This window comes from Zingiber officinale, chromosome 3B (assembly GCF_018446385.1).
Source record: "Zingiber officinale cultivar Zhangliang chromosome 3B, Zo_v1.1, whole genome shotgun sequence".
NCBI classification, from domain to species: Eukaryota; Viridiplantae; Streptophyta; class Magnoliopsida; order Zingiberales; family Zingiberaceae; genus Zingiber; species Zingiber officinale.
In genome coordinates this window covers 115,986,233-116,058,321 of record NC_055991.1, presented here as the reverse complement: position 1 = coordinate 116,058,321, position 72,089 = coordinate 115,986,233, and the positions used below count along the sequence as shown (strand labels likewise).

Below are 72,089 nucleotides of genomic sequence, written 5' to 3'. Positions count from 1 at the left end.
CCAACAGAATGGTGTAGTAGAAAGAAGGTAAAGAACTCTTATGGAATAATTAGATAGATGATGAGTTATTCAGAAAATTACCAAATTTGTTTTAAGGATAAACTCTGAAAATGAAAGTGAACAAAGTGCCTTCCAAGTCATAACTCTCTACTCATATAGAATTGCTGAATAGGCGTAAGCCTATTTTGAAGCATATTCGGATTCGGGTAATCCAACACATATGTTAAAGAGAGATAATGATAAGTTGGATAGGAGTTCACTTGTTTGTAAGTTATCCTAGATAAACAAAAGTAAGTTTATAGTCTTAAAAATCAGAAGGTCATTGATAGCATCAATGACTGATTTTTAGAAAAAGACTATATAATGAACCACATGCTCATAAGTAAATTTGTTCTTAAGGAAATAATAAAAGACATGTCTAATCTAGTACCAACTGTACAAGATGAGAAAACTGCAACACGTATCACAAATGATACACAATTGCAGAAAATGTCTTGTCGTAGTGGGAGGGTTGTTAAGCAACCTTAAAAGATTTATGTTTTGGGAGAGTTTTTGAACTTGATCCCTGAAGGACATGAACCTGATTTCCGGACATATGACGAAGCACTCCAAGATAAATATGAAGCATCTTGGCAAAGAGTAATGAATAATAAAATTAGAATATATGTATTCTAATTAAATCTGGAAGCTTGTAGAACCACCAAGTGGTGTAAAAGCCTTTGGGTGTAAAAGGTCTATAATAGAAAAAGAGGGATAGAGCAGAAAGAGAGAATCAATTGATAAGGAAACTTTTTCTATGGTAGCCATGCTTAAGTATATCCGGATTCTTTTATCTATTGTCGCTCATATGGATTATGAGGTTCGGCAAGTGGATATCAAGACAGCATTCCTTAATGGAAGTCTTGAAGAAAGCATCTATATAAAGCAACCAGAAGGGTTCATTGCAAAGTGCTAAGAGCCTCTTGTGTGTAAGCTCAATCGGTCTATTTACGGACATCCAGTTTATCAAAGTAATCCAGACCTATGGATTTATTGAGTAAACGGATAAGTCTTGTGTATACAAAAGGTGTGATGGAAGCGTGGTGGTGTTTCTTGTACTATACGTAGATAACATTTTTGGTAGTTGGAAACAATATCAAAATATTGTCAGAAGTAAGGGTATGGTTGTCCAAATAATTCGATATAAAGGACTTGGGAGAATGTATATATTTTGAGATCAAAGTAATAAGGGATCGCAAGAAAAATATATATTACTTATCCCAAGCTTAATACATCGGAAAAATCCTTGCTCGTTTTTAGCATGCAAAACTCCTAGAAAGGTTTCTTACCTTTTAAGCATGGAGTGTCTTTATCTAAAGAGATGTCTCCGATGACATCAAAGGAGATTGAGGACATGTAGGCAGTTCTTTATGCTTCGGCAGTTAGACAACCTAATGTATGCTATGCACGAGATCAGAAATCTGTTTTGCCAAGGGCATAGTTAGCAGATATCAAAGTAACCCTAGACAAGGACATTGGACTGCAGTAAAGCATATATTAAAAGTACCTTAGAGGCACTAGAGATTATATGCTAGCTTACAAGGCAGTTAATTTGGTTCCTGTAGGTTGCACGGATTTTGACTTCCAATCGGATAGGGACAATAATAAGTCGACCTCGGGGTTTTGTGTTTACTTTAGGAGGAAAAGTCATAACTATGGAAGAGTGATAAGCATAGGTGTTTTCTGGACTCCACCATAGAAGCTTAGTATATGGCAAGCCTCTGAGGTAGCCATTAAAAGCAGATGACTCAATAACCTCAAGATAGACTTAGATATGATTGGTTTGTCCAAAGATTATTACAATTTATTGTAATAATGTTGGAGCAGTAGAAACCATAAATCTATAAGGCAAGTAAACACAATAGAGCGCAAGTACCACCCAATACGAGAAATCGTATAAACGAGGAGAAGTTGTTGCCGCCTAGATTGCATCAGGTGATGACCTATTGATCCTTCCACTGAGGTCCTTAAGGCAAGAGCTTTTGATGGGCATGTTGAAGGGTTAGGAATCAGATGTATGGCAGCAGATATAGCAGCTTAGTCTTTTAGTATAAGTGGGAGATTGTTATAGTGTATACTAAAAGCCTAGCTTTTGGTATAAATATTTATTATGAATAAAGAATCACATTTGGTCAAATTGTCTACATTTGTTTGTAGTTGTTCATTTAATTTATATTATAGATAACATAGTATGTGGTGTCACATGCAGAAGATGATGTTATCAGTATCTTATAAATTATAAACAGTAGCTCACGACCAAAATGGAAAGGAACAAACCATTAGAAGGTCGTAGTGTAATTAGGTATTAGTTTATCTTGACTATATAATTACACTAGTACACTCAGAGTGTATTGAGTAGGACCATTTGAGGTCGTTCCTTTTATACTGACTTTATAAAGGAACAAAGACCTCGGTTATTATGGAAGTGTGTGCTCTTAATCCTAATATAATAACAAGCACATATATTTGATATTTATTTCTTTAATTTATCAATGGGTGAGATTTAGTTCGATGAATCAATAAGCCCGATAAGTTGGGAAATGATATCACTTATAGTGTGTGTTGTTGATTATAGAAGAAAACTGTCCTAGAGATACTAGGTTGATAATGTCCTCAAGAGGAGCTCATAAGGATTGTCATGTTAAACCCAGGTGGACTTAGTCCGACATGATAATAAGGTTGAGTGGTACTACTCTTGGATTTAGATATTAATTAAATGAGTTGTCGATAACTCACTTAATTAGTGGGCATTCGATATCTTAAACACGTGGAGACTAACACACCATAATAAGAAGGAGCCCAAAATGTAATTTGGGATTGGTGCGTAGTTCAATAATAATTCTCTAGTGGAATGAATTATTATTGATAAAATTAAGTTGTGTGTTCGGGATGCATCGGGAGATCAAAACCAATTCCTCCTCTCGGTCCCTATCGTAGCCTCTTAATTATAGAGTACTATACCCACCTATACCCACCTTCTTACCCATCCTATAGGGGGCCAAGCTAGCTTGGAGACCAAGCTAGGGCTGGGTATGTTCATGGGTGAATTCATGTGGTCGTCCCTATTAAAATAAAAAGGAATTTTAATTTTAAAATTTTTCTTATGTGGATAATATAATTTAAGAGAGTTTAAAAATTTAAATCCTTCCTTTTATAAGATTCTACAAAAGATTAAGAGAAGAGTTAAAATCTCTTTCCTTATTTGTAGATTAAAAGGTTGATTTTAATTTTGGTAAAACTTTCCTTTTAATTATATTCATGATTTAAAGAAAGTTTAAAATTAAAATTCTCTTTTATTAGTTTCTAAAAAGATTAAGAAAAGATTTAATATCTTTCCTTATTTGTAGATTGAAAGGAGATTTTAATTTTTAGAGATAACTTTCCTTTTGGAAATTATCCACATGTTTAAAAGAAAGATTTTAATTTATAAAATTTCTTTTTATTAACCAATCATGAAGGGATTAAAATTATTGGAGAAATTTTTATAAATTTCTAGAAACAAATTAGGAAGTTTTAATTTTTGTTTTAATTAAAACTCTCCTTGTTTTGGGGAGAAGAGTGGACGGCCATTATAATTTGAAAAGAGAAAATTATTTTAATTAAATAAATTTTCCTTTTCAATGGCAAAAGAATTAAGGAAGTTTTTATTAAATTTTCCTTATTTGTTAAGACCAAGGATTATAAAAGAGGGGGTAGAGGAGGCTTCAAGGCTAACGACTCTATTCTATTTTTCCTCTCTTTTCTCCTTGGGTGTGGCCGGCCCTTTCTTTCCTCTCCTCTCCTTTGTGTGGCCGAAACCTTCTCATGGTGGAGATAGCTTTGGTGGCCGGATCTAAGAAGGAGAAGAAGGAGAGAAAAGAAGCCTCTTTTCTAGCATCCCTTGGAGCATGGTGGTGGTGGCCGAACCTCTTCATCCTAGGAGAAGTTTTGATGGCCGAAACTTGTAAGGAAGAAGAAGGTGCTTGGTGGTTCTCATCTCGGAAGATCGTTGCCCACACAACGTCCGAGGTTAGAAGAGGAATACGGTAGAAGATCAAGAGGTCTTTCTAAAAGGTATAACTAGTAATTTTTGTTTCCGCATCATACTAGTTATTTTTGGAAATAATACTAAATACAAGAGGCATACGATTCTAGAGTTTCGAATTTATTTTCGATATAGTGTTCTTTTGTTTTTCTTTCCCTTGTGATTTGATTGTTCTTTTCGGTTAACCTAAAGTTATTTTAGGAAATTAAATATTAGCTTTCCATAAAAGGTTTTGTCTAGTCGGTGGTGGTTGCTCCCATATCCAAGAAGGCCATGTGTCTCGCCACGTCAGTACTGGGAACCAATTATGGAAATTAATATTTAATGGAATTAATAACTTAAGGTGATTTGGGTCGAACGTGTTAAGTTCCGCAGGAGACCCAAGTCAAAACCTAAAAGAACGAATAGATTAAGTTTTGGATCAAACGTGTTAAGTTCCGCAGGCGATCCAAAATTTAATTTAAAAGAACACATGGTAGCTAGGAAAAGGTTCAGACCTTTGTACAAAATTTTTGTACAGTGGAACCTCTAGGTTTTCCAAGTAGCAACCAACACTACCCACTTCCAATAAACATTGGAAGGATTATTTTTTCTACATCCGTATGCCCGATCAGGCCAACTTCCCGACCAAGTGGCAGGTCAACTTGCCCCCCACTCCCGAGCTGAAGAAATTCAAGACCCGACCGGACTACCTCTTTGCGGCAAATATGCTAGCCGGTCTGCGGCTTGACATTAATAAGCTTCTTCACGAAGGGGTGATGTACATCTTCGGCCTGAGTCCAATGCGGACTCCCCTTCCGAGCGGCTTTGGTAAGCATTTTACTTGGTCCTTTGTTTTGATTGCTAACTGATTTCTCTTCTTTCCTTCAGTGGACATCGCCATGGATTCGGTAATGCCGGCGTTTTGAAGAGAGGCGGCGGCCGTCGCCGGACGGCCAAAGAAATGAAATGTGGGTATCCAATGGTTGGATCCCATGAAGGGGAAAGCGGGACTCAGCCGAGTGGTCGGTCCACGACTTCTCAACAAAGCGTGGCCGGAGCCACCCCACTGGGAACTAACGTCATCACGAGGAAGGTTCGCTCGGAGGAGGAGCAACCTCACCAAAGAGGCCGAGTGGAGACTCCCTGCATCGGCTACCTCCGGTCCAACCATCCGAGCGGGTCATCGCGATCGCCGGCAAGGCGCCGTAGTTTGAAGCCATTTCGCCGACCGGACTTTGAATGGGACGAGCCAGCTGTCCAATTGAGGCTACTCCGTTAGCACCTTTCGCCCTCGTCCACCGGTCCGATGCTCAACCATTCATTCTCGTCTTACTGGTCGATCCCTCCCCGCCGGTCCGACGACCCACCACGGTCAGACTGATTAGTCACTCTTCATCTCCCGATCAAGAACGCTGCTGAGGCCGACCGACCAACCGCCTCCCGAGCACACCATTACCTTGAAGGGCCCTAGTGAGATGTGGGCCGATGCTCGCAGATCGCTGATTCCTCCCGAACTTGGGCCAATAGCCATGTAGGAGGCCATAAGTTCGCTTTCTTCAAGTTTTGTACACACTGCTTCCGATCGCCACTAATAACTCTAATTTTATTTTGCCGAGATGGGTGGAGAGATCGCCCAATCGTTTAGCCATGGTGGATGAGGAGTTAAGGTGAAGGCGGCGCGCCGTCCGCTCAAGGCCCGTCTTACTCGGCGCAAGGAGCTTAAGAAGGCACAAGATAGTCGCGGCCAGCAGAACAAGAGAAACCAACCGGGCTTATCATCCGTCGAGCTCGAGCAGTCAAGTCGCTCGACCAAAAATTTACCCTGGCCACCACTCGGAAGAATACGGCCATTTCCGACTTGGAGAAGAAGAATGTGGAGGCTCGAGGCCTGGAGTTGAAGGTCAAGGAGTTGATGGAGTAGCTTGACCAAGAGAAGGTGAGCTGCTCGGCAGACGCCACCAAGCATAAGGACGAGCTGACCACTTTGCAAGAATCCCTCGCTGCAGCTCAATTAGCCTTCAAAGAGTACCAAGAGGCCGAGCCGAGTCGGGTTGCTGATCTAAGACAGGGCTACATCCGCTCGCCTGCATTCTCGGAGAAAATCTGCGAGCGGATGTACACAGCCTTCGACTTGGCTATGACCGCCACCCTGACATATCTGAAGTCTAAGGGCCTTCTCCTGGAGTCCACTACTATTCCGGTCGGCGATCAGATGACGCTTTTGGATAACATCCCCAAGACCCTTTATGATTATATTGAGTAGTTTTCTGTAATTTGGCCACTCGACTGGATATGATCCTTTTTGTAATTAGGCCGCTCGGCCTAAAGTTTTAACCTTAATGCAATGTTTCCCTCGTATTTGCTGTCTTTTTACATAACCAAAATGTGTGTTTATCCGCTCGCCCATTATTACTTCTCGTGCTCCCCAAAGGGATTTTCACAAAGTAATCATCGTGATCTCCCAGCTCGGCGAAATGTACCATGTTCCTCTTTGATAGTAGAGATCGTTTACAAAATGCCAAGTACCTTTGGATACTGGGCCAATCGTAGCGTAGAGACGGTCGAACGGTATCGAAATCGGGTGCCTCGGGATACTTGCCGTCCTTTTTATGGCTCTATTCCGCTCGGAATATTTATAGACGCCGGCTCGTCTCTCGATATTTAACGTTGGAGCTCGACGGTCTTCCGCTCGGAGGGTTTATAGACTCCGGCTCGTCTCTCGATATTTAACGTGAGTCGAGCGGTCTTCCGCCTGCGGGTTTATGACGCAAGCCTGCCTCGATTTTTAACGCCGGTTCGACGGTCTTCCGAGGGTTTATAGACGGCTCGCTCTCTCGATTTTTAACGCTCGAGTCGGCGGTTTCGCTCGGCAATGGGTTTATAGACGCAGCTCGCCTCTAAATTTTAACGCCTGAGCTCGGCCTTCCGCGGAGGGTTTATAGACGCCGGCTCGCCTCGATTTTTAACGCCGAGCTCGGCGGTCTTCCGCCGAGGGTTTATAGACCTGGCTCTCTCGATTTTTAACGCCGAGCTGGCGGTCTTCCTGGAGGGTTTATAGATGCCACGCCTCTCGATTTTAACGCCGGACCTCGCCTTCCGCCGAGGGTTTATCGACGCGGCTCGCCTCGATTTTAACGCCTGAGCTCGGCGGCCCGCCGAGGGTTTATAGACGTCGGCTCGTCTCTCGATATTTAACGTCGGAGCTCGACAGTCTTCCGCTCGGAGGGTTTATAGACGCCGGCTCGTCTCTCGATATTTAACGTCGGAGCTCGACGGTCTTCCGCTCGGAGGGTTTATAGACGCCGGCTCGTCTCTCGATTTGTAACGTCGGAGCTCGACGACCTTTTTATGGATAACTTTAATACCGCCGCTCGGCGAAACCACCAGCCATCCTTTAAACCATTTATGCTTCCTGCATTTCAAGGACAGGGGCGACCAAAATATACACAGAAATGAATTACATCAATGCACCTTTCACCCAGCTCTATAAGGCTGGAGATGATTCGCGCTCCACGGTCGATCAAGCTGCCGTCCGTCTTCATCCTCCAAATAGTAAGAGCCCGAGCGGAGCTTTTCGATAACCTTGAAAGGGCCCGCCCAAGGAGCTTCAACCTTGCCAACGTCACCGACCGGCTTGACTTTCTTCCAAACAAGGTCGCCGACCTGGAATGATCTGGGGATTACGCGCCTGTTGTAATTTTGCTTCATTCTTTGATGATATGCCATCAGCCGGACGGATGCCTTTGCTCTTTCTTCCTCGACCAAATCGAGCTCCATGTTCCTCCGCTCGGGGTTGTCCTCATCATAATTTTGGATCCGAGAGGACTCAACTCCAACTTCGACAGGAATAACCGCTTCACCGCCATACACCAAATGGAAGGGCGTGACGCCAGTTCCTTCCTTCGGGGTCGTTCGGATGGCCCATAAGGCGCCTGGCACCTCATCCACCCAGCTTCCTCCCATATGACCGAGCCGAGCGCGCAAAATACGAAGAATTTCCCGATTGGCTACTTCGGCTTGACCATTGCTCTGGGGATATGCCACGGACGTGAAGTGTTGCTCGATGCCATAGCTTTTGCACCAACCTTCGAGCATCTTTCCTGTGAATTGTCGCCCATTATCGGAGATAAGTCGACGGGGGATGCCGAACCGACAGATGATGTTCTGCCAAATAAATTTCTTGACCATCTGCTCGGTGATCTTGGCTAGCGGCTCGGCCTCCACCCACTTGGAAAAATAATCAACCGTCATCAATAAAAATTTCCGCTGTCCGGTTGCCATAGGGAACGGACCCACAATATCCATTCCCCACTGATCAAACGGACATGAGACCGTTGACGCCTTCATTTCCTCCGTCGGTCGGTGGGAGACATTGTGATACTTCTGGCAGGATAGGCACGTCGACACGGTCCGAGCGGCGTCTGCTTGTAAGGTTGGCCAGAAGTATCCGGCCAGCAGGATCTTCTTAGCTAGTGATCGTCCGCCCGGATGCCCACCACATGATCCTTGATGCACTTCTTGGAGGATGTAAGCCGAGTCTTCCGAGCTCACGTATTTCAACAGCGGGCGAGAGAAAGCCTTCTTATAGAGTTGATCACCAATGAGTGTGAACCGACCGACTCTCCTCCTTAACAGCTCGGCTTCATTCCGGTCGGACGGGGTGGCGCCCAAGCGCAAAAACTCCATGATGGGTGTCCTCCAGTCGCTCGGAAATGTGAGGCCCTCCATTCGATCGACGTGAGCCACCAAAGATACTTGTTCAATTGGCTGCTGGATGGCGACCGACGTTATTGAACTCGCAAGTTTGGCTAACTCATCGGCCGCTTGATTCTCTGCTCGGGGTATCTTTTGGATAATAACCTCTCTAAAATTGACTTTAAGCCTCTCAAAGGCTTTGGCGTAGAGCTTGAGCCGAGCGTGGTTAATTTCAAAAGTACCAGAGAGCTGCTGAGCGGCCAACTGTGAATCTGAATGAATTGTCACCCGACCGGCTCCGACATGCCGAGCTGCCTGCAAGCCGGCTATGAGGGCTTCATACTCCGCTTCATTGCTTGTAGCTCTATAATCCAGCCGGACGGATAAGTGTATCTTTTCTTCTTGGGGAGAGAGCAGCAGTACTCCAATCCCGCTTCCAAGCCGAGTGGACGATCCGTCCACATATATTCTCCACATAGCTTCCTCCGATTCTCACCAAAAATCCGCTAAGGTCTTAATCACGAACGAGGCTGGTATTGAATGTTGAATTCGCTCAATTTTGTAGTGTAGGACCGTTAGATTCGATAGAGGGGGGGGGGTGAATATCGATTCGAAAAAAATAAGAGCGAAAAAAATAAAATAGACACAGATGTTTTTACTGTTCGAGCCGTGATGACTCCTACTCAAAGGCCTGGTCCTTGACCACTTTCGTTGGGCAATCACTAACAAGTCAAAATATGATTAAGTACAAGAAATGCTAGTGACAATAAAGCAATACCGACAAAGAAAATTAAATAAAACCGAGAAGCACTTTGTTCGAGCGTTGTTGACGTCGACTTGAACGTCGAGGCAAGACCAGCAGAGAAGAGTTCTCGTAAAATTGATTGTTTATCCCAAGCTCCCGTCGGGGTTTCTTTTATATATTGCTCCGGCACTGGATCCTTCCGGCGCTGGAATGTGACGTAGCGCCAAACCGAGATGCTCCACGGCGATGCGCAATCAGATAAAGCCTCCCGGCGCTGGATCCTTCCGGCGCTGACCTCCGGCGCTGGATTCCTTCCGCGCCTGACCTTACGTAATCCGGCCCCGCAGACAAACGTTAGTCCGGAGGCAAATATATATATCCTGTAAAATATATTGTTAGCACAATTAAAGTTCAACAAAGTAATAGCAAAGAGTATGACTTAGATTCCGTCTTTCCGAGACCGAATCTAGTCACGATCTCGACTTGACATCCGAAATGGATCTAAGCGGATCGGCGCCTAATGTTCCCTTCCCGGAACGCGTCCTCGCAATCCCCTCCATGACTTACCTCACTTACTCGCCAGACGTCCGGCCACCCGTCACCTGCCCCCATTTCTCGCTAAGCGTCCCGGCCCGTCGACCGACCGACCGCTGACTTCGCCACTATCCGGCCACCACGACCTAGCCGACTTCGCTAGCGTCCGTGGCCGATCGACCGTTGACTTATCGCCACCATCCGTCCACCACAACCTAGCCGACTTCGTGCTGACATCCTACCACTCGACTGTTCGAACTTGTCCCGCACACCGATCAAAGTGTCGACAACAAAACTAACTTAACCTATTTGTCATTCATCAAAACCTGGGTTAGACCGTTAGTGCTACCCGCACCAACAATCTCCCCCTTTTTGATGGAATGACAACCTGGTTAAGTTAGTGAAAACATATGCAAGAAAAAATAAGCATTTAAAGGGTTTTTAAGTTAGTTTGTATTTTCAATTCTGGTTTAGCTAACTTAACCACCTAACCCTCCCCCTTTGGCATTCATCAAAAATAAGCATGGATTAAGTAAGCATAGACTTTAGACAAAGAAAAAATGTTAAGATAATCTGGGGGAGTTTAAACTTTTGAAAACTTGTTTAAAGCATTAGCTTTTAGTTCTAAATTTCAAGATCAAATTTTAAATTTTCAAAACAAGTTTCAATTTTGAAATGCTTTTCAAAATAAGTTTTCAAAAATTCCAAGACTGAGTTTGAAAATTTTATTTTTCAAAACTGATTGAAAAATACTAGAAAAATTCAGTTTTCTAGAATACTAGAAAAGTACTAGTTTCAAAACCATGGTTTAAAATACTAGAAAAGTTCAGTTTTCAAGGACTAAGTAAAAAGGATAAAAAGTTTGTGATTTAAAACAAACAATTGTGAGTTGATTTAAGAAATTTTTCACAATTTTAAACAGGTTGATTTTGAAAATTGATTTTTAAACTTTGATTTTCAAAATTAAGTTTAAAATTCGATTTGAAAAACTGAATTAGTTTTATTTCTCCCCCTGAATCTGACATAAAATTTTGAAAATATTTGCTAAATATATTCAAAGTAGAAAAAAAATCGAGGTAGAATTTTATAGAGAGATTTTAAAGAGAAGATTAAAAAATAACACTTAAGGAGATAATTAAAAACTTCCCCCTGAATTTGATACTCCTTTAATTTATTAATCCTCCTTATTTATTACTCCCCCTTAATATAAAATTTTACAACCGTAACATATTTTCGTACCTAAGTGTTTTAGGCGATTGTATAATTATCTTTTTAAAATTGTTCATTTAAATTTGACTAAACGTGATTAACGTTAGATTCAGTTGAAATGAGTTAACCTTTAGTGTAATGTTAAGTAAGATAAGTTGTTATTAATTCAATAATTAATCAATATTAATAATTCATTGATTAAATTTTGCTTGATTCAACAATTTAATGTAATCTAAATTTTGTATTAATTGATGAAGGTGTTAGTTATAATTTAACTTTTCATTTACTTCCGTTTAAGTTGGATTAACTTAGTTTAAAGTTGGTAGTAGTTTGAAGTTAAACTCGTTATTAAACAAGGTTAAGTAAGGTTCAATTTAAGCCAAACTTTAATTATGTTTTAATAAAAATAATTAATATTTTAAAGGTTGAAAAAAAAATGACTTAGAGTAATTTTAATATTTTTACTAAGGTTAAACCTAGGTTCTAATCAAATCAAGCTTAGTTCTCAAATAAAGTAAAACTTAAATAGTTAAGTTCTACTTATTAATTACATAATTAAGTTTAAAGTTAAAGTTAACGGAATTTAAGTTTTTAAGTTAGGTGTCTAAGTTTTAAATGAATTTTAAAGAATTATAATTATTATTATTTTTAAGGGATTTCTAACAGGATTTTAAAATGTTTTTTATAATTATTTAATGACAAATAAAATACGTTCAATTCAATTTTGATTTTAGATTAAAATTAATATCAGTGATTAATTTAGGTTTAAGTTTTAAGTTTAAGTTAAATTTTTAAGTTTTAATTTTCAGTTAGGTTAAATTAAGTTGAAAAGTAATGTTTAAATTAAGTTTTAATGAGTTTTAATTTAAGATCTAATTTTCAGTTAAGTTAAATTAAAAAATAATTTTAAGGTTAAAAAGATGTTTAAGATTGAAAATGATTTTAAAGTCAAAATAATAAATTTTTAAAGTGAAAATAGTCTATAGAAATAATTTATTATTATTACTATTTTTTTCAGTTAAAAGAATTTTATCATAGTGAAAAAATAAGAAGAAATTTTTTAAAGTTTTTTAAAATGATTTTTAAAAGAATTTTTAAAGTTTTGAAAATTATTTTTAAGAGAGTTTTCTTTTTTCTTAAAATAATTTTTAAAAGAATTTTTAAAGTTTTGAAAATGACTTTTAAAAATAAATTTTAAAAATGTTTTAAAAGAATTTTTAAAGTTTTGAAAATGACTTTTAAAAGAGTTTTTTAAAATAATTTTTTAAAAATGTTTTAAAATAATTTTTAAAAGAATTTTTTAAAGTTTTTAAAATGTTTTTTAAAAGAGTTTTTTAAAATAATTTTTTTAAAATGTTTTAAAATAATTTTTAAAAGAATTTTTTAAAGTTTTTAAAATGATTTTTAAAAGAGTTTTTAAAAATAATTTTTTAAAAATCTTTTAAAATAATTTTTAAAAGAATTTTTTAAAGTTTTTAAAATGATTATTAAAATAGTATTTTAAAATAATTTTTTAAAAATGTTTTAAAATAATTTTTAAAAGAATTTTTTAATGTTTTTTAAAAGAATTTTTAAAATATTTTTTAAAAAATGTTTTAAAAGAATTTTTTAAAGTTTTTATAATAATTTATAAAATGTTTTAAAATAATTTTTAAAAGAATTTTTTTTTAAAGTTTTTAAAATAAATTTTTTAAAAGAGTTTTTAAAATGTTTTAAAATAATTTTTAAAAGAATTTTTTTTTAAAGTTTTTAAAAGGATTTTTAAAAGAGTTTTTAAAATAATTTTTAAAAGAATTTTTTAAAGTTTTTTAAAATGATTTTTAAAAGAGTTTTTTTTTTAAAAAATAAATTTTAATATGTTTTAAAATATTTTTTAAAATAATTTTTTTTTAAAGAATTTTTAAAATAGTTTTTAAAGAGTTTTTAAAATAAAATAGTTTTTAAAGAAGTTTTTAAAATAATTTTTTAAAGAATTTTTAAAATAGTTTTTAAAGAAGTTTTTAAAATAATTTTTAATGAGTTTTTAAAATAGTTTTTTTAAAGAAGTTTTTAAAATAATTTTTAAAGAATTTTTTAAAATAATTTTTTTTTAAAGAATTTTTAAAATAGTTTTTAAAGAAGTTTTTAAAATAATTTTTTAAAGAATTTTTAAAATAGTTTTTAAAGAAGTTTTTAAAATAATTTTTAAAGAGTTTTTAAAATAGTTTTTTAAAGAAGTTGTTAAAATAATTTTTTAAAGAATTTTTAAAATAGTTTTTAAAGAGTTTTTAAAGAATTTTTTAAATAATTTTTAAATTTAATATAATTTTTAAAGTTAATTTAATTAAAATAAATTTTAAAGTTAATTTAATTTTTAATTTAATTTTTTTTTAAAAAAAATTATTTAAAAAAAATTAGTTTTAATTCGAAATTTAATTTTTTAATTAATTCGAAATTTAATTTTAATTTAATTTGAAATTCAAAATTTAATTTTGATTAATTTTAATTTAATTTGAAATTTGAAATTTAAATTCAATTTGAAGTTTGAAATTTAATTTAAATTTAATTTGAAAATTAATTAATTTAATCCTTATTCATCTCACCCGATCTAGATTATCAGTTAGGGAATCTTATAATTTTGTGAGATGAATTAGATTTAATTACAGAGTTTGGTTTAACTTGTGTTAGATTCAGGTTTAGCTTTGGTCTCAATAAATAGGCATTTTTCGGATAAACTTCTAAGCTTGGTGAGTCACCTGGACATCATTAGAAGTAACCAACCTTTCGAGGTTTTTCGAATAGTCCTATCCATGGAGCTTAGTACTAAACCTTGGTCTAACTAGTTAGGATCCATTTAAAGGTAGATTCGGTCGGTTCCACTTGGCCAAATGCACCAGATTGAAGCCATATCTTTCTAGACATGCGATGCCCAAGCTTCCCCAACGTACTATCATCAAAAAAACTTCACCAGTACCATGATTCAAGTTAAACTGGGTCCCTTTTTAACTAATCCTAATTACCCTGCCGGGTTAGTTTATTTGAGTTACCTTGTCGGGTAAGTTAGTTTTGGAGGTGCCAGCTATTCTGGAGCCTCCCCCTCAATTATTGGCCTTTAATTTAAGATTTTTGTATAATTAGAGTTGGTTTTAGTTAAGTTTTAATGTTTAATTTGTAATTTAAATTTAAGTTTTTAATTTTGAATTAATTAAATTGGTCAAATTATCTTTCTTTAATAGCTTATTTTTAAAGTTTAAGTTTTTATTTATTTTTAAATTTGAATTAACTAAACTGTTTGAATTATATTTTCTTAACGGTTTATCTTTTAGCTTTTTATTAATTGTTAATTTTGAAATTTCTAGTTTATTTTTGTTTAATATGTTATCTTTAACATTTAATTTTAAGTTTGTTAAATTCCGTTTTGATTTTATTAAAGTGTTTGATTTTATCCTTATATTTTCTTTGCCTTTTAAATTGATATGGTTAATTGAATTTATTAGATTAGTTTTATCTTTAAAGTTTAATTTTTTATTAATTAAATTATCTTGGTTTTGGATAGCATTTTCTAGACTGATTTTATCTTGATTATTAAATATTTTATCAAGGTATTTATTGATTTTATCCATTTTCTCATTTTTAGCATTTAAATTCAAATTTATTTTAATGTTTGACTTATTTATGTCTAAATGCTCACCTAATTTCAAATTTTCTGAATTAATTAAATTATTTGAATTGATTTGGTCATTGTTCTGTTTGACCAAGTCAAGGTTGATGCCAAATTGATCGTAGTCTTGATTGACTTGATCAGAGTCTAGATTATTTTGTGATTTTGAATTTAAATCATTTAAATCTAGATTATCATGCACCATACTTGGACTAATTTCATACTTATCATCATGTTGATTATTTAAACTACTATTAACAGGGGTATTTTGGTAAATATTACTAACCTTGAGCGCAACCCCTAATTCAGTAGGCTTTTCCGTTGGATTTGACTCGAGTCCATATTTGACTTTAACTTGATCTTCTAGCTCCATTGGCGTCTCGTGAAGCTTGATCAATTGGGTCCACAGCTCATATGCATTCTTGTACTTTTCTAATCTGCATAAAATATTGTTAGGTAAAACATTACAAATAATGTTACTTACCTTTTTGTTCAGTTCTAAGTTTTGAGAAGGTTTCCTCAAAATTAGCATATAATCGATGTCTACGCTTCCTAAGAAGCATTCCATTAATCGCTTCCAGTAGTTGAAGTCTTCATGATCGTATGGTGGTGGTTCGCAGGGGTTCCGTCCTTCTAGAAGAGTCATAATTTCTTGCACACAGAGAAACAAACAAAAGATCCCAAGACTTGGTCTTGGATTAGCAGTGTTGAAAAAAATAATATTTCACTATTTTCAGAAAAAATAATAAAATATTATTAAAATATTAATAAAATATTTGAAAAAAATATTATTTCAAAATTTTGAAAATGTAATATTTTTTAAATACTAAACAATGGTGAAAAGATGGCGATGTATTTTTCAAAAACCGTTTTGGAGGGAAAAAAAACGAAAGGCGTATTTTAAAGACAAACGATATCTAATTTTTCTTTCAAAAAGTCCCCCCTTTGCCTGATTGGTGGTTTCACCAAATCAGAGCAGTACCTGCTCTGATACCACTTGTAGGACCGTTAGATTCGATAGAGGGGGGGGTGAATATCGATTCGAAAAAGACGAGTATAAACGCAGCGGAAAAATAAAATAGACACAGATGTTTTTACTTCGTTCGGGACTCCTACTCGAAGGCCCGTGGTCCTTGACCACCGTTGGGCAATCACTAACAAGTCGAAATATGATTACAGAATAAGTACGAAATGCTAGTGACAATAAAGCAATATCGACAAAGAAAATTAAATAAAAACCGAGAAGCACTTTTGTCGGAGCGTTGTTGACGCCGCGACTTGAACGTCGAGCAAGACCAGCAGAGAAGAGTTCTCGAAAATTGATTGTTTATCCCAAGCTCCTGTGGGCTTCTTTATATGCCGCTGGATCCTTTCGCGGAATGTGACGAGCCGCCAAACCGAGATGCTCCACGTGGCGACGACTTCCTGGATAAAGTTCGCCTCCGTCCGACCTCCGCGCTGATTCGCGCACTCCGCCCCGCACGACAAACGTTAGTCCGGAGGCAAATATATATCTCTGAAACAGATTGTTAGCACAATTAAAGTTCAACAAAGTAATAGCAAAGAGTATGACTTAGATTCCGTCTTTTCGAGACCGGAATCTAGTCACGATCTCGACTTAGACATCCGAAATGGATCTAAGCCGGATCGACGCCTAATGTTCCCTTCCCGGGAACGCGTCCTCGCAGTCACTCCCCTCCAGTGACTTACCTCACTTACCTGCCAGACGTCCGGTCAGCCCGTCGACCCGTCTGGACTTCTCGCCAAGTGTCCGGTCAGCTCGTCGACCCGCTTGGACTTCTCGCCAGCTATCCGGTCAGCCCGTCGACCTAGCTGGACTTCCCGCCAAGCGTCCGGTCAGCCCGTCGACCCGCTTGGACTTCTCGCCAGCTATCCGGTCAGCCCGTCGACCTAGCTGGACTTCGTGCCAGACATCCGTCAGCCCGTCGACCTGTCTGGACTTGTCCTGCACACTCGATCAAAGTGTCAGACAACAACAAAACTAACTTAACCTATTTGTCATTCATCAAAACCTGGGTTAGACCGTTAGTGCTACCCGCACCAACATGTAGTCCATTTGGTGAGCCGTCCGGACGCTTCTGGATTCAACAGAACTCTTCCCAGAGGACTATTCGTACGGACGATGATGGTATGAGCCAAGAAATATGGTCGAAGGCGCCGAGCGGCGAGGACCAGAGCGAAGGCCAACTTCTCGAGCCCAGTGTAGCGAGATTCAATATCTTTTAAAATATGGCTCAGAAAATATACAGGCTCTTCTCTGCTCGCTCTCACTAGTGCCGAACCGACTGCTTGTTCGGTTGAAGACAAGTAAATACAAAGCTGCTCACCTACAGCTGGCTTGGCTAGTATCGGGAGAGAATTCAAATATGTCTTCAGATCTTCGAATGCCCGATCGCATTCTTCGTCCCATTGAAACTTGGCGGCTTTGCGCAAGATTTTGAAGAAAGGCAGGCTCCGGTCGGCGGTTTTGGAGATGAACCTAGACAGGGCAGTTATCCGACCGGTCAAACGCTGCACTTCCCTCAGATTTCTTGGAGGCGGCATGTCTTGTAGATCTTTCACCTTGCTGGGATTTGCTTCAATACCCCGCTCGGTCACTATGTAACATAAGAAGGGTCCTCCTTTTGCTCCGAATAGACACTTCTGGGGATTTAGTTTAACGCCATACCTCCTCAGTGTTCGGAAAGTCTCCTTCATGTCTTCCAAGAGGTCGGCCGCTCGGACGGATTTGATGAGAATGTCGTCCATGTATACTTCTAGATTCCGCTGTTGGGGTTGCAAGGTTGCAAACATAGTCCCATATTGGAGACACATGGGAAAGATCATGGGTTTATAAGAGAAAAGATATCTCCATTGGCATGAGGCCTTTCGGGGAGAGCTCAAGAGCAAAACCATGAGGGTCTAGGCCCAAAGTGGACAATATCATGCTATTGTGGAGATATCTAAATTCTTTTCGATCCTACAAGTGGTATCAGAGCCAAGGCGCTTCGGGAGGACTAACCGCCGAACGAAGCAACGAGATGGCCAGACCAAGCATTCACCCGCCGAAATTCGAAGGGGATTTTGCCACTTGGAAAAAACATATGCAGGTATTTCTTACAACAGATATTGAATTATTTTTAACAATGAAACTTGGTTTTCAAGCTCCAGAGGACAAGGAAATAGATAAATGGACAAAAAAGGAGCAGGCCGACTTCGTGGCGAACGGCAAAGCAGAGTACCATCTGCTGAGCGTTCTTCCGCCTCAAGAAGTTCCTCGAGCTGCACGAAGGAACGTCCGAAGCCAAACTCGCCAGAAGAGATATGCTTCACAATCAGCTCACCAGCCTGCGACTTGGGGAAGACGAGTCAGTCGCGCATCTGCACTCGAGAATAAAAGAAATTATCATCGGACTTTCGAATCTCGGAGAAAAGGTAAGTAACCGAGATTCGCTCAGGTACGCTCTAAATTCCTTTCCTAGAAATACCAAATGGGCATCATTAGTAGATGCATTTTATATTTCTAAAGATTTAGAAAAGATTTCATTAGAAGAATTCTTTTCAACATTTGAAGTGCATGAGTCAAGATGTGCAGGAATGAAGGAGCCTAAAAACAACGTTGCCCTCAAAGCCTCGAGAGACGAACCAGAATCGGAATCCTCTCTCGACGACGAGGAAATGGTAATGATGGTAAGAAGATTCAAGAAACTTTGTAAATCCAGATCTACTAACCATCCGCAGGGAAAGAAGAGAAGAACGATCCGCTGCTACCACTGCGATGAAGAAGGGCATGTCAAGGACAACTGCCCCAAGCTGAAGAACAAAGACAAGGAGAAGGGTAAGAAGCCTATCCAAAAGCGAAAGGCCCTAAAGGCGACGTGGGACGATACATCGTCCGAATCGGAAGTCGAAGCTTTCTCCGGACTCGCACTGATGGCGAGTCATCAAGACGACGATTGCGATTCAAGCTCTTCCGAAATGAGCATCGAGAGCATCGATGAAGGGGGAGACACGTCAGAAGAAAGCAGCAGCTCAGGGGGAGAAACAGACAACGAGATCGAAAAGGTAAGTCAGGTACGATCTCTTCCTCCCGATAAAATGTTTAAGTTCGTTAAACTTTTAACAAAAGATTGCTGCAAATCAGAAAGTGAAAATAAAAATTTAAAAGTAATTCTAGCTAAGTCTTGTCCCTTAGAAGAATTAGATAAATTAAAACTAGCAAATGAAAATTTGAAACTTGAAAATGATGATTTGAAAATGCAAGTAGATAACTTGAGAAACCATGCATGTGTTGGAGTGTATACTGAAAGCCTAAGCTTTGTAAACATTCATTATGAATAAAGAATCACATTTGGTCTAATTATCTACATTTGTTTGTAGTTGTTCATTTAATTTATATTGTAGATAACATAGTATGTGGTGTCACATACAGAAGATGATGTTATCAGTACCTTATAAATTATAAACAGTAGCTCACGACCAGAATGGAAAGGAACAAACCATTAGAAGGTCGTAGTGTAATTAGATATTAGTTTATCTTGACTATATAATTACACTAGTACACTCAGAGTGTATTGAGTAGGACCATTTGAGGTCGTTTCTTTTATACTGACTTTATAAAGGAACAAAGACCTCGGTTATTATGGAAGTGTGTGCTCTTAATCCTAATATAATAACAAGCACATATATTTGATATTTATTTCTTTAATTTATCAATGGGTGAGATTTAGTTCGATGAATCAATAAGCTCGATAAATTGGGAAATGATATCACTTATAGTGTGTGTTGTTGATTATAGAAGGAAACTGTGTCCTAGAGATACTAGGTTGATAATGTCCCCAAGAGGAGCTCATAAGGATTGTCATGTTAAACCCTGCAGGTGGACTTAGTCCGACATGACGATAAGGTTGAGTGGTACTACTCTTGGACTAAGATATTAATTAAATGAGTTGTCAGTAACTCACTTAATTAGTGGACATTCGATATCTTAAACACAGGGAGACTAACACACTCATAATAAGAAGGAGCCCAAAAATGTAATTTGGGATTGGTGCGGTAGTTTAATGATAGTTCTCTAGTGGAATGAATTATCATTGATAAAATTAAGTTGTGTGTTCGGGGTGAACACGGGATGCTTAATTTTATCGGGAGACCAAAACCAATTCCTCCTCTCGGTCCCTATCGTAGCCTCTTATTTATAGAGTTCTATACCCACCTATACCCACCTTCTATACCCACCAATAAGGGGCCGGCCAAGCTAGCTTGGGAACCAAGCTAGGGCCGGCCTAGGTATAAAATTGGGTGGCCGGCCCTAGCTTGAACCCAAGCTAGTAGGGCCGGCCAAATAAAATTAAAAAGAAATTTAATTTTAATTTTTATTATTATGTGGAAGATATATTTTAAAGAGAATTAAAATTAAAATATCTCTCTTGTAAAAGATCTACAAAAGATTAAAGAAAGAGATTAGATCTCTTTCCTTATTTGTAGATTGGAGAGATGTTTTATTTTTTCTTTAAAAATTATTCACATGTTGATAAAATTAAAATTATAGAAATTTCCTTTTATCAACCATGAAGAGATTTTAAAGAGAAATTTTATTTCCGGAAACAAATTAGGAAGTTTTAATTGTTGATTAAAACTTGTCCTCTTTTGTTTTCCAATGATGTGGCCGGCCATCTCAAGTTAATTGGGAAATTTTGTTTTATTTTTCTCAATTAATTCATGTCAAGGAAAATTAAGGAAATTTTATTGTAATTAAATTTCCTAATTTGCCTAGGCCAAGGAATATAAAAGAAGGGGTGAGGGTGCCTTCAAGAGACACAACATCTATTATTCCTCTCCCTCTCTTGTTCCTTGGTGTGGCCGGCCATCCTCTCCCTCTCTTCCTCTTGTGGTGGCCGAACCTCTCTCCCTTCCTTGGAGCTCTTGTGGTGGCCGGATACTACTTGGAGAAGAAGAAGAAGGAGAGAAAGCTAGCATCTCTTAGAGCTTGGTTAGTATTTTGGTTTTTCTCCTTGGTGAAGCTTTTCTTTTGTGGCCGAACCTTGCTTGGAGGAGAAGAAGGTGGTTGGTGGTTTCTCATCTTGGAAGATCGTTGCCCACACAACGTCCGAGGTTAGAAGAGGAATACGGTAGAAGATCAAGAGGTTTTTTCTACAAGGTATAACTAGTAATTTCTATTTCCGCATCATGCTAGTTATTTATGGAAATAATACCAAATACAAGAGGCTTACGTTCTAGAATTTTGAATATGTTTTTTCGAAGTTGTGTTCTTTTGTTTTTTTCTTTTCCTTGTGATTTGATTGTTCTCTTTGGTTAACCTAAAGTTATTTTAGGAAATTAAATATTAGCTTTCTATTAAAGGTTTTGTCTAGTCGGTGGTGGTTGCTCCCATATCCAAGAAGGCCATGTGCCTCGCCACGTCAGTACTGGGAACCTTTTATGGAAATTAATATTTAATGGAATTAATAACTTAAGGAGACTTGGGTCGAACGTGTTAAGTTCCGCAGGAGATCCAAGTCAAAACCTAAAAGAACAAATAGATTAAGTTTTGGATCAAACGTGTTAAGTTCCGCAGGCGATCCAAAATTTAATTTAAAAGAACACATGGTAGCTAGGAAAAGGTTCAGACCTTTGTACAAAATTTTTGTACAGTGGAACCTATAGGTTTTCCGAGTAGCAACCAACAGCATGTTCATCTAAAACTAATGTTAGAAGATTTAATAATTTAAATTGGTACTTTAAATATCACCCTGGACAAATTAGAAACATTTCAAGAAAATATGTTCCTAAAAACCTTTTAGTTAATCCAGTAGGCTGGAACCTATATTGGGTTCCGAAGACATGCTTAAATTAATTTTAAAATTAAAATTAGCGCTTTAAGTGAGAAAATTAAACAAAGAATTTCTTTATGAGACTTTGTCTAAGGAAGTGGTTGTTGCTCCAATAACCAAGAAGGCCTAGTGCCTCGCCACGACCTGGAAGTCAAAATATTGAAATAAATGTTTAATTAACTTACTAATGAAGCATTAATACAAGAATTAATTAGTGCTTGAAAAAGGTTATTCAAAACATTTTATTTCAAATTAGAAATTTACTTACTTAGAAATCTTTGTGCCTAAGTCAATATTTAAAAAAAAAATACCTAAACATGTAAGTTAGGATTTTTTTTAAATTAATTTTTTTTTAGGATTTTTTTATACTTAGAAATATTCTCAAAAAAATCATTTTTTTTCTAAGTTAAGAACTTTTTTTTAAACTAGAAATCTCAGCTTAAATTACTTAGAAAAATTTTCTAAATCTCTTAAAAATTTAGAATTACTTTTCTAAGTCTTTAACCCTTAGATTGCTTTTCTTGGAACCCCATTTTTTTTTGTGATCAAAGGGGGAGAAGGGAAAGTATAAGTCTAGGGGGAGGTAGGTAGAGAAGGGAAAGTATAAGTCTAGGGGGAGGTAGGTAGATAGATTTAATTTTGTCTATCTTTTTGCACTTAAATTGCAATTTAAGTTAATTTACTTAATTCTATTTTATGTCTATTTTAACCCTAGCTTAACTTGGGTTGATCACACCAAAAAGGGGGAGATTGTTGGAACCCCAAGGTTGTTTTGGTGTGATCAACAAGTTAAGTTAGGTCCTGTGTGTTTTTAACCTTGTGTCTGAGTGTGCAGGAGCTTAGGAACACAGGTAGTCGAGCGGAAGACGCAGCTAGCGAGAAGGACGGCACGCTGTGCGTCCGAGGGACGAGGCGCTGCGGAAGAGTACACCGGCGGACGAGAAGGAAGCGCGCGGTGGTTCCGAGGGACGAAAGCTGGAGCGGAAGATTGCTCGGGGAGCAAGAGACGCAGCTAGCGAGAAGGTCGACGACCGAGGGACGAAGACTGCGGATGAGTACGCTGGTGGACGAGAAGGAAACACGCGGCAATTCCGAGGGACGAGAAGCCGGAGGGAAGCACGCTCGAGAAGACCGGAAGTTGGGTTCGGGTGAGCCCTTTTTTGGATGGCAGAGATCACCCAAGCGAGCGGATCCGGAGGAGAAGAACCGGACCAAGGAGGGACTGAACCAGAGAAGAGGTCTCGGACAAAAAAGTCAACGCTGTTGACTTTGGGCTCCGGGGCGCCCGGAACAGTCCGGGGCGCCCGGACCCTGATTTTGACCAGGATCGCGATTTATGCGATCTGAACGTTTGGGGATAAATTTTACCCCCCAGGGCGCCCGGAACCCTTCCAGGCGCCCCGACCAAGGCTATAAATATAGCCTTGGTCCAGAAGCTTTTCATCAACTCAGTAATTAGCATTCCAAACACTTGTGCGCTCACTGTTCTAGTTTAGCTTCTGTTTTTGTGCTTTCACCGGTGTAAGAGGCTTCTCCGCCCGAAGGAGTTTTTAGTGTGATTACCTTCCTTGGATTAACAACCTCCCCGGTTGTAACCAAGTCAAACACGGTGCCTCGTTTCTTTCTTGTATTTCTGCTTAGCTAATTTTATACAAGTGTTAGTTTAAGAGTTCGAGAAGGGTTGCTTTTGTTTTTGATTTTACAGGGCTATTCAACCCCCCTTCTAGCCGGCCCAACGGTCCTACAAGTGGATTCAAAATATTTTATTTCAAATTAGAAATTTACTTACTTAGAAATTTTTGTGCCTAAGTCAATATTTAAAAAAAAAATACTTAAAAATGTAAGTTAGGATTTTTTTTAAATTAAATTTTTTTTAGGATTTTTTTATACTTAGAAATATTCTCAAAAAAATCATTTTTTTTTCTAAGTTAAGAACTTTTTTTTAAACTAGAAATCTCAGCTTAAATTACTTAGAAAATTTTTTTAAATCTCTTAAAAATTTAGAATTACTTTTCTAAGTCTTTAACCCTTAGATTGTTTTTCTTGGAACCCCATTTTTTTTTGTGATCAAAGGGGGAGAAGGGAAAGTATAAGTCTAGGGGGAGGTAGGTAGAGAAGGGAAAGTATAAGTCTAGGGGGAGGTAGGTAGATAGATTTAATTTTGTCTATCTTTTTGCACTTAAATTGTAATTTAAGTTAATTTACTTAATTCTATTTTATGTCTATTTTAACCCTAGCTTAACTTGGGTTGATCACACCAAAAAGGGGGAGATTGTTGGAACCCCAAGGTTGTTTTGGTGTGATCAACAAGTTAAGTTAGGTCCTGTGTATTTAACCTTGTGTTTAAGTGTGCAGGAGCTTAGGAACACAGGTAGTCGAGCGGAAGACGCAGCTAGCGAGAAGGACGGCACGCTGTGCGTCCAAGGGACGAGGCGCTGCGGAAGAGTACACCGGCGGACGAGAAGGAAGCGCGCGGTGGTTCCGAAGGACGAAAGCTGGAGCGAAAGATTGCTCGGGGAGCAAGAGACGCAGCTAGCGAGAAGGTCGACGACCGAGGGACGAAGACTGCGGATGAGTACGCTAGCGGACGAGAAGGAAACACGCGGCAATTCCGAGGGACGAGAAGCCGGAGGGAAGCACGCTCGAGAAGACCGGAAGTTGGGTTCGGGTGAGCCCTTTTCCGGATGGCAGAGATCACCCAAGCGAGCGGATCCGAAGGAGAAGAACCGGACCGAGGAGGGACTGAACCAGAGAAGAGGTCCCGGACAAAAAAGTCAACGCTGTTGACTTTGGGCTCCGGGGCGCTCGGAACAGTCCGGGGCGCCCGGAGCCATCCGGGACACCCGGAACCCTTCCGGGCGCCCGGACCCTGATTTTGACCAGGATCGTGATTTACGCGATCTGAACGTTGGGGGATAAAGTTTTATCCCCCCAGGGCGCCCGGAACCCTTCCAGGCGCACCGACCAAGGCTATAAATATAGCCTTGGTCCAGAAGCTTTTCATCAACTCAGTAATTAACATTCCAAACACTTGTGCGCTCACTGTTCTAGTTTAGCTTCTGTTTTTGTGCTTTCACCGGTGTAAGAGGCTTCTCCGCCCGAAGGAGTTTTTAGTGCGATTACCTTCCTTGGATTAACAACCTCCCCGGTTGTAACCAAGTCAAACACGGTGCCTCGTTTCTTTCTTGTATTTCTGCTTAGCTAATTTTATACAAGTGTTAGTTTAAGAGTTCGAGAATGGTTGCTTTTGTTTTTGATTTTACAGGGCTATTCAACCCCCCCCCCTTCTAGCCGGCCCAACGGTCCTACAATTGGTATTAGAGCCCAGACTGCTAGAAGGTTTAACCGCCGACTGTGCACAAGAGCTATGGTCTGATTGAGCCATGTGGGTACAATATTGACCTCGAACAAAGAAAGTGGGGGCTCCTATGTTCGGATCAAGAGGACCAAACACCAGGCAGGAAGTCCTAGTTGCGACTAGGCAATGAAGTCCTAGTAGGTCGGGTGGACCGAGGGGCAGGAAGACCTGGTGGGTCGAGGATCAGACGTGGGAAGCCTATGGTCCTTTGTTTGAGGGGTGGATTATTGGGGTTGCAAGGTTGCAAACATAGTCTCATATTGGAAACACATGGGAAAGATCATGAGTTTATAAGAGAAAAGATATCTCCATTGGCATGAGGCCTTTTGGGGAGAGCCCAAGAGCAAAACCATGAGGGTCTAGGCCCAAAGTGGACAATATCATGCTATTGTGGAGATATCTAAATTCTTTTCGATCCTACATCCGCCCGATCTGCTCTTTGAACACTTTGTTCATCAAGCGTTGATACGTGGCTCCCGCGTTCTTCAATCCGAACGACATCACCTTATAGCAATAGGTGTCGTCGGCTGTAACGAAGCTAACTTTTTCTTGATCTTCCCGAGCGAGCGGCACTTGATGATAGCCTTGGTAAGCGTCAACCATACATATTAATTCACAGCCGGCCGTAGAGTCCACCAACTGATCTATCCGGGGCAGAGGATAAAAATCTTTCGGGCAAGCTTTGTTGAGATCCCGAAAATCTATGCACACTCTCCACTTGTTGCCTGGCTTGGAGACTAATACTACGTTAGCCAACCAGCTCGGGAACTGCACCTCGCGTATATGGCCGGCCTCCAGAAGCTTCTCAACTTCCGCCCGGATGATGACATTCTGCACGACGCTGAAGTCCCTTTTTCTTTGCTTTACTGGCCGAGCGTCCGGTCGGACGTGGAGCTCATGTTGTGCTATACTTGGTGAAATTCCGGGCAGCTCATGTGTCGACCAGACGAAGACATCATGGTTTCTTCGGAGACATTGGATCACCTCCTCTTTCTGATTCACCTCCAGATCGGACGCGATGAAGGTCGTGGCCTCCGATCGGGTCGGGTGTATCTGCACTTCCTCTTTTTCTTCGTAAACTAAAGAGGGAGGCTTTTCAGTGATGGCGTTTACCTCGATCCGGGGCATCTTCCGAGCGGAATTGGCTTCTGCTCGGACCATCTCGATGTAGCATCGCCGAGCTGCCAGTTGATCTCCCTGTACTTCTCCCACTTTGTCATCCACGGGGAACTTGATCTTCTGGTGGAAGGTGGAGACGGCCGCTCGGAACTCGCTGAGCGCCGGTCGTCCCAAAATGACGTTGTATGATGAGGGCGAATCGACCACCGCGAAGTTTGCTGTCCTCGTCCTCCTGAGCGGCTCCTCTCCAAGAGAGATAGCCAGCCGGACTTGTCCGACCGGCAGGACTTCATTGCCCGTGAACCCGTAGAGGGGGGTTGTCATGGGCAACAGCTCGGCTCGGTCAATTTGTAGTTGATCGAATGCCTTTTTAAATATGATATTGACCGAGCTTCTTGTGTCAATAAATATGCGGTGAATAGTGTAGTTGGCTATTACCGCTTTGATGAGCAGAGCGTCGTCGTGGGGCACTTCGACTCCTTCCAAGTCCCCGGGCCCGAAACTGATTTCGGGTCCGCTCGCCCGCTGTTGGCTGCAGCCTACTGCATGGATTTGGAGCTGCCGGACGCTTGCCTTTCTGGCTCGGTTAGAATCGTCTCCGGTCGGACCACCGGCTATGATGTTGATCTCACCCCGGGAAGTGTTGCTTCTATTCTCTTCCTCCCGAGTGGACGATCTAGGCCGCTCTCTAGACATCCGGGGATTGTCTTCACGTCTCGGTGTATGATGCCGCTCGGGAGTTTGCCTTTGTCGCCTATCGGGTATTGTCCGCTCGGTTACACGGGGCCTTTGTCGCCTGTCGGACGATGGCGATCTGTGGCCATCACTCCGAGGGAAGGGATGGGCAATCAAAGGAAGGCTCCGACAATCCCTGGTATTATGCGTGTCCGTGCGGTGGAACGAGCAGAACATGGGAGTCCACTTCTTCTTTGGCTTGGGCCGCTCGGCTGCTACTTCTTGCACGTGGGACCTCCCATGGGGGGAGCAGATTGCTTCAGCCCTTGGTCCTCTTAGTGGTTGATGAGCTATGTGAGGCTTCCGATCGGCAGGAGGAACCCGCTCAGTTGGAGCTTCTTTTTTCCGGATTGCTTGGGCTTCCTCCACGTTGATGTACTCGTTGGCTCGGTGTAGCATATGGTCGTAGTCTCGGGGCGGCTTCCGAACGCGCGAGCGGAAGAAATCCCCGTCCACAAGGCCTTGTGTGAAGGCATTCATCATGGTTTCCGAGGTGGCCGTGGGGATATCCATGGCCACCCTGTTGAACCGCTGGATAAAGGCTCGTAGCGACTCGCGAGCTTCTTGCTTGATGGCGAACAGGCTTACGCTAGTCTTCTGGTAGCGTCGACTGCTGGCGAAGTGGTGGAGGAAGGCCGTTCGGAAGTCTTTGAAGCTGGTGATGGATCCATCCGGCAGCCTCCGAAACCACCGTTGAGCCGATCCCGAGAGGGTGGTAAGAAAAACTCGACACTTCACTCCATCTGTGAATTGATGGAGAGTGGCAGTGTTATCGAACTTACCCAGATGATCATCCGGATCGGTGGTCCCATAGTATTCGCCGATCGTCGGAGGCACATAGTGCTTGGGCAGAGGGTCTCGTAGAATAGCCTCTGAAAATTGGCGGTTGATCCGCTCGGGCGATGTGTCCGCTCGGGGGGCTTTCCCTTTTCTGCCATCTCGTCTTGGCATTTCATCCGATGATGATCCCCGATCTCTATTAGCTGCTGCGACTTCAGGCGTGCGGAATAGGGCCCTATGGAATGCTAGGGTGGCCTGAGGTGCTTCCGCTTGGCCACCAGACGCGGACGTTGCTTGCTGCTCCGGCCGCTCGGCTGCTGCTTTTATTTTTTTGCTCCACAAGCTTGGCGGCCCTCAACTCGATCAGAGCATCGAGTTCCTCCGTGAAAAGTGTCACCGTGTGTTGTCGTCCAGCCTCGTCCATTGTTTCCGTTCGGATGCAGGAGCGTTCCCACAGACGGCGCCAAATTGATCCTGTCCGAATCGCCGAACCAACGGATGCTGGGCACGTGGCGCTCTCCTAGTCGATGACGTAGGCCCCCCGTCTGGTCGCACGAGTCTCCAGCGAACCTGCACAGAAGTCGGGCCGGGAAGGGGTTCTCGGCGGCGACCCTCCGACGCTCAAGTCAGACAAGCATGTAGTGAAAAAGTGGCTCCCAAAGTATTAGAACGCTCCCCATTCTGGCGAAGGATGAGAGCCTTTATATAGGGCAGTGGAGAAGCGAGTGTACACATATCGAGGTGTACACGTATCCGTGGCCCATGCCCCAGTAAGGGCTTGTCAGTGAGCTTACCTGACCCATACTGCTACAATCAAAGCATGTCCTCGATGGGACAGCAGAACCCCCTGTCATAAGCTTTGGAGTATGGCCTACATGTGGAACATACCCGCTGTCAGAAAAAGATGTCCTTTGTCCTTTTCCCCTTGGCTCCCGAACTAGCTTCCGGCCGGCCTGCCTCCGAGCGTCCGGCCGGCTCGCCTCCGCCTTACGTTCGATCAGGCACATACATATAACGATCCAGGAAGATTCTCGATGGTGTGCTTTGTGGAGACTTAGCAGTATGCTACCTCATGTGTTCGACCAAGTGATCCGCTCGGCTCTATGATATTGTCCGTTGAGCGCCGGAACCCTGACTTTCGTTAGGGTGCCTTTGACCATCCACTAAATACCGACCAGCCGACCGGCCGGTCGGCCCACACCTCTCCGGCCGGCCACCTGCCACTTTGACTTCCACGTGGCGTTGACCCCACCGGACGGGGGTCCCCTGTTCTTACAATCGGATCACATATACCAAGCCATAATGACAAGATAAGCAGTAACAATCCATCCGAGGATAATACGCTTCAAGCTACCCTATGATCTAACCTCACTAGCGTATAGGCATGAGCCTAAGTAACAACCAAGGGTCTAGTAGGATACTTGATATCCTACACTATGATATAATCTTACAAATGTATAGGCATGAGTATACATAACAGGCAAACATATATGCAGGTATAGTATATAGTATGGTATAATTGTACTAATGTATAGGTAGACAATAAACAATCACCTCCACCAAAATACTAGTCAACAAATCTCATTAAGAAAATACTAGTCATCTAGTCATAATATCTCAACTAATTCCATAGTATCATCATATATATAATAAAACAGCGAAATCCAAATCAAGTAGTCCTAAATATCAATCTGAAGAAAATAACCTAGTGGGATACTCCTATCACTTGGCTAGGGTAAGATATCTATCTCGTATAGGCAGGTATAGTCTCGCTAATTTATATGCACTTATATGGTATACTACTATACTATAATATTGCTAACACATGGCTACAAGCCCAAGTGCATCACGATATGGTGTAAATACCTGAGCATAAATCAATAACTATACTACGATAATACCCACACAATAAATGCATGAAAATAAAGAAGACTATATAGATATAAAATAGAGTAAACATAAAGGCAAACAAAATAAGTATCAATCTTAGGAATCAATTAAGAGCAGAGTCAAGGTAAACAAAGAAGTACTGCCAAATTAATAAATCATGCACTAAGATCAAAGATCTAAAGAAGATGAAGCAAAAAGTACCCCTCTTTTATCTGTAGATCATGTCAAATAATTTCCACGTCGAGATGCTCGTCTCGAATCAGAGTCCTATAACTAATAGTACAGTTTAGCCAATTATATCATATATCAAATAGCTAAACAAAATTCCCAATCTAAATAGATACACCTATTCCCCAAACTTAGTTTAGGGTTTTAATCATAACAATAACCCTAATCCATTCATTAATTGATCCATATGTTCGACTTACTCTCCTTCACCAATATAGGAGATCCACCTAATTAATCTCAACCTTAATTTAGTGATTCAAATAATCACAACATCATTTTAACTAACAAATCCAATACAAGAAATGAAATGTGATACCAAACACATCTTCCCATCATCAATTAAATTAATCAATCCAATAAATCTATTAATTCATTCAAATGATTAGATTAGGTTTAACCCAACATTTATCTCTAAGCTCACCTAGTCCGGTAATTGTTGTAGATGACTCACGACCGGAGGTGGCTCATGGCTGGAAGATGGCTGGCACAGTTAGGGGATGTCAAAGTTGACTGCCGCTATGGTGGCCAAGGTCTGTATTCAAATTCCTGGGCTGTTGGCACCCCTCTAAGCCAGCTGTAGTCGGATGGCAGAGAGCCACGCCGGTGATCAGTGGTGTAGAGATGGCTACGAGTAGAGGAGGGATGGCTGTGACTGAGTGGTTCTGGGTCAAGAGTAGAAGAGAGGGTTGGTGGCGATCGAGTGGTGCCAACGTGATTGGGCAACGACATCAGGTGATGGCTAAGGCGATGAATTGGGTGAAGAGGGTCGATGGCGGCGGATCAAGAGATAGGGCACGACGTTGATGTTGTTTGGTACGAGGAGGCCGAGAGAGCGGCTGGCCTCTACTCTCGTCATGACTACGTCCCGTGCTAGTAGTTGTCTCGTGGTCATCAGCGTTCATACCCAGTTGCGGCGCGCGAGGAGATGGTGGGCGTCGACGATTGGGATCGGGAGAGGGGAAGAGAAAGGATCTGTCGAATGAATTGAAACCTAGGTTTCCAAATATATACCTTAAGTTAATTAATCAATCCTTGCGTTAATTACCTCAATCAACTCTCACTTTAATTAATATTTCAAATAGGCTTCCCCTAAGCCTAATTGATCCATCCCCTTAAAACGCGTCATACAGAATTCGTTTAAATCCAATTTTTAAAAAAAAAAATCTCGAAAAATTCAATAAAGTTATTTCTTAAATAACACTTATTATTTAATCGTCATATCTGACAAAACCTTCCCACAAGCATTCGATCACTACTTGCTCCGAGCCTTCCCTCAAGCACCCAGTCACCTTGACCTGCTTCGGGCCTCCCCACAAGCATCTGGTCATCCTGACCTACTCCGGGCCTCCTCGTAAGCATCCATATCCTGTCATTCTTGACTAGCTATGAGCCTCCCCGTGAACATCGGGTCACTCTAACCTACTCCGGGCCTCCCCGCGACTTCATTCAAGGTCATCTCATATAATATCTGATTTGAATTATAACTCTGATACCATTTGTTTTGATCGAAGAATATTCACATATCTTCACAATGACATAATATTGTACATTTAAAACTTAAGCCCTCATAATTTTATTTTTAGACTCTGCCTAAAAAACCTCATGACAATGAAAATATCTTACATATTTTTAAACTCATATCTTTTTCATTAACAATAATGAAGATATCTTATATATGTTTAAACTCGTATTTTTTTATATCTTTTTAACGTGAAATTTTGATCGTATCCCAAAATATCAATATCAGTTTTATATAAATTTTAGTCCTGAAATTATAAATGCATGTTACGAACAATTCATAACCAAAAAGTTTGGAAACTGAAATCAAACCGAACATGGTACTTGAAGTTTGAGTTTCCCCACCTAAAGCCAACCACTACTTCAACAGGAGGATATATGAGGCGGCCAAGCCGTTTAAGCCAACCTATGCCAACATGGGCAGTAGTCTGCCCAATAGAAGCATTTCGTTTTCTCGATCCAGTTTTGGATCCTTGCTTGTAATTTCCACCAGATACAAAAGTCTCCTCCGATTAGTTGTAGGGTTACCAACTCCAGACATTTTTCAAAAGAAGTTTGCTCTGTTGTTGCCTACCTGCCTTAGGAGTATGTTAAATCCAAGATTTTGTGATATGGAAAAAAAAACAGCAGTCTTCTATCATCATAAAATTCATATGCCCTGCTGCAGCCTAGAAACAACATGAATACTATCAAGTTTCGCAAAAAAAAAAAAAGAACAACAACGCAAAAGGTAAATGGATGGGAAATTTTGAGTAATGATTTGTATGCATCTTCCAAGATATATGAATCACACAAATTTTAATTTGGTTATAACTTCACACAAATATGTTATGAGCATAAGAAACATCACCAAACCTATCGAAGGTTGAAACAGTTGCACGAAACTAAACACCGTAAGAAGAAGATTAGCAAACAATCTCCGTAAACTAATTGGCTAACGTCTGATGCTGCTCTGACATAGCAGTGCGCCATCGGTAACTATTCTGATGTTGTTTGGTGTTCTGACACCGCAACCCGCATCTGATGGCCGAAGAGCTATATTCTTGGACAGGAATATTAGAAAATTGATGATGTGATTATCCAAGAGATATATATGCAGTGCTAGAAATGATGAATCTCACCAGGCAAAATAGCGTAATTATTCAAGATCTTCAACTTAAATTTTATCAAGAATCAAAGACGAAATATTTGGCCGGGATCCATTTTCCCATGATGAAGAATCGATTTATACTCCATCAGGGAGAACCTGCAAACTGCAAAACCCATGGGAGAGGAGAGGAGACGAGGAAGTTTCTATTGGATAGATCAAGATGCACAATAGGCGGCGTTGGATGAGATCGTCTATAGACACTACTCGAAGCAGTATGCGCGTGACCTCCAGCTAGGCGAACACACACGATCGGCAACGACAACGACAACGAGATGGGTGGCGAAGGCTCCTGAATGCTTGAACCAGCGTCTCGTCCTTCCCCTCTGGATCAGTAGCGAGATCCATCTCCCTCCTACCAAGCTGAGAAGTGAGAAGGAAAAAATTTCGCCGCATGGAAGAAACGCAGAAGTGGCAATGAATGGCTATAACCGCATCCCAATGGTTGCAGACAAGGCGACGGTTACGACGATATCCCAACGGTCGCGGAGAAGGGGGCACTGCTTTTTGAGGAAAATGATTTGCGAAACGGAATGCATGGTTGTTAGCACTATATGATTTTAAGATACTTTAATTGTGTCTGTGAGACAGATGATGGATATATTTGTGTGGATATACGGTGGATATCTTCATATAGATATTGTTAAAGGTACGAAGGATTATATTGAGATCGACCAAATTCAACAGATACCTAAAAGTATTTTACACATTAAAAAATAAAAATTCTACATCAACTATATAATTAAAATTGATTCATGTAGAAATTAAGAGAAAAAAAAACTAACAATATTATTGGATCTTAAAATAAATACAGAGTATAAGGTCTTATATAATTAAGTTAAGAAACCCTAAACTCTATAAAAAAAGGGAAAAGTCCAAATTACCCTAAAAGCTATAAACAAATTAATATATAATCTAACATCCCCCTCAAACTCACGATACTATAGCTAGAAGCATTGAGAGTTTGTCAGATAAGAAACAAAAACATGAAGCGAAATATGCCTTGGTAAATATATCAACAATATGTACCTTTGAAGAAACAAAAGGCAATGTGATGGTGTCAATCTGAAGATGATGACGAATAATGTGACAATCAATTTCAATATGTTTCGCTCGCTCATGAAAAACTGAATTACGTGTAATTTGAATAACACTCTGATTATCACAATATTACGGAGTAGGTTGATGAAGAAAGACAACCACATCCGTAAATAATCAACGCAACCAAACTATCTCACAAGTAGTTGAGGCCATGACACGATACTCAGCTTCTGTGGAAGATCTAGAAATAACATCTTCCTATTTATTCTTCCAAGAAATGAAGGAATCACCAAGAAAAATACAGAAGCCAATGGTAGATTTGCGATCCGTAGGATTACTAACCCAATTCGCATCAGAGTATGCACGCAGTTCAAGAGATGAAGTAGAATGAAATAAAAGACTTTGAAATTGAGTGCACCGAACATACTTGAGAATACGAAAAAGAGTAGCCCAATGAACTGTAGTTGGTGCAGCAATAAATTGACTAACCACATGAACAATATACGCAATATCTGGACGAGTCACGGTGAGATAAACCAAGCTTCCAAGAATAGTTTTGTACAAACTAGGATCCGGCAAAGGTGAGCCATCAGATGGAGAATATCGAGCATTAGTCTCAATAGAAGTATCAACAACTCTATTATCAGTAAGATAAGTACACTCAAACATATTAGATATATACTTTGACTGAGATAAAAGATAACCTTTCGGAGAATAATCAACTTCAATGCCCAGAAAGTAGCGTAGTATACCCAAATCTTTCATAGCAAAACAATCAGCCAACTCAGATTTCAAGAAAGCAATTCTATCAGAATCATCACCAATAATAATCATGTCATCAATATATAATGATAAAAGAATACAATCTGTACTCGTACATCTAACAAACAATGTTGAATCATGATTACTAGGATGAAAACCAAACGAAGTAATCACTATAGAGAACTTCTCAAACCAAGCACGAGGTGCTTCTTTGAGACCATAAAGCGTTTTACGAAGCCTGCAAACATCACCAAGTTTATGTGAAATACCAGGAGGAGGTGTCATTAAACTTCTTCATAAAGATCACCATTTAGAAATACATTCTTGACATCTATCTGAGATATTCTCCATCTACAAACAGAAGCAACAGTAATCAGAGTACGAACCGTTGTCATTTTTGTAACAAGAGCAAATGTTTCTTCATAATCCATGTCATACTCCTGAGAATAACCTTTAACAACAAGGTGAGCTTTGTATCGTTCGATAGATCCATCAGATTTAGTTTTGATCTTATATACTCAACAAGAACCAATAGTATGTTTTCCTGGTGGCAATGGAACCAAATCCCATGTATGACTATGATGCAAAGTAGTTAGTTCCTTAGTCATAACACTCTGCCAAAGTGGGTTACAAACAACTTCTCTATAAGATTCAGATTCAGAAAGACAATGAATAGATGCAACAAATGAAGCAAAAGAACGAGAATAACAAGAGTAAGCAAAATCTGGTAGTTTAGTAGACTTACAAACACGAGTGGATTGACGACGGTAGAGAGAAGGATCATACGAAATCTCAGGAGATAATTGGGTAGTGGCAGAAGGAGGAACATGTGGAGCGGATATCTCGGGAACCAAAGTACAAAATTTAGTTGAACTACCAGTAGGATTTGTGGATGAATCTTCCTTAGTATCGTTATTGAAAGGATCAATGCAAAGCAGATTTGACTTTGTTATATTTTGCGAACTAGCCAGAATAGAAAAAAATGGAATATGCTCAAGAAACACAACATGACGAAAGACATACAATTTTTAATTGACGGGATCAAAGCAACGATATACTTTTTGACTAACACCATAACCCAGAAAGACGCAAAGAGAAGATCGAGAGGATAACTTATTACGCTCTGCATGTGGACGAAAGACAAAGTAAGTATAACCAAAAACACGTAAAGAGGAATAGACAGTATCATATTCATACAATTTTTTAAAAGGTGACAACCCTGAATTATGTGAGGTTAGAATTCTATTAATGACATGAGCAGCAGTAATGATTGCTTCCCCCCAAAAGGCACTAGGAACACTAGCAGACAATAAAAATAAACGGGATATTTTAACAAGATGTCTATATTTCCGTTTAGCCACGTCATTTTGTTCAGGAGTATCTGTACACGAGGTTTGATGAATAGTACCATCAGAAGCAAGTAAATGTGAAAATTGATTTGAAGTGTACTCACCCCCAAATCACAATGAAAATACTTTGACACTAGAATGTTGAGTTTTCACAAGAGCTCTAAAGTTATTGAAAATTGTAAGATACTTAGACCTGTGTTTCATAAGATAAACCCAAAAATAACAAGTGCAATCATCAATAAACGAAACATAATACTTTGACCCCCCTTTTTTAGGAATAGGAGAGGGTCCTCACACATCAGAATGGATAAGATCAAATGGAATAGAAGAAAAAGAAAGACTTTTAGAAAATGGTAAGGTAGAAAATTTGACCAGTTTACAATCATTACAATCAGAAATATCAGAACTTTTTAATGATCCTAATGTTCCTGTAGAAGCTAAAAACTGCAAACGAGGTGCTGAAATACGACCTAAGCGATAGTGCCACAAATAAAAATCAGAAGATGAACGACTCAGATGAAAAGACGATAAATCCACACTCGAAGTTACAACTTCTGGTAATTTAAGTTGATCTAAAACATAGAGTTCTCTTTGTCTATGATCTGCCCCAATCTGCCTTTGAGATTGCGGATCCTGAACATAACAATTGGATGAAGAAAAGAGACTAGGTATCCAGACTTACATAATTGACTAACAGAAACAAGATTTAAAGTAAGACTCGAAATATAATAAATATTAGTAAGAGATAAAAAAAATATAATAATTGAACAACACCTACTAATGATATATGAGTACCATCAGCAGTCACAATAGATATAGATGAACTGGGAGAAAAAGAAACAAAAAATGATAATTGGATGACATATGATGAGAGGCACCAGAGTCTAAAATCCATAAACCTGAAATACCTGAAATACCAGAGGATGACAAACCTATATGAGAGGAAGCTGACATAGTAGAGGGTTGTGAAGCAAGGAACTGTTGAAACTACTCAAACATATATGAATCAGATTTCCATGAAGCATCTGCACGACCAGGCATGATGACAGAACGAATAATTTTCAGAATAACTAAACTGTAAGGAATTTGTACGATCCGCAAAAACTGATGTCAGGACGACCCGTGGTCACACAAAGAATCTAAGGTAGAAAAGGATGTCAAATGTAGAAATCAATAACGTAGGGTGTTGGTGTCAAAATTAGTAGAAAAAGACGTTAGTACCAAAATTAGCAACATAGGGCTTCAACACCGAAATCGGTAGAAAAGAGCGTTGGCGTTGAAATTGACAGCATAGGACGTCGGTGCCGAAATCGACAGAAAATAACGTCGGCGTTGAAATCGGTAGAAAATAATGTCGGTGTCGAAATCAGTAGGACAGGACGTTTGTGTCATCGGTAGGATAGGATGTTGGCACCGAAATCGATAAAAAATATATTTCGACACTGAAATCAACAGCAGCAGGACAGAAAATAGATGTCAGCATTGAAATTAATAGTAACAGTAGGAGACGACAGCGACAACAAGAAACAATAATAGAAGACGGTAGAGAAAATTAGGTCAGAAAAAGAGAACCATTTTGATACCATGTAAAAATTAAGAGAAGGAAAAAATTTTTATATTATTAGATCTTAAAATTGATACAGAATATAATGTCTTATATAGTTAAGTTAAGAAACCTAAATTTTTTTTAAAAAAAAATAAAATAAATACTAAATCTCCAACGAATACTTATTTATTGTTTAATTATGATACGGAACTCAACACCCACTGTATCAAAAATATATATATTTATTGTTTAATTATGATACGGAACTCAACACCCACTGTATCAAAAATATATATATTTATTGTTTAATTATGATACGGAACTCAACACCCACTGTATCAAAATATATATATATATAGAGAGAGAGAGAGAGAGATTTGTTCCGCTGCGGAACAAACCTTGCGGACCGCGTGCGGACCGTTGACGTGGCAGCTGCCACGTCATAAGTGAGAAGGAAGGTTTCTAAACATCTCTTCCGCAGCCCTAACGCGTCTCGACGTCTCCGCGTGCCTTCTTCTCGCGTCCGCCGCCAGGGGTTCTGCTTTCTTCCGCTGCCCTTCTTCTCGCGTCCGCCGCCAGGGGCTCCTTCCTTCTCGCGTCGTTCGCCAGGAGCAGATCTGACGCCTCCCGCCGACCTCAGCTTCCTCCTTCTCGCGTCGGACGCCACCAGCCCTCGGCAGCCCCCCTCCCCCCTCGCAAGCTCTGCTCCTCACTAGGGTTTCTCTTGTATAATTTCGGCGTGTCGGAAACAACTAGCCCTAAAAGATTCGAGCCAATATAACGCAAATTCGGGATCGATCACTCCCTTTACTAGAACAGTAGCACTGGGTTGGATTCAAAGCTATCCCTCACTTCATCACATTGCTGAGATCCCGTCTTCTCTTCTATTCTGCCATCGATTTGAGATTTGGAGGTATCCTTCTTACTTCTGCACCCTCCTTACATTCTCTTATTTTGTTGTTGACTTTTGGTTCCTGCTATCGCTTCCCTATCTTTGTTTATTCCTCGGTTAGGTAATTTTTTCACTTGCGTTCCAGGACTTGTCCATGCAAATTTAGTTTGATCTATAAAATTATTGTTTTTAGTCCTCTGGTATATTTTTGCAACTTAATCTTTCCTTAGGTTTCATGGAACTAGATTTGCAAATGATTTCTCATCCAGGGCTAAATTGTTGGCCGATTCATACAACGGACCTCCCGTTTAATAATGTTTTTTGAGAAGTGCACTGATAGAAGAATTTAGTACAGATTCTGTTTTACTAGACTTGCAGTTTCTATTGCAGTTTTTAACACTTATGCAAATTGTTATTGTTTAGATTAATTTTGTTAAATTTTACTGTTTAGGTTGTTAGTTTCTTTTAACACTTATGCAAAATGTTATACGTCTTTTCATGTTTAGATCTTTGCATGTGGTTTCTAAAGCAAATGTGTCTTAAATAACTGATCTGCCCATCCAAATGTTCCATATATTGTCACTTGAATACCATTTAGTTTAATTGATGTTCGATCTTAGCGTTTTGTACAGCTTGACTCATCCAATTAGATTGGATATTATTTTCTTCAAGTAATGTTTTTAATTAAATTTGCAGTTTTTATTTTATAAGAAATCAGTTATGTTTCTTTGTCTAATTATGTATTGTCAATTATAATGTGAGGGTGCCTAGAAATGGAAGAAAATAGAGCTGATGATCATGAATACATTCCCCAAGTTTCACATGATCGAAAGCCACAAATTGGAATGGAATTCTCATCACTAGAGGATGCATATTCGTTCTACAACCAATATGCACGAGAAGCTGGATTTAGTTCAAGGATGCACACGAGCAAGAAAAATAAGATAACAAATGAAGTAACGTGGAAACAAATTGTATGCTTTAAAGAAGGGCATACAGATCTAATGCGGTGGAATAAACATGCAAAAGTTGATCAAATGACAAGGGAAAGAGCACGTGGGTCAGTTAGAACGGGATGCAAGTCAAATATTGCATTTGCCAAGAAACAAACTGGACCTAATTGGGTTGTCAGTAGCTTTATAGAAACCCATAATCATCCACTCGCAACTCCATCAAAGGTGCATTTGCTACGCTCACATCGTAATGTTTCTGCAGCAAAGAAAGCTTTAACACAACAATTTTCAGAGGCTAATGTGCCAACTTGTCAACAAATGCGATTATTAGAGATTGAGTATGGAGGGCCTGAGGGTGTAGGTTGCACAGAAAGAGATATTAGAAATTTTGAAAGAAATCTAAGGGATGAACAAAAGGGTATTGATGCTGAAACACTGATTGAGTTTTTTACATCTGAGCAAGAGAAGAATTCGGCTTTTTTCTTTGATTACGAGACTGATTCAGATAACAGATTTAGTAGATGCTTTTGGGCTGATCATATATCAAGAAGGGCATACAGTGTATTTGGTGATGCAGTTGTATTTGATACGACATATAACACCAACAGATATGGCTTGATTTTCGCACCATTTGTAGGAGTTAATCATCATCATCAAACAATTCTTTTTGGTTGCGGGTTTCTTAGTGATGAGAAAACTGAGTCATTTGTTTGGTTGCTTACAAAGTTCTTAGAAGCCATGCCTAAAGGTGCACCAAACATTATTATCACTGACCAGGATCCTGCTATGACAAAAGCTATTGCACAGATTTTCCCTCAAACAGCGCATCGATATTGTTTGTGGCATATATTGAATAAATTTCCAGATAAATTAGACCCTTTGACTTTCCGAAACAATTATCAAAATATAAAGAATGTCATTGTAAATTCTGCAACACCTGATGATTTTGAAAAGTCATGGGAAGAAGCTATCAAGTGTGGTAACTTAGAAAATAATGATTGGCTGTTTTTGATGTATGAATTGCGACACAGATGGGTGCCAATATATTTCAGCCATATATTTTGTGCTGGAATGTCAAGTAGTCAAAGATCTGAAGGCTCACATGCATTTTTCAAAAGTTACGTCTCAAATAAGAACTCATTGATGGATTTTATCACCCGTTTTAATAGAGCACTAAGACACCAAAGACACAATGAGTTGGTTGCAGACCATATTGATATGAATGAATATCCTAAGATTAATACAAACTGGCCAATGGAAACTCAAATGGTTAAGGTGTACACAAAAAAGAAATGGTTGGAATTTCAAAGTGAAATGATCGAGAGTCATGGTTATTATGTGCAACATGCATTTACAGGTGTCGACTCAGTGGTTTACCATGTGATGAAATTTCAAAGTGCTTCTTCCTCCAAATCAAGGGTGCTCACGCATGATAAACAAAGGGACTACATATCGTGTAGCTGCACGAAATTCGAGTTTGAGGGCATTCCATGCAGGCATATGTTAGCTTTTTTCCGTATCAACCAAGTGTTTCATTTGCCTGATACATATATACTTAAACGATGGACAAAAGATGCAAAAGTTGGAGCAGTATATGGTTTGGGTGAGCAAAATTTCAGTGATGATCCAGATCCAGAAAGGTTTTTGATGTCGAGACACTCAAGGTTATCCTATAAAGCTTCAGTATTAATTGATGATGCATCTTTAACTAATGAGGGGACAACCTTCTTGGATGAACAATTTGATTGTATATACAATAAAATTCAAGAGATGAACATTAGTAGAACATCCAGTGATAGAAGTCAAAGGAAGAAATCCATGGATGAGGGTCTTGGTATTATTGATCCTTCTTTAGTAAGAACAAAGGGATGTGGGAAGAGGTTGAAATCATCAAAGGAGAAATCAACATCAAATTTGAGGCTATGTCATGGATGTGGACTTCGAGGAGTGTCACATGACAAGCGTAATTGTCCAAATTTACAGCAAGGGTAAGTGTGGATTAATTTTGCTAATTTTACTTGCAAGGACATATTTTTTTTATTACATTTTCTATATATGACAATGTGTTAATTATCAGGTCAACTCAAGATAATTATCATAACAGTGTTGACGACACATATGAACTAGATTTGACATCTATAGCTGGTACTATCAAAGTTTTAATATATTAAATTATAGTGGTTCATTAACAAAATAAAATTAATAATTATTTTTATTGTTACAGGTTCTAACAACATGCGTTAGGATGCATGTAATTATCTATGGTTGGTATTCATCTTTTTCCTTTACTTGTATGTTTGATTGGTTTAGTGCATCTCTTCGTATGGTATGCTTATTATTATTTGGTGGAAATGTTGGTTTCATGTGCCAGTCATGTTTAGTGTCATTATGTTTGGTTGGTTTAGTGCAACTATTGTTGTCATTATGTTTAGTGTTGTTATTTGATTGGCTTATTATTGAGATTGACTTTTTAGTGTCTTGTTCATTGGAAACAGTTATCTGCAACTCATGTTTATGGTTTTTATTTGGGGAAGAAGTTCGGCCCAAGTGATCTCAGGTTACACTTAATGAAGGTATATATTCTGTTGCCTCATTTTTACCTTCCCCTCTTCTATCTGCATTGCTTACTTCAAATACCATAACTAAATTGTACAAGAGAGTTTTATTCTTTTATATTCATTGGACATTCTAGTGCACCATTCGTGTAAAGCAAAGGAATAATGTATTTGCTTATGTGTGTTATAACTTTTGATGCGGAGGACAAATGATCTTGAATTGGCACTCTTCTGTTTAGCTTGAGTACCATCAATGATAAACTATTATATGCCACGGGACAGTGCAAGTTTTTTGTTTTTTGAATCCTCCTGAGCAAGAAATAATGAAATGCCATAAACTTGTAGACCCCATAACTCTACTGTTGTTTTTTCTGACAAGTATTTCATAAACAAAAACTCAATGGCAATATATGGTATCATGTATTACAATTGGTAATTGGCTTCTTTTAGTTAAAGAGTGTGTTTCAATATATTCTGTTGCATCATTTTTACCTTCCTCTCTTCTATCTACATTGCTAACTCAATATCATTTTACCTCTTATACTGTTTAATTTGTTTATCCAATTAGGTTGATATTTTGCTGCGTGGATATCTTGGTTGGAATTCACAGCATGGTGTTCAAGTGCTTGAAAAAGTTTTCCCAAATGTAATTTTGTGTAAGAGCCACAGAAGATAGCAGTTTGGTAATTGAGTTTGCAATGGGAGTGAACTAGAAGTTTATTTTCTGTTGCTTTTTCAAACCGCGCAGGATCTGTATTCTTAATTCTTGTATTATCTGATATCTTAAACTATTATCTTACTTTTCTCTTCTAATGACTATTTATTGTGAAATATTTTGAAGATATGACATTTATTGTGTTATTGTTGCGTATCACCTAAATAAAATTTTTTATAACTCATAAGATTTTGTACAGCCGGAGTGCTAAACACTAACACTTCTGAGTTAAAATTCTGAAATGTCGCAGTTAAGGTACTTCAGCATGAAAATATTAGAGCCAAGACTAGAACTAGAAAACAACTTTTGAAAAATAATGAATCAGTATGACACCGATTAAGATGTACATTGCTAACTGCCATTAGAAAAAAGACAATAAACTTCTACGATGATAATTATCATAATCAACATGAAGAAAATAGAAACTCACAGTGTATGCACCATAATTCCCAACAATGATAATGAAAAGGTTAAATGAAAAATCCGATAGTTGATTAAAGTTATTGCATTGCACATCCTTATTCAACCAGACTCCTACATAAGATTCAAAAATAAGAAATGACAGAATCATTTCCGGGTAGAAAAACTACCTACCAATTCATCGCCTGGGTTGAGAAAAATAATCTTAAAACAGCAAATATTGATGAATGCAATATGATTGCATCATCCTATATATCAATTTTTATCTATTTAACTTGTAAACATATCAGAATATATGAAGGAAAACTACCAACATCTTAAACAGGAAAGCGTACTTCTATACAAAAAATTGAAACTTCAGGTTTAATTGGTTCTGATTCAAATTTAATTCTATACCATGTGAAACAAAATCAATTAGAACTCTATTAGAACTCCAACAGATGAGCTGACAATGAAGCTCAGCTAGATTGTATTACACTTGGAGAGTTCTAAAAATTTATCATAATACACTTGTAGGATAAATCTATATTTCTAAATTTACTATCAAGATTTTTTTAATGAAATACATACAGTTATTAGAATTATTTAGAGCTAAATATGTATAGAGCAATTCATAACTAAATATGTATAGTGGGAAAAGGGTAGACATCAAAGACAGAGTACAACAATTCATAAAACTAAATATGTATAGAGCTACTCAAAATTGATCCATTACAACTTACAAAATCTAAACAAAATACAAGTACATGTTTTTAATTTCCCATCTAATTTCCTTGTCACATTACAACAATAGTACTACTATACTAGATCAACCAACAAACAAAACAAATATATAGCTAAAAGAATTAAGTTCACTATCACTAATATCCAGACCATAAATGGTACATTCCAATTTCTCATATTATGGTCAGGATAAGCAACATGCTCACTTCCTACTCTTGGCTCCACTCTTGGCAGCATCCTATAATATATATCATTGGTGTCTACATTTAGTCCAGTATCGGACCTCACCCACTTTAACCATCCATGCTGCCTACATCCATAATATAGTCTTCCTGGGTTCTTGATGGATCTAGACACTAGCACAAATGCTGTTAATCCGCAGTCCTTGCATCGTACAGTTTCATATTTGATATGGTTGATGCTGCTATTACTTGATGATGCCATTCAATAACAACCTAAACAATAAAATTTAACAAAAGTAAGCTAAACAATAAAATTTTGCATAAGTATTTAAAACTGCAATAGAAACGACAAGTTCCATATAAACTTCGAAGACCAAATTACTCTGTTGTTACTTATACAAACTGCTGCTGTTACTTCGAAGACCAATAACATTTTGCATAAGTGTTAAAAGAAACTAACAACCTAAACAGTAAAATTTAACAAAATTAATCTAAACAATAACAATTTGCATAAGTGTTAAAAACTGCAATAGAAACTGCAAGTCTAGTAAAACAGAATCTGTACTAAATTCTTCTATCAGTGCACTTCTCAAAAAACATTATTAAACGGGAGGTCCGTTGTATGAATCGGCCAACAATTTAGCCCTGGATGAGAAATCATTTGCAAATCTAGTTCCATGAAACCTAAGGAAAGATTAAGTTGCAAAAATATACCAGAGGACTAAAAACAATAATTTTATAGATCAAACTAAATTTGCATGGACAAGTCCTGGAACGCAAGTGAAAAAATTACCTAACCGAGGAATAAACAAAGATAGGGAAGCGATAGCAGGAACCAAAAGTCAACAACAAAATAAGAGAATGTAAGGAGGGTGCAGAAGTAAGAAGGATACCTCCAAATCTCAAATCGATGGCAGAATAGAAGAGAAGACGGGATCTCAGCAATGTGATGAAGTGAGGGATAGCTTTGAATCCAACCCAGTGCTACTGTTCTAGTAAAGGGAGTGATCGATCCCGGATTTGCGTTATATTGGCTCGAATCTTTAGGGCTAGTTGTTTCCGACACGCCGAAATTATACAAGAGAAACCCTAGTGAGGAGCAGAGCTTGCGAGGGGGGAGGGGGGCCGCGAGCAGAGCTTGCGAGGGGGGAGGGGGGCCGCCGAGGGCTGGTGGCGTCCGACGCGAGAAGGAGGAAGCTGAGGTCGGCGGGAGGCGTCAGATCTGCTCCTGGCGAACGACGCGAGAAGGAAGGAGCCCCTGGCGGCGGACGCGAGAAGAAGGGCAGCGGAAGAAAGCAGAACCCCTGGCGGCGGACGCGAGAAGAAGGCACGCGGAGACGTCGAGACGCGTTAGGGCTGCGGAAGAGATGTTTAGAAACCTTCCTTCTCACTTATGACGTGGCAGCTGCCACGTCAGCGGTCCGCACGCGGTCCGCAAGGTTTGTTCCGCAGCGGAACAAATCTCTCTCTCTCTCTCTCTATATATATATATATATATTATAAAGTAATCAAAAGAATTAGAAACTTTAGAATTTAGGCAACTCCTTTCCATGGTATCCGGGCGAGATTAATGGGAGCTCTGTACCATTATTCTTTACGATGAAATTTACATATTTTCATAATTATACAATATTGTCCTGTCCGCCTTCAATCCAAAGGAAACATCACATTAAAGGGTGTTGTGATTACTGCTGTGTTTCTTCGCTTGCCATGTCCCTTCGCATGCAAGAAGTTTGGAAAGTCAAAGAGGTCGAGAAGAGTGCTCGACAAGTTGGAGGGTTCAACGAGTCGGCAAGATCAAACTGACTTGGCACTCGACCAATCGGGAAGTCAGACCGGTTCAACTTGGCAAATCGACGTACGACTCAAGAGATTACGAAGTAGACAGCTTTGGCTTAGGCATCAGAATACTCTACAAGATGTCACGTGGACTCTATGTTAAGTTTTATTTATCATTTTTATCAGCACACTTGATGTATATACCAAAATATAAAATCATTGGTCAGTCTGTGGGTCGTGGGCTTAGAGTACTGTCCTCCCAAGATTAATTGGATTAAAAATATATATACCTTAACTTAAAACGTATTACTAACAATCAAAACAACTCAATTGAGTCCAACCATATTGCATTGATAGTTTCCCAACAAATTGACGGCGTAAAGTTTGATAAAGTATTCCTTCCTGTTTTTTACCACTTCCCTCACGCATCACGCCACCTCCTTTATGTGCCTCATGTGAAGGCCAACCAAATGCACATGGACTCAAATAGCGACGTCCCTTCAATTCCAATAACAATCAATAAATCTAGTCCTCCTTGAATGGTCGATATGGATATTGATTGAGAGAAGAATATTAGACTTATTCGGTTCGGACTTGTCATCGGAGATATGGTTCGATTTTTTAATGTATAAATACTATTTCAAGTTATCTTGTATTCCTTGCTTAGGAAGATTATTCGATTAAGATTAAATAAATTTTTGTAATTTACTCCCTTCTAAAATATATAACATCATTCTTAAAAGATCGTTAAGATGATGACTTCATCTTTTACTATGGAAAAAAATATTTGGCACTAGATTTGCATCACGAATTGACTTTCAAATTGTTTAGAGATCCTTCATTCTTCTCAATTATTAATTCACACTTGTCTCTAATGGTGGAAAATTTTAAATTGTTTTTAAGAGTTTATCTTTATCCTTTCAAGATTAAATAAGTTAAATTAGTACGAAAGTTAGATCCACGCTAAATAATTAACTAGTCAAGTGGTATGCTATTGGATTAGTAGTGAGTGGTGACACTAGTGATAGAGTGGGTTGATCGGACCATACATTCATTTTAGCTATAAAATATCGTGTAAAATATAGAAAAACAAAATAAATATCAAGGTGATAGTGATATCTCATAAGAAAAGTTACGAATGCATTATTTTCATGGAAAATCTAATTCTTCTATTGCAACTAAATTAAACTAATATTTTAATACATTAATAGTGTTAAAAATCCCTTTGAATATAGTTCACTCACCTCATCCGACTAGACCAAACAAATTGATTGTTGTATGATTAGTTAAACATATAGTTACTTCGATATATTATTATACACGTTCAAATTCTAACGAAATTATCAAATACATAAAAAAAAATATTGTGACATATATATCTCAATTAAGTACAATTCTACCAACTTTAAGATTTTGTTTTTAAAAAGAAAGATCTCCGCGGATACTTAATTAATTAGAAGATGATAATTTTACTATAATAAAATAAAAGATCAATTTCTAACGGAGGTATAAAAAAATCTCTCTCATCATTTAATCACTTAGCGATCGACTATAAATTGATCCCATAATTTAATTACCTCTTTCATATAATTTAAAGACTATTCATATAATTTATTTTTCTTCGTATAATTTGAAAATGGATTGTGGAAGATATCAGATAAACTTAATTATTATAATTATTTCCTTAAAATTAAATAAATAAATATTTAATTTTTGTCACAAGTGAAGGATGGTGGTGGCGGGATGACGGTGAAGAGGACTATGATGCTAGTCAACATTTATGATTAAAGCAAATTAAAAAAAAAATCATAATGATTAAGGGATTCAAATATATTTATTTATTTATTTATTAAATTATTATTATAATTATTTTAAAAACAATGACTTATCATTATACGATTGTGTTCCCAAAAATTTGATTAATAAAACAAATATCTTTTTTTTATTAATTAACTCCTAAACTTTTTTCCTCTTTTCACATTTATGACATTTTATCAACCTATATACTAATTTCTTGAGAATTATGAAATAATAGTTAAGTAAAATATGGAAATATTCCTCAATATTTTATTAATTTTATTTTTTTTAAAAAAATTGATCAGCATTAAAAATATTAACGTATTTTAAGTAATAATTTAGAAGAATAAAGTAGGTATTTTATAGCAGACCGCGGTATTTTAGTTATAAAATTATTTTTAAAAAAAGTTAGTAATTTTGTCGGGACATTTTGAATTAAAAAAAATAAGAAGAATACTTGAACTAAAAAAAAGGGAGACTGAGGGAATTTTATTAGCATATATATTTTTTTCTTTTTGTATTTTCGATTATACGGCGATAGAGATTTTTTAAAAAAAAATTAATAAAAAAATTTAAACTATAAATAAATGCTTTTGGAGAAGGTTTGCTTCGACCCAAGTTAATAAAACCCACCATCCACTTCTTCTATCCCCTTTCGGTCACGCGTGCTGCCAAAAATCGTGTCGACTCGATCGCCGATACCTTTTCCTCAGTACCGAAACTCCGGCGCCGGATCGCGATCTGCCACCAGCCAGCGAGGGTGGAGGGACGGAGGAGCCTCCGGTCGGCTTCGGCGGCGAGGATCTGTTCCTCTTTTTTCCGGCGGCCGGATGCCGGAGCCTCAGCGAGCGTGACGGCCTCGGCCGTCCTCTCTCCTCTGAATTTTGTTTTCTTGAGTAGCCGAGATGAGATGAACGACGAATAGGGGGGGGAGGAATCTCGTCGTCTTTGGTTTCGTAGGCGGTTGGGGGGTAGAAGGGAAAGTAACTGGGAGGGGATAGCTAATAGATGAAAGGATTGAGGCATTCGCCTTCGTCCTCGTCGCTTCCCTTGGCGTCGTCCTGGATCCATCTGCGGTCACTTCTCATCGTTGCTTCTGCCACTGTCCCCGATCGGTGAGTTATCAAAATCTCTAGTTTTTCCCCCTTCATGGAAGGAAAGTGTTTTCTGTTGAGTTCCTAGCTATATTAGGTAAGAATTTTCTTTATTTGCTCTACACTACATCGCATCTCGGAGAGGAGATTTCTTTTCAAGTTTTTAATTCATAGCTTCATTAATTAAAGCATGAAAGGGAAGGGATTCATCTGTTGCTAATTCAAATCTTTTTTTTTTCTTCTCTTTGTTTCTCAGTATATTTCCATCTTAATTTACAAAAAAGGTCTTTTTGTTTTTGCTTAATGATCTTAGTTTCAACGAGTTTTTGGGGGGCTTCATAGTTTTGATCTAAAGATTGTTAATTTGATATGAAGGTTCCTTCTCATTCCCATTTCCTACACTGCCCCATTTGTTAAATGAGTAATTTTTTGCTCTCAACGAACATCAAGTTCATATTGATTGTTCAATTTCAAAAATCGTTGCCCCTCTTGTTTCATTACATGGTGCCCGGGTGTTGGGGCCTCATAGAAGTCTCCAAGAAGAGAAGATTTTTAGGCAGGATTGCAAGGTGTAGAATGAGTTTGTCTTTTTATTTTACATCCAATTTATTTTCTAATCTGACATCTGACTGACGTCGAGAGATAGATTGATAAGAACTTCCTTACTTTAAGTTAAACTGCTACATAGCTTATAAGCCTGATATTGATGAACCTAGTAATTGTGAACATTCTTTTACAGAATTTAGATTTTGATGATTTCACAGATTGATCAATTTGATGTCCGTTGTTATTACTATGTCTCAACTCAAATTCTTCATTTGTTATTTGAGTGATCTTCATGGAGGTTACCTTTAACAATTTGATGCCTTCCCACTGACAATTCAAAATCTACTACCTTCTAGTTCGATATGATAAATTATCTACTTTTGTCATGATTTCATCAATAAATTTGGACATTAGACTGATAAATTTCATAATAGAATTTGAACTGTTAATTTCTGTAGCCAGTGCTCATATATTCATAGAAGAAGATTTTTCATCATTTCCCAGTCACCTAGTTACCTAGTAATAGGCTCTCTCTCTCTCTCTCTCTCTCTTGTTGCTGATGCCATTGTCAATTACATGCAGAGGTAGCTTGAGATCACCATGGTCTAGGAGGAAAAGAAAACATGCACTTTCACATCGACGATGGCACATGCTATTTTCATCAGAAGGGAAGTTTCATGATGGAGGAATCAAATTTATTGAAAAAGTTAGGAGTGGGGTAAGTTTTATGTCTCAAATACTATAAATTTCAATTCACTATGCAAATGCAGCACACTCCCCTTTAATTAATTATTTAAATATTATACCTACCTATATTTAATTCTAATACTTATTTTGCTAGGGAGTTGACCCAATTATCAGGGCCGAAGTATGGCCTTTTCTACTTGGAGTGTAAGTCTCTATCTGTCTCAAATCTTTAATTATTGAAGTGTACTTATGGACCTTTTACTTAGTTGTTAGTACATAATCATAGTGTATTTATTCTTGAGATTTCATTATTTTCTTCACCTGAAGTATTTTCTAGGTCTAATAAAACTCTTACTATGATAGAATGATCTAATCTTCGTAACTCCTAAGCTATCAATAACTTTATATAGAATATTTTTCCATATTAATCTAAGATACCCATATAACAAGAAATATGTGAGATTTAAATCAATACATGTTGCTTCTTATTTGTCTATTTGGTGAAAATAATTTGATCAAATCATTATTAACTTCAGCATAAATTGAAATTGATGAGTGAAAGCAACAAGGTGTCTCAGTGCATCATGTCCATGTCACTGCATAAGCAGCTCTAAAATGATAGTATGATACAGATCTACAAGTACAATTTTCAATTCTTTTCTTTATTTCTTTGTTGGGCAGTTTGAATCCAATCCATTGAGATAAAACTTACAAACTGAGGAATGATGTTTTAAAGTGTTATGGAGCTAAACAATGTAATGTGTCTTTGACATAATAGCTATGTTCTGTTGTGATACTCTTCTTTGTATGGTATACTCTTGGTTGTTAGCCAATAGTTAACCATAAATCTCTGTGAACCACGCTAACTGACTTCTGATCCTCCATAGTTCACATAAATAACCTAATGAAAGAGAATATTAATCTAAGCATGAGAGGAACAACGAAGGACTAATTCACTTCTGAATAGCTTGCCTTCTTCTGATCTTAGCTTCCCTCTTACCATAGCTAATGGGCCTTTCAGCTGTTTATGAGAGATTAGCATCTTTGAGTCTTGATTGGTGCTGGTGGAAACAGGAGGATCTAAATTTCATCTTGTCATGATGAACAAGTGTTTGCCAGAGGCAGGATTATTCGTTGGTTATAAATTAGTCATTTGACTTCTGTTGCAGCAAGATGCAGTTTTTTATTGAATTTATAGACAAAAATGAATACTTCTAACCTGCCTAGATGTAGTAGAAAGAAAAAGGAATGCAATAAGTGGTAGTCAATCCTGCGTACATATACAATCATGAAAATCAATGCATTAAGGGTTGTCAACCACAAAGCTTGAATACTCTCTGAAAAGAGATTTTTCCTTATTCCCTAATCACTTTTTTGGCACTTTGACCGTGTGCTATGAATGTAACTGAGACATAGCAAAGCACACTAGCTGGTTGAAGGCCTCAGTGAGCTTGAATTCAGACATGCTATCTCCTTGTTGCTGATTGAGGGGCCACATAGTAGGGTTGTATGCCATGGAGTAAGGACATAATGATATTTCTGCTTACAGGAGTTTCAGTTTTCCAGTCTCATTTGTACTAGCATTTTAAAATCCTTTAATTCTAGTTGTTCTTATTATTCAGATGAATGGTTGTCATTTTGGTTCAGTCATTGTTCCCCCAGATTGACAAGGGACCTTGCCTAAGCGTTGTTCATTATGTTATTATTAAGTTGGGTTGGGCTGCAACATTTTTCATGTATGGCGAGGACAATCATATTTATTCTTAAAATATCAAATATTTTGCTGCATTGTGTCTCCTTTTTGCATTTATGTGTTATAAGTTGATTGTTATTTTTGTTCTTTTTGCAGTTACGATCTCAACAGCTCACACGCTGAACGAAATGTCACCAGAGTCCAGATAAGGTAATGATACTAGACATTATAGTGGCTTAATGTTAACTCATGTTTTGTTCATTGTTCTGATTCATCATTGGTAACACTGCAAAACTGATCTCATTGTTAAGAATATGTAGAACACTTTATTTTCCAACTCATGTGAGTTGTGGTTTTAATACTTCAGTAGAAGCTTAATGGTGAATGTGGGTTTTGCCAATAAAATAAGCACTTAATCAATCGGTTCAATGATCTGCTTTAATCCCCAGTTGTTTGATTGGAGTTTCACAATCCTAGTTTCCTAATAATTTTCTCCCTCGCAGGAAAAAGTATGAAACTTTAAGGAGAAAATGCCACCAACTTCTGAGTCACTGCCACAAGGGAAATAGGTTAGACACCATAAATGAAGTCAGCAATTCAGCAAGCTCTTGTTTTGATGAGCACTGTGAGTTTCATGATTCTCAAGATGATCCAAGTGCGACCCGCAATGTTGCAGAAGGAAACTTATACAACTTTAAAGTAGATCAATCAGTTCACAACGGAAGTGATTTATTCAGCTTGTGTAACTTAGAGGAAATAGAAGACGAGGCTGAGATCGTTCAGTTTGATAACTATCCTTGGGGTACAGAATCTTCTACATCGGATGAAGATGAAACTGAAAGCTTGCTTGGATCATCAATCTCAGAAATGTTTGTGCAACATGATCCCAAGTTAACTAGAATCCCTTCATTCCGTGGGGATTTTACTCAATATAATCGAACATCTGAAGACTTCGCAACGTGGCAGCGCATAATCCGTTTAGATGCAATTCGAGCCAACTCAGATTGGGTGGTTTATTCTCTGAATCTCACTTCTGTGACTAAAGAGAAGGCACTCCAATCTGCAGCATCGGTCGGTCTTAAAAATTATGAGCACTTGGACCCATGCATGATTTACCATGCTGCTCGCATGGTTGCAGTTCTCGAAGCATACGCAGTTTATGATCCAGAGATTGGCTACTGCCAAGGCATGAGCGACCTCCTCTCGCCAATCCTCACCATAATGGATGAAGATCACGAAGCTTTCTGGTGCTTCGTGGGTTTCATGAGGAAGGCCCGGCACAATTTCAGGCTCGATGAGGTTGGGATCCAGAAACAGCTGAGCACGATCTCAAAGATCATCAAGTGCAAGGACTTGCACCTGTACAAACACTTGGAGAAACTGCAGGCGCAAGATTGCTTCTTCGCGTACAGAATGGTGCTCGTGCTGTTCCGGAGGGAGCTGACATTCGAGCAGACAATGAGTCTGTGGGAGGTAATGTGGGCAGACCAGGCAGCGATTCGGTCAGGGATCAGGAAGTCTGCACGGGGGAGGATCAAGCTGCGGGCTCCCCCGACTGACGACTTGCTGCTCTACACAGTCGCCGCCTGTGTTCTGCAGCGCCGGAAACTGATCATCGAGAGGTACAACAGCATGGATGAGATACTGAGGGAGTGCAACAACATGGCAGGGACTCTAGATGTTTGGAGGCTGTTGGATGACGCCCATGATCTGGTCACGAGTCTGCACCAGAAGATTTAATCTCTTGGTTCTTGCTTTCACTGCCATTGATTTGCTGCTCCTGTTCTTGTTATTCCTCTGTTGCAACAATGACACAATCAAACAAAGCGTTTGATTTCACATAAACGAACTAATTTAACTATGAATTTACTTGTGGAAATGTACTACAGTGGCAAAAGTATTGTCTTGAGTGTGATGGCAATGTTTGTTCATGAAATTTGACAAATTTGTATTCGCGTCCACCACTAGTCGCGAGTACATTAAATACTATCAAGTTAGTCATGATAATAGTACTAGTTTTAAGTAGCAGAAACACTAAGAGTCGTAGAAGTTGTTGTCAAATTTCAAATCTATTAGAAGCAACGGTAAAATTATTGTTGTGTGTGATGTTGAGAAATTGGGCTATATTCAATGGCATATCAATGAATGATAAAAGCACAAGACCCACTCTTTTAATAGAAGTAGCATGAGGCAATACAAACACAAGAGAAAACTTGCTCCTCTTGTGGTATACTATAAACTCTCATTGTTTGCGCATTACATCAATCGTTAGAGCAATATTAACAGGGAAAAGTACAACAAAATTTACTGGTCGTAGTCGATCGATATGCAGAGAGAGAAAGATACATAACTGAAGACTACCATAGCATCCAACTGAAGGATCTCTTGTGAGTCTGTTGTACTGTGAAATTGAGCCCAAACATCTCTTTCATGGCCTCTTCTCCTTGCTCTTCGAAGCCGATAAGCTTAGTGACAAGCAATGCGCTCTCCCTTACGTGTGTGATATCCTTTGTTGTCCACACAAGCTGCGCTAGCTGCATTCTCCTCTGCTTGGAGTTCAAGCTTATTCCCCACTTACTATAAAGGCTCTCCCTTTCATGAGGGTCGAATGTCTTCCCTATCAGTTTCAATAGTCTATGCCTCTCCCGTTGAAGACATCTCATGCTGATGAAAACCATTAAAAGTAGGATGGATATATATATCCGAGCGTATGAAAATATTAGCAAAAGAAACTAGTCCTAGACAATACCTTGAAGTAAGGTTCAATCGGTGACCATCTTCGCCCACTATGCCACCAACATTTCCATGGTAGAAAATGTTTTTGAGAAGGGTCAACCTTCTGCATTCTACTTCTATGTAAAAAGCATCAGTCGAGTCGCCTTTGAAAAGAAGGAAGAAGCGACTCCGGTGCAACAAGGATACATGGCATGTGTGCCAAAGCTCGATGATCTCCTCTTGCTTTCTCTGGAATTCCAATTGCCACTCCAAAGGGGATCTCTTGGGGCATAGTCTTTCATCAACACCATCATTCTCTTCCTCCTCATTTCCAATTGTTTCCAACTGATTCTGTCGATTTTGCTGTATCATACAATAAATAAGCTGTAGAAAATATTTACAATTTAAGTACTCAATTTTCAGACGAGATTATTATGAATGCATACCCGATCGACACAGAGTTGTTTGTCATCATTGTCTTCAGATACATCCTTCACTTCTGAAAATGCATTGGGTGGGCATTGAACTCCCTTTGGCATTCCTGAAATCCCCCTTTGCAAAAATTTTGGTGTGGTCTCATTGTCTTGCTCAACATCTTGAGACAAAGCGAACATAGAATTGTTCGTCAAACTTGCCAAGCAACTATTACTTTTAGTGAGTGCCAATCTTCGGGACTCCATTACTCTTTTCGTGGGAACCAATTTGGAAAATTCATCAGCTGCAAAATTTGGTGCAAAAGTCTCAAGTGTGTCCTTATCAGTCACCTCACTTTCAGCATTCAGCTGATCAAACTTATCAACTCTTCCATCGCTCAAGGCATGTATCTCAACGCATCGAACTTCCTTGCAGTGCTCTTCACAATCTTCTTCAATGATACCCTCCTTGCTCCGGCGGTGCAGCCTTAGTTCATTCAAGGCAGGATTGTTAATTGTTGTATTAGGTGAGGGTTGATCATCCCAAACCTCATGGTAACTGAACTTATTGACTTGTACTGGTGAATTGAAGCTTGAATAATCACAACAGGGATTTTGGTAGTCAATGCTAGAGAGACTAGAAATTGAGAGCGCATCATCGCTGTTACTACGCACGTGCGAATATGATGACTGAGTGGATTCTTCCTAAGGAAAGGAAAAGAATCGAGGATAAGAGAAGCACAAGCAAACTCATAGAACATATTTTCATGTGTAGGAAAAATTACCCATTGTCTTGAATGTTCCTCCACTACAGCTTGAAGTAGATCATTGAGTCGAGATTGAGCAAGGTCTCTTTGCTGCATCAGTTCCTTGATTTCTCGTTCCATCTAAATGAACAAGAAAGCCAACAAAAGGATGCTTTAGGAGAGAATTCAACATGCATCAAGAATATGAAAAAGAAGATAACACAAACAACCTTCTTGATCTGAGCATCTCTATCTTTAAGGACATCAGATCGATCACCGCAGGTATTAAATCCTGCATGCTTCAGCTCATTCTCCAACCTAGCAAGCTCCCTTTGCAGGTGCTTCATCAATGCCTTATCGGACATCACCACATTGACTTGTGCATTGGTGACTACTTGCTTGGCACAGCTTGCGAACAAAAGGGTGTTCCTGGATTGCTCAATGTGGCTTCTCGCGGGGCTCATTGTGCAGATTATTGCGGTTCTTGCATTGCCTCCTAAGAAAGGTTGCAGTATGCGCGTCAACTTGGAATCTCTAAATGGAATGTGACCAGTTCTTTCTTTACTGTTCAATTCCCAAAAAGAAAGAGATTAAAATCAATGCAAGAACAAAGAAGAATTAAAGCACAAATTGCTTAAAGTTAATTCAGTAACCTTAGTTTGCGAATGACAGTTCCTAGCGTAAGCAAGCTTCGATTGATGTGGCAGCCTTCTTTTAACCGATTGCTCGCAGATGACACTTGAGATGCCCTTTCACTTCCTGCTAAATCTACAAAATTCTGTCCACAACAAAAAACATAAGCCTCATGTTTGCTCAATCTTCATTAGAAAAGATAAATAAGAGTGGACATAATACCACAGAAGCTACTAAGGTACTGGAACTCTGTTTACTCTTAAATTCACGGGCAGTACTTTGAATTGTCTGTAATCACAGAAAAATTATAATCATTTTCTACTAAGTAGTGAAACTTTAATTAATTATATGATCAAAGGGGCAAACCAATCTCAGAATCTGATGGGATCGAGAGCTCATCTCGTTGAGAGTTGTCTCTCCAACTTGTCTTTGAGCTTTAAAAAAAAACACAATAGTTTTATATTAGTTTCTTATTTTTTGATTGAGAAGACAACAAATGTTAGGCATTCCTCTGTAATTATTTACCTGCGCAGATTGCAAGGAGGTCACTGAGATGCCACTGATCCCTCAGAGTTTCCTCTGTAAGTTTCTCTACAACAGTTCCTCTCTAACAACAACAATATATGTTTGTCATTTAGTTCTATATAATAAATAGCAATAAGAAGAAGAAGAAGAAGAAATAGTTAGACAAATCATTGTCTACCTCTGGATCATCAAGAAGTCTAAGAGGAATATTGTCTGCGATCAGGAGATCTCTTACTGCTTCATTGTATATCTCCATTGCCGAGAATTTTAACACATATTCTCGTTCACCATGCTATGACAACAAAGAAACAAACAAACAGATAAATGAACAAGTAATATCTGAAAACATTAAACAAAATTCTAAAGATTTTGCACCCTTCTTATGTAATCATAGATGTCTTCTACAGCATATGCAATTATTCCACTCATCGTGTAAGTTTTTCCACTGCTTGTTTGTCCATATGCAAATATACTTGCTGCAGATAAAAATATTATACAATTGTGTTTTTAAAATGGAAAGAAGAAAAAAAAAATGCACACTTGTTCTAACCATTGATTCCATCGAGAACAGAAAGAGCTACTTCCTTGGCGCCTTCATCATAAACTTGCATTGTGTCACATTCGCCTCCAAACACTCTATCTAATAATTTGTTTGTTCACAAAGAAAAAGGTAAAGAATTTTTTTTTTCTAAAAATCAAATATTGGAACGAAAGAAGAACTTTCTTTTGAGATCAATGGCGAAGACTGACTGACCGAATGTGTAAGATGGGGGGTACAGCGATCTCTCGGGGAGGTAGGGCTTGAAGACCACCGAGGTACCATTGACGGAATCCCAATCGGCGGAGTCATTCCTCTCAATCTCCTTGCCGTTGAGGGGTCTGAGCCTGACGGAAACCAGGAATCTCTCCTGCGCCATTTCCTCGCTCCCCATCTCACAACCCTTCCATCAACCAATCAAGTAAAATGGCAAATGCGATTTAAAAAAAAAACACTTTTTGCATGTTACGATCTTTAAAAAAAAGGATTTTGCTTCGGATCAAAACCTGCACGATTGGATTCACTGAAGGGCGTTGGGGCATCGGAAGAAGAGGAAGAAATGGTTCATTTCCTTCCTCTTCTTCTTCTCCCCTTCCTCCTCCTCCTCCTCTGGAAAGTTAATAACCTCAACTTTATTGGTAATTTTAGTAATTTAATTTAAATTTTCCTTTTTTTTAGGAAATGTATAACTGTCAATGTGTGTGTGAAATTGAATCTTGGGCATGGTTTCTTCATAGCCTTCCATTTTATTTAGGTGAAGTTTCAGTTCACCTCCAAAGTTTATGTGCTATTTAAAAATGCCTTGAAATCTTTTTATTTTTACTTTTAGAATATATATTAATTAAAGAAATTGAGGTGGAAAAGTAGGATGTTTATTTTCTTTCTTTCATAGGTTTTATATACTAATCTATGACTAGTATTTAGACCTATTTTCTTAATGCTATAAATTCAACAATTAATTTATTTTATGTTGTATTAATGAATTGAAAATGATGATTTTTTTTTTTTTTGTCATCGGAAGGGTATTTAATAAGCCCTCGCAAAGGGTAAAATTATCATCTTAACCGTTCACATATTCTAAAAATAATAAATTATGAGAGCTTGTTCAATCTTAATTGACCGATTTTCTTAGATTGGAGGTATGGAATAACCTAAAATAGTATCTATATTTATCAAAAATTGAATCATGCTTATATGATGACAATCTCTATTCGAGTACCAACTCGACTATACGCATACACGGCTCCTCTAATTACTCCTTTAAACTTAGGGAAAGACCAACAACATTATAAGCTATGATAATCACCTCGAGAGAAAAGTTTGCTTTTGTAAGGAGATAGAAATTATGAATAGGGACAAGGCTCTTTCCCGTGATCAAAGGACAAAGGGAACTCCTAAACCTTCTATTATAAATATTATAGAAAAAATATATTCAATAAAAATGGAAAACAAATATAATGCAAAGGGCGTTCTAAGATAAAAAAAATAAATTTTAAGTGTTCTCTTAATTTTTTTTTTAACGTAGATGATAATAAAATTGAGGTTGATCCTTTTAATTTTTTACTCTTAATATTACATGGAATTAGATTTTTTCTGAAATAAATTAGACAAAAATCAAAAGGGCAGAATCATGTAAAAATATCCCACCATGTAAAAATAAAATAATTTAACTGTCAAAATTTTTATATATAACATTTTTATATTAAAAGATTCTTCACCAATTATATTAAAAAAATTAAAATAATCAAAATTATCACATATTATTATAGCATTGATAAACTAGTTAATAATCACCGCGCACACGTTATATATGTGTAATATAATACATAAATATACTTAATTTAGTACCCCAATCTATAAATTAAATTGGACTTAATGAGAGTATGTTAGGTATATATAGTAGTGCAACACTCAAGAATCCAACAACAAACTACTGTAACTAACTCTCTTTATGAAAAATTTAATTTAATTTTTTATATAAGATATTAAAATGATAAGAGCATATACTAAACATTTGATCTTAACCAAAAGGTTGAAAAAGATATATTTTCTAACGTCATTGGTACAAGATATTTATAGAAATTTCTCTGCTCGTGATGTTGTCAATCCTAAGATGTTACATATTTTTTATATAAAAAATAATTAGAAAACATTACTAATAAGACTTTGAATTATATATATATATATATATATGGGTCACATATTCATTGTAACAACATTCTCTTTTATCCATATTAATATTAACATTCATTGTTTATGGGTTCCACAGTCCACTCAATCATTTCAAAATTATATTATATTAAATAAATATATTTTAAAATATTTAAATTATCATCATTTTTAATAAAAATCTTACTTTTTAATTTATATTTTTTTTAAATAATTAATTTTTTTAATAAAATATATACTCATGGGGCCAGCCATGACTGACCCAACTCATACCATCTTAAACGCATTCAAAATCTTAAATGTGTCCTTTACGATGGTATTTTAACACCAAGAGATGCTATCATACCCTATTAACGAGAGCAATATGGATGCCCTTAGCTACTCTGCTTTGTTTTTTAAAAAATTATTATATTATCTTTTTTTTTTCGAAAAACAGGAGATGTCTTTTTTATTTTTTCTCAATAAATTTATGTCAAATTGCATTAAAATCCTTTTATTCTTTTCATTTGGCTTCCGTCGGTGTCTCCTGGTCGGTGGGGCTTTGATCGATAAAGATGCTCTGCAATGTGTCGGTTAAGGAGGAGTCGTCCGTGCTCTACTACGTGCCTGTGCAAGAGATCTCTTAGTTCATACTTTTATGGATTAGAGGATGGACTATATGAAATTATGATCAAATTGTGACGACAATTCGATTACAATTGATTATAATTTTTTTTGGGTTCACCATCCCTAGATTATAGTTTGGGTTGGGACGGATGACCAGAGGTCGTCCGAAGGCCACTCCTGCTCGGCGACCAACAGCCTGGTCACTTGCCTACCACTAGCGGCCTTCGAGCGATCTCCGACTACCCGCACCGGCCCAAACTATAATCTGGAGAGGATGATGAACCTAGAGAAGGATCGTAATCAATTACGGTCGGATCGCTGTCATAATCTAACCATAATTTCATATGGTCTATCCCCTGATCTATAAAAATGTGCAGCAAAAGATCTGATCTCATGCCTATGAGGCTGCCCTCTACAACACCTTTGATCTATGGGTCCACTCGACCCATAATGTCGCCGGCAAGCACCGCCTCTTCTCACTCTCGACTCCCTCTTACTCTATCTGCGACATTTGTGAGGTCTGAATCGAAGCCTCTATTTTGATAATGAAGTTTGAATCTTTGAGGGTAAAGTTTGGATTTTGATGTTGTTTTTTTTTATCTGAGGATTTGCAGGAGAAGCGAGGGTTCTTATTCTGCAGGGAATTGGATGATTCTTTACAATCCCTATGGTGCGTCCGTCCATTGACCCAACGATCTCATGATGGTACAAAATGAGTAAGTCATTTATGTTGGTGCGATTAGCACTAACGGTCTAACTCAGTTTTGATGAATGACAAAGTAGGTTAAGTTAGTTTCATATTGATCTAACACTTCTACGAAGTGTACAGGAGAAGCCCAGACGGGTTGACGAGCTGACCTGACGTCTGACACGAAGTCCAGCTAGGTCGACGGACCGACCAGATAGCTGGCACGAAGTCCAAACGGGTCGACAGGCTGACCAGACGTTTGGCACGAAGTCCAGCTATGTCAAAGAACTGACCGGATAGCTAGCACGAAATCTAGACGGGTCGAAGGGCTGACCGGATGTCTAGCAAGTAAGTTGAGGTAAGTCACTGGAGGGAAGTGACTGTGAGGACGTGCTCCCGGGAAGGGAACATTAGGCGTCGATCCAACTTAGATCCATTTCAGAAATCTAAGTTGAGATCGTGACTAGATTCTGGTCTCAAGGAGATGAAATCTAACTACTACTTTTTGTTACTCTTATAACTTAACTGTGTTAACACTTTGTTTTACAGGGTAGTTTTGCATTTTACCTCAGACTAATATTTTTTGCAAGTTGCTGAAAAAATAAAGGTCCGGGCACCCGGAAGGGATCCGAGCGCTCGGGATGCAAAAAATTATCCCCAGCCGCGTCGCCACGTGGAGCTTCATGTGTGGACAGGCTACTCCAGGCACCCGGAAGGGATCAGGGCGCCCCGAACCTCCTATATAAGGAGGGTGAGGCCTAGAGCAAAGTACAATAAACATCAAGATCTTCCAACGTTTGCTCTGTCGTGCTACGCTCCTACGATGCTGCGAAAGTTCCTCCGACAACGCGCCTCATTCTTATTTCTTTTTGGTTGTCGGTATTTTTTTTAAAAAGCAACTGTACTTTCAATTGTAAAACAATTATTTGAATTGCTAGTGGATTGCCCAACGAAAGCACTCAATGAGTGCGGGCCTTGTAGTAGGAGTCGACCAAGGCTCCGAACCAAGTAAAATGGTTCATATTAGCATTGCATTTTTTCGTTCTCGATTTTTCCACTGCTTACTCTACGACTTTCCGATCGATATTCACCCCTCTATCGATTTACACGATCCAACAACTTATGGTGTTCGGAGAAGAAACTTAGAAGAAAACATCATCAATAATCATGAATGAATTAAAAACTTTTCAAAATTCAACAAACCAAAACCCTAAACTAAACCCCCATTTGCTCTAGATATTCTCTCTTGATCACACCCCTTTCACCAACTATCTTGGACGCCCTTTTATAAGAGGAAGATGACTCTTCCTGTACCTTCATTAATGGAGGAAGGTGAAAGGGCTAGAAGATAAAGGGGGGAAAAGTATCCTTTCACCTTCTTAATTCTAACATCTCTCACTCATTCAAGTTAATCTATAATAGTTATTTAGTCACAAAGACCATGTAAAAATATTTAATTCATATTTTAGAGAAAATTATTCATGCGACAACAAATACGCTGAGCAATTACTACTAAGAAAGTTGTTACACTTAACTTAGCTACTCTATCAACTGAATCAGAGACATCAATAACTTGTCTTTACTATAGATTACATTATTTACATCAATATGAACATCTCTAATCTCTCATAATGATTATTATGTCTAGAGCATGTTCAACATTTCAAATCAATACAAATTCACAATCACATTTTAAGTACTTAATAAAAAATATCACTAGTCAACTAGTGAATAAATGTCAAAGATGTAAATCAACATTAATATTTTTTTTTAGCTAAAATCTATTCATTCTAATTAGTCACTTTCCTAGTTATGCTCTATAGACTGAATCATTTATAGCCAATAGGTAAAATGTTAAAGTTGCAGACACTAATTATAACTTCAAATAGATAGCTAAATAGTCACTTAGGGTAAAATTGAAATTAACTTATAATCTCAAGGGTCTCATATAATAGAGAAGCAGAGATCCATTCTTCTACTATCCTTATTGTCATTATAACATATGTAGTATGAATCACATATTACGATATTTTTCTCTTTACCAAAAAGGGTGCATGCTTTTCTTAAAATTTAATATCATACAAATTTTGATCTATACATACCTAATGTATAAATTCCAATATAACCTTAAGCATATTCAATAAATAGTGGGTTCATTTACTTCTATCATTGTTAATATATAAATGATCTCATCTTAACATAATTACCAAGGCGATTTTAACTTAAGGGTATGTCTTTATTCACAGTTACATAAGCTGTCTCATAACTAACGATCTTATCTCTATTTATACTTAACAAATAGAAATGATTGTACATGTGAGTAGACCAATCTCAATCTGCCAACATGTTTACCGAGACTTTTATCCAAATATAACATGTATACTGAATAGATCATGACATTTTCATGTATTTACAAAGTGTTACATTTTACGAAGTCCTAAAGAGTTCACATATCCTTAAAATAATTCTTTAGTCAATGACTTAGTAAAAGAATCTGCAAGCATAGCACGTGTAAGAATATACTCAAAAATTATCTTTTCTTTATTAACAATGCCTCTTATAAAAGTATACTTAATTTCTATGTGCTTGTCTCTGCTATGATATTTAAGATCCTTAGAAAAAACTATAGCAACTTAACTATCACAGTATACTATAACAAGACTTCCACTATCCTCAGCAATATTCTGATGCTTCAAGAACTTTCTCAACCAGACAACTTCTTCCACAGCCGCTGTACAAGCCACATATTTAGTTTCCATTGTTGACAGCGCTACACAAGCATGTTTCTTGTTATTCCATTAGATAGCACCATCATTAAGCAAGAAGATATAACCAGATGTAAAATTTTTGTAATCAAGGTCTCTTGCCCAATCTGTATCTGTGTAGCCCTTCAGGCTTATATTTAATCCTTATAAATATAGACAATAATCTGTTATCCTTTTGAGATATCTGAATATCTTTTTCATTGCTTTTCAATATCTTGATCTTGGGTTTGACTGGAAATGACTAACTAATCAAACAATATAGCTTATATCAGAATGTGACACAACATAGTGTATATTAAACTACCAATAACACTGATATATGATTTTTTCTTCATTTCAGATATTTTTTTAGGAGTCTTGAGATACATATTTTTACTCAGAATAATACCTCTCACTGCAGGTGTTTGGTCATTTCAACGAACATATTATATTCTCCCCTCACTTCATGGGTAGTCAGGAGTCGAGGAACCGAGTTAGATCTTCAGCTGGTCAGTAGGTCGATTTTTCTATTATATTATATTTTTCCTTTTGGCAAAAGGATCCGCTATAACTCCTCTATCAAAGAGTAAGGGTCAAACTCTATGATCAAAGACTAGGGCCCTAGATCCTCAATCACTAGGGGCACAACTCCCCGATCAGTGACTAAAGGCACAACTCCCTAATCAGAGACTAGGGAGACAACTTCCCGATCAGAGACTAGGGGCACATCTCCCCGATCAGAGACTAGGAGCACAACTCCTCGATCAGAGACTAGGGACATAACACCTCGATCAGATACTAGGGACACAACTCTCTAATTAGAGACTAGTGATACAGCTCCCCGATCAGGATCTAGGGGCTTAGCTCTCCGATCATGGACTAAGGGTCTCGCTATTCAATTAAGGACTAAGGGTTCAGCTCCCCGGTACAGTATGCTACAGGCTCTACCTCCTTTTATGGCTACAAGCTCTGCACCCTCCACCCATGGGGCTCTACACCCTCTTTCTACTATAGGCTCTGCACCCTCCACCCATGAGGCTTTGCACCCTCTTACTACTATAGGATCTGCACCCTCCACCATGGAGCTCTGCACCCTCTTATGGCTACAAACTCTTCCCGGTCTATTTGTAGATTCTTCCATAGATGACACCAAATTTGATCCCGTCCGAAAGCTGAGAAGAGTGGACCACCGGTGATGTGGTGCTGGTATTGACCGTGAGGAGACTTCGAGCTTGAAATTAGGAGGAGGGGGTGAACTGTCCCCGTAATTAGAAGAATCTATAAACAGACTGGGCTTGCCCCAGCCTTGCACTCTGCCACTCGAGATTGGTCCCAAAAATATAATAAGAAGTGGACTAAATAAGAGATTAAGGAAACCAGTGAGAAATGGACAAGGGACACATACCCTGGCCCAGGGGCGCCCTCGGATAGATCGGTGATTTGATCGTAACACTGGTCGTAACTGCTCCCATCTATTTTTGGTGATCTCCTCAATGAAGAAGATGAATAGTGCAAGAGAATACATAATAAAATAAGTGTTTGCTGTAATTAAGGAGTCTCTCTCCTTTTTCACCACCCCCTTTCTCCTTCTAGCAGTTGGGCTTTTTTATAAGCAAAAGAAAAGATGTCAGATGGTCATGATACCCTTGGTGCCAGAGGTTATGTCGAGACAAAGATGTTAGATGTCATGTTACCTCTGTCTAAGTGTCAGTAGATGAGATAAAAAGAGGGATGATGGACCTAGTAGTCAAATGGGCTTTCAATGGGTCAGCTCGACTTTGGAATAGTGTTCAGCGACCCTAGTTTGGGTGGGCTTGGTTAGTTTTGGAAGAATGGCCAGGTGGCCCTGTTCTAGGTCAGCCTTGCAATAGTATTGGGCAACCCTATTCTGGGCGGGCATGTCTGGGCGGCCTTGTGTGGGTAGGCCTATCGGACGACCTTGGTCTGGGTAGGCCTATCGAGCGGCCCTGGTCTAGGTAGGCCTGTCGGGCGGCCCTGGTATGGGTAGACCTACCAAGCGACTCTGGTCTGTCTAGGCAATCCTGGTCTGGGTAGGCCTATCAGGCGGCCCTGGTCTAGGTAGATCTGCTAGGCGGCCCTGATATGGGTAGGCCTGCCAGGTGACCTTAGTTTGGGTAGGCCTGTTGGGTGACCCTGGTCTGGGTAGGCCTACCGGGCGGCCCTAGTCTAGGCAGGCCTGTCGGGTGGCCCTAGTCTGGGTAGGTCTGCCGAGTGGCCCTGGTCTGGATAGGACGACCGGCTGAGTCTGGTCTGGGTAGGTCTACCGGGCAGCCTTGGTCTGGGTAGGCCAGTCAGTCGGGTCGGTCGGTCGGGTCAGCCAATCTGGTCTGGTCTAGGAGAGATGGTCATTGACCTCTCTTGAATTTGACCCAACTCAGCATGTAGTTTTGACCTCCTTTTACATCCGCGACAACTTTTAATACTCGCTGTATCAGTGGGTATTGGTGATAATTAGTCGATCTTACACAAATTAATGATGCAACGTATATTATGTCATGACCCGAAATAGAAGATGAAAGTTTTATTTTCATGAGTAGTGGTCTAGCAATTAATTGCAACCATTTAATAATTCTACTAGTCCATTCTGTGTATGAACATGGGCAACTGAATGCTCAATTGAAATTATGATTGACATACAATAGTCATCAAATGCTTGTAACTTAAATTCAGTAGCATTATCAAGGCAAATTGCCTTGATTGAGTAATCAGGGAATTGAGCTTGTAGTTTAATAATTTACCCAACTAGTTTAGCGAAGGCTATGTTCCGGGATGAAAGCAAACTAACATGTGACTATCTAGTTACAACATCAACTAACACCATGAAAAATTGAAATGGTCTACATGGTGGGTGTATAAATCCATAAATATCCCCATGTATCCTCTTTAAGAAGGTTTGAGTTTCAACATCAACCTTTGTGAGGGAATGCCTTATAATTAGTTTGCCTTGTGAACAAGCCACATATGAAAACTTATTATGTAAAAAAATCTTCTGGTTCTTTATGTTGGTACAATTGACCTATAGAATTTTGATGTTTGACAATATATCTAACAAGTAGTATCAGAGCAGATTCTGTTCTGAATTGGTACAACCATCAATCAAGCAGGGGGAATCGTTTTATTTCATTTCAGATTTCTATCTTTTGTATCTTATTTGAATTGGTAAAAATTTATCTCTTCGGATAATTATTTTTCGTTCAATTTTAACTCAAAGTTGGTGCAACATCACTCTAGTCTTCAATATTTTTTTTATCTCAAACTCTGCTAATGTAACACCCATAGGATCCCTAGAAATTTTACATGAATTTATGCATGGTTAAATAGGTTTCATGTGGACTCTTCTTTTAAAAAAAAAAAAGAACCAAAAAGAGGCATGACCAAGGATTGAACCTTGGACCTCTTAGTAAGTGGTTCCATGTTATAACCAGTAGCCCCAGTAGGGATGTGCTGTTGTGAAAAGAGGAAAATTATGGTTAAAGGTAAGGAAAGTGAAGGCTCTCTTCACTAAGAAGGAGAAGTCCAAGTTTCCTTCTTCTTCTTACAATGAAAAGAGAGTTTTGCTTTTTCCCTTCATTTAGGATGAGTAAAAGAAAAGGGAAGGAAAAGTTCATTTTTCCTTCTTCCTTTCATTTGGAATAAAAGGAGAAAAGGAAAGAGAAAATTTCATTTTCTTCTCTCTTCCTCCTCCCTCCTCCTCTCCACCGAAACCAAGCTCCCTCTTCTCACCATTGCCGAGACCAAGCTAAAAGAATTCTTCTCTAGGAAAGCTTCACAAGCAAGGTTACTTCTCTTAGAGAATTAAGCGAGAGGAAGTAAGTATTCCCCCTCACCTGCAGTACAAGTAGCCTCCTACGTTTTCTATGCTTAAAATGTTTTGAAAAGAAACTTAGGGTTTGGCCATGATAAGTTTTGAAATGAAAATATGCTTGTTTATGCTCCTTCATGATACATGATCTCTTATATGTTGTTAGTTAAGAGTTTTATGCTTCATGTGGTATTAAAAGTTTAGAAACCCTACCTTGAAGTTTCGGCCAAGTTGAGATACAAGGTCTAGGGCAAAGTTTTGAAATGAAAACATGCTTGTTTATGCTCCTTCATGATACATGATCTCTTACATGTTGTTAGTTAAGAGTTTTATGCTTCATGTGGTATTAAAAGTTTAGAAACCCTACCTTGAAGTTTCGGCCAAGTTGAGATATAAGGTCTAGGGCAAGATTTTGAATCTAATCATGCTTGTATATGCTTCCTTATGATGTATGATCTTTAATATATGGTTGGTTTAAGTTTCATGCTTCATGTTGTATTTAAAAGTTTAAAACCTTACCTTTAGGTTTCGGCCAAGAATGGATGAAAGGCTTAGGGAAAAATTTTGTAACCTAACTATGCTTGTATATGCTTCCTCATGATGTATGATCTCTAATATATGGTTGGTTTAAGTTTCATGCTTCATGTTGTATTTAAAAGTTTAAAACCTCACCTTTAGGTTTTGGCCAAGGTTGAATTTGAGACTTAGAGCAAAGTTTTGAAATCTAACTATGCTTGTATATGTTTCCTTATGATGTATGATCTCTAATATATGGTTGGTTTAAGTTTCATGCTTCATATTGTATTTAAAAGTTTAAAACCTCACCTTTAGGTTTCGGCTAAGGTTGAATTTGAGACTTAGAGCAAAGTTTTGAAATCTAACTATGCTTGTATATGCTTCCTTATGATGTATGATCTTTAATATATGGTTGGTTTAAGTTTCATGCTTCATGTTGTATTTAAAAGTTTAAAACCTCACCTTTAGGTTTCGGCCAAGGTTGAATTTGAGACTTAGAGCAAAGTTTTGAAATCTAACTATGCTTGTATATGCTTCCTTATGATGTTTGATCTTTAATATATGGTTGGTTTAAGTTTCATGCTTCATGTTGTATTTAAAGGTTTAAAACCTCACCTTTAGGTTTCGGCCAAGGTTGAATTTGAGACTTAGAGCAAAGTTTTGAAATCTAACCATGCTTGTTTATGCTTCTTCATGATGTATGATCTCTTACATGTTGTTAGTTTAAGTTTCCATGCTACATGTTGTATTGAAAAGTTGGAACCTCACCTTTAGGTTTCGGCCAAGAATGAGTTAGGATTTGTAGGAAGATCAAAACCCCAACCATGCATGATAATGACTCCATATGATATGCTATGGGCTTTAGGTCACCATGTTGTATGTTATATGCTAAATGTTATGTGCACTTATGCCATCATGTTATGATTCCTTATGATATGCTTATGTTATGTGCACTCATGCCATCATGTTATGATTCCTTATTATATGCTTATGTTATGTGCACCTCATGCCATCATGATATGTTTATGAAAGGCTTATGTAAGATGAAAAGCCTAAGAGATGTTTCCCTTAAGTTGGGATCAAGAGCACTCTTCATGATATGACAAAGAGATGCTTCCCTTAAGTTGGGATTAAGAGCTCTCTTCATGATATGACAAAAATATGATATGCTATGATATGATAAGAAACATGATATGCTATTTTACTTTTGTATGGCTTGTACCAAGGGTGGGCTCTATAAGCGCCCCTAGGTCGATGGTCTATGAAACGGGCCTAGTAAAAGGGATGGACTCCTAAGTTGCCCCTAGGTCGATGGTCTATGAAACGGCCTAGTTCCTAGTAGGTTCAAGATTTGCTACCTTGGATCTATTTAGGATGCGCGCATTTATGTATGTATGTGGTACAAGCCGGGCCCTCATGTTGAGATTATGTTTAAGTATGTATATGATATATGTTTTCAAAAGGGCATCTTGCATATACTCATTTCATGATACATGTTTTCAAAAGGACATCTTGCATCTACAAGTTCATGTTATATGGTTTCCTTTATGCTTACTTAAGATGCTCTTGAAAATATGTCTATGATGCTTATATATGATCATGTTACTACTTTAAGTTTATGCTCTCACATGCTATGATATGACTTTATGTTTATGTTCTCACATGATATGATATGACTTTATGTTTATGCTCTCACATGATATGATATGACTTTATGCTTATGCTCTCACATGTTATGTTATGATTTACCAAATGAACATGTTATCACTTTATGTTCATGCATGATTCATAGTTTTTGTGAGTAGGAAATAGACTTACTAAGCCTATGGGCTTATAGTTTTTATGTTTCCTTGTACTGCAGAAAAAGGAAAGGAATGGCTAAACTAAGAGGAGCAGCAGGAAGGGCAAGAGTGTATGTGGCAGTGGCACGGTGGAAGAAAACTGCTTTATGCTTTTATGTTCTAAGTTTGCATATGAAGCATGTGTTGTCTTTATGCTTTGATAGTACTTGAACTAGTATGGATAGTTATGCACTTATGTTCTCCATATTTCATGCTAGTATGCTTATGATATCATGAATCATGTTTCAAGTAGTTGATATTAATTAAGTTGTATGCATGAATACTAGTATGTCTACATGTTTAATATGATAAGTATGATGATTAGTGTAGAAAAAAAAATAAATAAATAACTGTTTCCGCTGCCATGATTTTATATGTATGCATGCACGTATGACTGTAAGTAACCCCGTCCCTCCTAAGCAGTGGGAGGGCGTTACAGCTAATCCAAGACTTAGTTTTGGAACAGTTCCACCCTTCAATTTCTTTTATAGGAAAATTAATTGCCCAAATCGAGGGATCCAACACCGTTCATCCCCTATTATTCAATGAAGATGATTGTTAGTGCAATTTCCCTAGGTCAAGGTTGACCAGTTTGACTAAGCTTGAGTTGGCTCAAGTTTGAGTCTTGATGTTTGAGTTTTAATGTTTGACAATATATGGATATTGCAGGAACAATTATCTGTTTGGGAAGATTGGTCTAGGTTTGACCAATTTGATGTAAAGAAGAGTCAAGTAGGTCAAAGTTGACCAGATACTTTATAGGGAAGTCCTAACTAGAAGTCAGGCAAAGGGCAAGTCCAACATGAAGGTGGGCAGAAGGAAAATCCTGGTGAGTGAAGCCAGGTAAAAAGTCCTAGTGAGTGAAGCTAGGCAGAAGGAAAATTCTGATGAGTGAAATCAAGTGAAAGTTCTGATGAGTAAAGCCAAACAATTGAAAATCCTAGTAAGTCAAGCACTACTAGAAAATTAGGCTTTTGAGACACAACAAAATATGTCTTAAATTATAAATTTACTGTCTCAAAATGTTTTTGAGACGGTGATGAGACAGTAATGTAGTCGTCCCTAATACAAGCGTCTCAAAAAAATATTGAGACAGTTATACTGTCTCAAATGCTATTTAAGACGGTGATGAGACAGTTATTTAATTGTCTCAAAAGTATTTAAGACAGTTATTGTTTTGTCTCAAATGTTGTGTCTTATCCTGTGAAATAAACTAAAGACACTAAATTGAGATGGTAATGTGCTGTCTCAAATAGAAATGAAGACAGTAAATTACTGTCTCTAATATTTTAACTTGTTAAATGCAACAATTATGATAAAAATTAATAATCTTTAAAGAACATTTATTATACAAATTAATTAATCTAGATTAAATCTAATAAATTGTCATTTCAAAACAAAAGGAAAAATTTTCTTTTTATAAATTAAAAATGATATCCACAATATAAAATTCTATAATCAGTACATCCAACATTCATCCAACATTCATCAAAAAAAAACAACTGTTCCCATGAAAGTTACATAAAAGAAAGTCTAAAGAACAACTCCTCGTGATCTAGAGATAACTTCTATAATCCTTCTTCAACAGAATCCTGAACATAAAAAAAAACTCTTATTAAAGGTAAAGATGATTTATAATATATACTGTTAAAAAAATCAATAAACAGAACATTTCAATAAGAAATCTCATCATCTAACACATAATCCTCTTTCTTGCAACTATATATATATACAACATAAACAACCCCAAGTTAAACAAACCTCTTCATCTTGTAATAAGAAATAATGGTTTATATGTTTGTCAATATCTTTGTGCCTTTCAAGTTGTTGCACCTATAAAATAAATTTATCTACAGCTTAAAAATATGTACACTACTACATCACCAAAATTGTTAATAAAACTAAAAAAAATTCTTATGAAAACAACTACCACTGTACCTGTTGGTTATACAATCCTTGTTCATGTGAAATAATATTATCTGCAACCTAAATAAAAAATAATGTACGTATCACAAAACTATCAACTTTTCTAACAAAACTATCACAAAACTATCTCTAACAATAATATGCATCCTAGCATCTAACTTAGAGACAAAATAACGATTCTTGCAATCACAACATGGACAATAAATTCTGCTATCTTCAGTCTTGTCTTTGTAAGCTAACTCTAAAAATTCATCAACTTTTCTTCTATATTCTTCTGAATTCCTATTCTTTGAATCAATCCAACTTTTTTCCATATCGCCGATGTTCATCGAGGAACAATTTACTGATAAAAAAAATCATTTATAAAAAAAAAGTTTGTCAAATTTATACATTTATGACAATTGAATCATTATATGACCGAATAAAAGTTACTTCTTAGATCACAACTAAATATTTACTACACAAATAGCACTTACAAGTATAATTAAATTTAACTAATAAAAGAACAGTACCTTTTCTAGAAGTTCTCTCCAATGTGATAAAGCTCTAACTTCAGAACTGTCAGTATTCAATGCCTACAAATGAAATTGTAAAAAATTAAAAGTGCATCATGACATCAAAGGATTGACCACCCACCTTCAATTGCAATGCAAAAAATCATCACTAGATCTATGTCTTTTCCAACTTCTTATGTCTGAAGTTTTTCCTATAGTAAAACAACACAAGCTTTCCAATCCTAAGAGAAATACTATAACTACTATTTACCTTCAACTATTGCATGCTAACATTTAGGGTCCGTATCAGGTAGATTCACTTAATGGTTCTCATTATCTCTTAAAAATATGCTTGCTTTGTTTGGTATATAATTAGTAGTAATCTTAAAATTGTCAAGTTCTCAAAATTAATCATATTGACCTTTTATCGAACATCTTAATTGCAATAGGATGGGGAACTAAATTTCTTTTCTCTCCCTCACATCCAGTCAAACTAATAAAT

At 38.0% G+C, this 72,089-nt stretch overlaps 1 protein-coding gene and 1 pseudogene across 1 annotated transcript; one reads left to right on the top strand and one right to left on the bottom strand.

Moving 5' to 3' along the window:
• The first annotated feature begins 47,807 nt into the window (after nt 1-47,807).
• On the top strand, nt 47,808-53,089 carry LOC121967372 (rab GTPase-activating protein 22-like). The gene is made up of 5 exons (XM_042517538.1): nt 47,808-48,305; nt 49,413-49,548; nt 49,672-49,721; nt 51,367-51,420; nt 51,714-53,089. Exons 1-5 carry the CDS (start codon nt 48,199-48,201, stop codon nt 52,948-52,950), a joined length of 1,584 nt encoding a protein of 527 aa, XP_042373472.1. The 5' UTR covers nt 47,808-48,198; the 3' UTR covers nt 52,951-53,089.
• A 263-nt stretch (nt 53,090-53,352) lies between these two features.
• On the bottom strand, nt 53,353-57,409 carry LOC121967371 (annotated as a pseudogene).
• Between the last annotated feature and the right edge of the window lie 14,680 nt (nt 57,410-72,089).

Bases quoted from the DNA above. Each gene is read 5' to 3' on its own strand.
- LOC121967372 (XM_042517538.1), top strand. From the start codon at position 48,199: ATGAAAGGATTGAGGCATTCGCCTTCGTCCTCGTCGCTTCCCTTGGCG. The intron at 48,306-49,412 runs GTGAGTTATCAA...AATTACATGCAG, and splicing joins TCTGCCACTGTCCCCGATCG to AGGTAGCTTGAGATCACCAT. The intron at 49,722-51,366 runs GTAAGTCTCTAT...TTCTTTTTGCAG, and splicing joins TGGCCTTTTCTACTTGGAGT to TTACGATCTCAACAGCTCAC.